This window comes from Balaenoptera acutorostrata, chromosome 19, assembly GCF_949987535.1.
Source record: "Balaenoptera acutorostrata chromosome 19, mBalAcu1.1, whole genome shotgun sequence".
Taxonomy (NCBI): Eukaryota; Metazoa; Chordata; class Mammalia; order Artiodactyla; family Balaenopteridae; genus Balaenoptera; species Balaenoptera acutorostrata.
The window spans coordinates 64,303,752-64,366,375 of NC_080082.1; the positions used below are offsets into that span (position 1 = coordinate 64,303,752).

At 43.7% G+C, this 62,624-nt stretch overlaps 2 protein-coding genes across 2 annotated transcripts in view; both read left to right on the forward strand.

Annotated features, from left to right (window-relative positions):
* The window catches only part of NLRP8 (NLR family pyrin domain containing 8), a 22,376-nt gene extending 3,133 nt beyond the window's left edge, over positions 1-19,243 (forward strand). Inside the window, exons 3-10 of the mRNA XM_057533749.1 lie at positions 1-1,323; positions 2,386-2,556; positions 5,088-5,255; positions 8,148-8,303; positions 9,788-9,958; positions 11,661-11,831; positions 15,464-15,634; positions 19,114-19,243. The exon at positions 1-1,323 is cut by the window's left edge and continues 277 nt beyond it. Of these exons, the coding sequence (XP_057389732.1) occupies positions 1-1,323; positions 2,386-2,556; positions 5,088-5,255; positions 8,148-8,303; positions 9,788-9,958; positions 11,661-11,831; positions 15,464-15,634; positions 19,114-19,243 (2,461 nt within the window). The remainder of the gene's footprint in view (positions 1,324-2,385; positions 2,557-5,087; positions 5,256-8,147; positions 8,304-9,787; positions 9,959-11,660; positions 11,832-15,463; positions 15,635-19,113) is intronic.
* A 9,529-nt stretch (positions 19,244-28,772) lies between these two features.
* On the forward strand, positions 28,773-60,538 carry NLRP5 (NLR family pyrin domain containing 5). The gene is made up of 11 exons (XM_057534912.1): positions 28,773-29,109; positions 31,706-31,783; positions 35,533-37,129; positions 38,156-38,323; positions 41,608-41,772; positions 45,837-46,007; positions 48,877-49,047; positions 51,702-51,872; positions 54,439-54,606; positions 58,183-58,353; positions 60,406-60,538. The coding sequence occupies exons 1-11, from the start codon at positions 28,821-28,823 to the stop codon at positions 60,536-60,538; spliced, it is 3,282 nt and encodes a 1,093-aa protein (XP_057390895.1). The 5' UTR covers positions 28,773-28,820.
* Positions 60,539-62,624: the final 2,086 nt, after the last annotated feature.

Consider the following 62,624-nt stretch of genomic DNA (forward strand, 5'->3'; position numbering starts at 1 on the left):
TTTCTACTTCCATTGCCAGGAGATGGGCCAGTTGAACGAGCAGAGCTTCGCTGAGCTCATTGCACGCAAGTTGTCCGGGTCTCGGGCTCTGGCGTCCAAGATCATATCCAAAGCAGACCAGCTTCTGCTCCTCTTTGATGGCTTCGAGGAACTAACCTCAACCCTCATAGATAGACCAGAGGACCTGAGTGAAGACTGGAGCCAGAAGGTGCCCTGGTCTGTCCTCCTGACCAGTTTGCTGAGCAAAAGAATGCTTCCCGGGGCCACGCTAATCATCTTCCTGAGGTTCACCTCTTGGAAGAACTTGAATCCCTTTCTGAAATGCCCGTCTCTGATAACCCTTACAGGGTTTAGTGTGCCTGAGAGATCCAGGTATTTCAGGACGTACTTCAGAAACAAGAGCGAAGCTGATGAAGCCTTGAGTTTTGTCATGGGAAACACGATTCTCTTCTCCATGTGCCAGGTGCCTGTCATCTGCTGGATGGTATGTTCTTGTCTGAAACAGCAGATGGAGAGAGGAGCAAATCTCCTGCACACATTTCCAAACGCCACAGCTGTATTTGTCCACTATCTTTCCAGCTTGTTTCCAACCAGGGTTAGAAACCTTTTCAATAAGACTCACCAAGAACAGTTGAAAGGTCTGTGCTCCTTGGCCGCAGAGGGCATGTGGGAAAGGAGATGGGTGTTTAATAAGAGAGACCTCAGCCTGGCCAGACTGGATGAAACGGACGTCGAGACTTTTCTCAGCGTGAATATTTTTCGAAGGGTGGTGGGCAACAAAGACCTTTACGCCTTTGTCCACTTGAGCTTTCAGGAATTTTTTGCCGCCTTGTTGTATGTTCTCTGCTTCCCACGAAGACTCAGAAATTTCCATGTGTTGGACCGGTTCCACATCCTACGCCTGATAGCACATCCCGGAAGAAAGAGAAACCATCTCGCCCAGATGGCGCTTTTTTTATTTGGCCTTTTAAACGACACGTGCGCTCTAGCCGTGGAGCAGGTGTTCAGATGCAAGGTGTCCTTGGGCAACAAGAAGAAATTGCTGAAAGTCGCAGCCCAGCGCCATGAATGTGACCCACCAACCCCGCACCACGGGGTCCCACAGCTATTCAACTGTCTGCATGAAATCCGGGAGGAGGTATTTGTGAGTCAGATCCTAAATAACTGTCGTAAAGCTACTTTGGTCATCAGCAGAAGCAAAGACGTGCAAGTGTCTGCCTTTTGCCTTAAGTTCTGTGGACGTTTGCAGGAGTTAGAGCTGACTGTCACCCTGATCATCACCAAAGCGAGCAGCCTCTACCCGGATCCCCTTCCTGCCTCTGGGTAAGTGCGCCCATCTCTCCCTTGGTAGAGTCACGGTCCTGTCGGGGACCTTGCCTACCATCTCCTGGGCAGCTAGGGCGACCACCTCCGTCTTGAGGGGATCCCATGCGCATGGGACTTTCAGTCTTAAAAACAGAACACAACGTAAAATAGAGAGCTACTGGGACGCAGCCGCATAGCACAGAGAGATCAGCTCGGTGCTTTGTGACCACCTGGAGGGGTGGGATAAGGAGAATGGGAGGGAGATGCAAGAGGGAGGAGATATGGGGATATAGGTATATGTATAGCTGATTCACTTTGTTATACAGCAGCAACTAACACACCATTGTAAAGCAATTATACTCCAATAAAGATGTTAAAAACAAACAAACAGAAGGTGTTCCTGGGGTGCCGATTTCCATGCTAAAACTGGGAGAATCCTGGAAACAAACAAGAGGAGTGGTTCACCTACCTGGCCTCTATGCTTCACACCCTCTTTCCCATGTATGTGGGGACTCCGTTTCATCTATCACCCCAGTTCTGTACATCATAAGCCTTTTAGTCTCTAAGGAAGTGCTGTCCAACGAGACTTTCTATGATGGGGAAGAATGAAGGGGGAAATTAGAGGTACTCCCAGAGCCAAAGACAGTACGTGCTGATCTTGCTCTGGATTTTGGATTCTGCGCTCACCATGCCCCTCCCCCATCCCCAAAAAAGAAAGAATAATTTTCCCTTATTCTGTTCCTATATAGAGTTTTTTCTTTTTAGTAACAATTTCATATGCACAGAGTAAGAATATGGATTATATTTTGCATCCTAATCTCTGCCCCCATATAAATCCTAAGTGATTAAAAGGCAACTCCCTTTCTCCCTAAGTCATAGGAAAATAGAAGTGAGGCCACGAGCCTTCCTGGGATGAAATGACAAATCCTGTAACAGTTCTGCTGGGCATCTTCTTAAATGAGGGCATCTTATGACAGTCATAAAGGGGTCTGTGGTCATAAGGAAGCCCTGGGTTTGCTGGTAGGTTTTCTCAAGCTTAATCTCTAACGATGAGCCCTTTTCTCTTTTTCTCCCACACAGACCAGAGGGCAGTGATAGGTGTTATCTCTGGTGGCAAGACTTCTGCTCTGTGTTTAGGACACATGAGAGTTTGGAAGTCCTGGCTGTGACAAACAGTACTATGGATCCTGATTCAGTGAAGGTCCTCTCTACAGCACTGAAACATCCACACTGTAAACTCCAAAAACTGATGTGAGTATAAAACACATCCTAGTTGGAAGGAATTCCATGGAAACAGTCTGTTTCCCTCTCTGCTCACGCTAGGCGTGCTGAAGGCATCTGCGTCCATAGGTTTTTTTCCTAGTCTTACTGAGATATAATTGACATATAACACTGTAGGTTTAAGTTTTACAGCATAATGACTTGACATACATCTATTGCAAAATGATGACCACAGTAAGTTTAGTTAACAACCATCACTTCATACAGTTACCAAAATGTTCTTTCCTAGTGATTGAATGGTCTACTCTCTTACCATCTTTCAAATCTACCACACAGCATTGTTAACTACAGTCACCCCAGCACTTATTTGTCTTATAATTGGAAGTTTGTACCTTCTGACCACCTTCACTCAATTCCCCCACCCCCGCCTCTGACAACCTAAATCTGATCCCTTTGTCTATGAGTTTCGTTATTTTTTAGATTCCACATGTAAGTGAGGTTGTTTCTCTAAAGAAGACATACACATGGCCAACAGGCTCATGAAAAGAGGCTCAACGTCACTAAACATTAGAGGAAAAAAAAAACATTAGAGGAATGCAGATGAAAACCACAATGACATATCCTCACACCTGTCATCAGAAACACAAGAGATAATACGTGTTGGTGAGGAGGCAGGGAAAAGAGAACCCCAGTGCACTGTTGGTGAAAACGTGAATTGGCGGCCACTGTGGAAAACAGCATGGAGGTTCCTCAAAAAACTAAAACTCCTAGTTGTTTTTACTGCTCGAATCGTCATGTGCTAAGCAGGTACTTAGTATGGTGTACCACTGCATTCCTTTGAGGTAAGTACTGTTATCCTGATTTTTTTAAAAGGGAGAACCAGAGAGGTTAAGTGACTTGTCTGAGATCACACAGCTGGTAAGCTTTGGGGAACGCTCTCCACCTCAGGTGGTCTGAGGCTCGCCTCCTCCATCACCACACCCCACTTCTGTGATGCCTCACGCTTAGCAGGCCCCTGCGTGTCACAGGTCAAGATTTCCATGAAAGAGGGAAGAAGGTGAGCCAGATCCAACTGCAGTTTGGCAAGCTCTACGAAATGAAAAATGCACGTGCACCTTGACCCCAAGGTCCACATTTTTAAATCCACCCAAGGTAAATACATATGCACATACTCGGAGGAATGGTTGAGAACATCACTGCAACATTATCTTCAATAGCAAAAAACATACAGACATTTATGTGGCACTCACCCTCTGCTGGGCTCTCTTAGGTCCAGCACTGTGTTTCAGTGCTCTTAAAACTCACAAGCATCCTAAAGAAGTAGGTATTTCATGAGGAAGCTAGGGCACGAGGTTACACAGCTGGTACCTAATTGGAATACAGATTTAAACTCCAGAATCAGTGGCTGCAGGATCAGTTCTCTTAGCTACTACCTTATACACCCTCTCCCTACGGTTTTTAAAACCCAGAAACTCAATACTTCATCAAAATTCCTTGAAATAGCCCACTTGACCAGTATCCGACCTATTTTCTCTCCTGTTATTATAATGATTATCATTAACTCCCATTTTTTTAAAAAGACTTTTTTTGATGTGGACCAATTTTTTTTAAGTCTTTATTGAATTTGTTACACTATTGCTTCTGTTTTATGTTTTGCTTTTCTGGCCGCAAGGCATGTGGGAATCTTTGCTCTCGGACCAGAGATCGAACCCACACCCCCTGCATTGGAAGGTGAAGTCTTAACCCCTGGACCACCCGGGAAGTCCCTAGCTCCCATTTTTTTAGTGCCTCCCTTTCTACATCAAGCCCTATGCAGAACCTCTTAGAGGCATCACTTGTGTTCATTCTCGCGACCGTCCTAAGTGGAAAATGTCATGAGCTCTCTCGAGGACGTGAAATGAAGCTTGGGGAGATTAAGTGGCTCACGTAAGGTCGTCCAACTAGGAGGCTGAGCTGAGAAGAGAATCCAGTTTGGAGCCCTGGGCTGCACAGAAAGGGACCTCATGCATTTATGGACTGATTGAACGAAGAAGAACTAATTAGCAAATGGGGAAATGTTGGTCAAAATGTACTACAAACTTCCAGTTAAACATTGAATACTTTCTGGGGATCTAATGCACAGCATGGTGACCATAGTTAACAATACTGTATGGTATACTTGAAAGTTGCTAAGAGAATAGATCTTCAATGTTCTCACCCCAAAATAGAAATGGTAAGTATGTGACCAGATGGAGGTGGTTAGCTGACGCTCAGGTGGTAATCATTTTGCAATATGTAAGTGCATCAAATCAACAAGTGATGTACACTTTAAACTGATACATTGTTATCTGTATCATCTCAACAAAGCTGGAGGGGAAAAAAAACTAATTAGCCACCTTGATTGTGGTGATGGTTTCATGGGTGTATGAACACGTCCAAACTCATGAAATTGGGTGCATTAGATATATGATAGATGCACTTTTTTTTGGTGTGTCGATTATACCTCAATAAAACTGTTCAAGAAAAAAGAGCTGGTGGGCTGACGCGAGCCTATGATAACCGGACACTGCTTACCTCTGCAGCTTTAGGCATGTGAGCCCCCTCGTGTTGAATGAAGACTTAATCAGAGTTTTGGTGGAAAACCAGTACCTGAGATACTTGGAAATACAAGACACGGAAGTGAGATGCCAGGTCATGGAGTTTCTGTGCAACGCCTTGAAACATCCCCAGTGTTTTCTACAGTGTCTGAGGTGAGACGGGGAGGGATGGAGACAGAACCCTGGCACCCAGGCGGTCCGTGCAGAGGTGGGGGTTACATGCTCAGCCTGCCTGACATCTTATTGTAATCAGTTGTCAGTTTCACTCAGCTTTTTTCTTTGATCAAAGTATAGTTGATTTACAATATTGTGTTAGTTTCAGGTGTACAGCAAAGTGATTCAGTTATACATATATATATTTTTTATAAGTTTATTTATTTATTTTTGGCTGAGTTGGGTCTTTGTTGCAGTGCGCGGGCTTCTCATTGCAGTGGCTGGTCTTGTTGCGGAGCACGGGCTCTAGGCGTGCGGGCTTCAGTAGTTGTGGCTCGCAGGCTCTAGAGCGCAGGCTCAGTAGTTGTGGCGCACGGGCTTAGTTGCTCCGCGGCATGTGGGATCTTCCCGGACCAGGGCTCGAACCTGTGTCCCCCGCATTGGCAGGCGGAATTCTTAACCACTGCGCCACCAGGGAAGCCCTACATATATATTTTTTTAACATCTTTATTGGAGTATAATTGCTTTACATTGTTGTGTTATACATCTATTTTTGCAGATGCTCTTCCATTATAGGTTATTGTGAGATATTGAATATAGTTCCCTGTGCTATACAGTAAACCCTTATTGTTTATATATTTTATATATAATGGTATATATCTGTTAATCCCAAACTCCTAATTTATCCCTCTCCCCACCCTTTTCCCCTTTGGTAACCATAAGTTTATTTTCTGTGTCTGTGAGTTTGTTTCTCTTTTATAAATAAATTTATTTACATTATGTTTTAGATTCCAATATAAGTGATATCAAAATATTTGTCGTTAACTCACTTCACTCAGTATAATCTCTGGGTCCATCCATGTTGCCGTGAATGGCAATATTTCATTCTTTTTTATGGCTGTTCACTCAGATTTTTTTTTAAGGTGACAATTTCATATATGTATGCACTGTGAAATGATTGCCACAGTCAGGCTATATAACCCATGTGCCACCTCACAAAACCACCATCTGAACACTTGATATCAACTCTCTTAGCAAACGTCAAGTACACACTACAGTCTTGTTAACCATCGACACCATGATGTACATTAGATCTCCAGATTTTATTCATCTTATAACTGGAAGTTTGTGCCCTTTGACCATCATTTCCCCCACCCCAGCCCCTGCAACCACCATTCTACCCTCTGGTTCTAAGTTTCACTCAGCTTGAAAACTACAATTTGATGTCCCAGGTGTGTCTGAGATAGAGAAACCATAGCCCTAGGGGTGAGCTTGGGCCAGCCCACCCTGGCTTGCAAGAGCTGATTGTTAAACATTCAGTAATTTGGTGAGGGTTGTTAAACAGCATTATTATTATTTTTTTAATTGATTAATTTATTTATTTTGGCTGCGTTGGGTCTTTGTTGCTGCGCATGGGCTTTCTCTGGTTGTGGCGAGCGGGAGCTACTCTTCCTTGCGGTGCGGGGGCTTCTCGTTGCGGTGGCTTCTTTTGTTGTGGAGCATGGGCTCTAGGCGCACGGGCTTCAGTAGTTGCAGCACGTGGGCTCAGTAGTTGTGGCGCACAGGCGTAGTTGCTCCGCGGCATGTGGGATCTTCCCGGACCAGGGCTTGAACCCGTGTACCCTGTGTTGGCAGGCGGATTCTTAACCACTGCACCACCAGGGAAGCCCTAAACAGCATTATTAAAAAACTAACTCACATAAACTTAGTATCGAATAAATTATATTAAAAAACAAAGGTAACAGTTAAAACTCATTACTTCCTAATTTTTCTTACTATAATATTATCGGTGTCAGCGTTCAGCAAACCTTTTCTATGAAGGGCCAGGTAAGGAATGTTTTCAACTTTGCAAGATGTATAGTCTCTGTCACGACTATTCAACTCTGCTATAACATCTGAATTAAATAGTGGTGACAGAGTGCTAAAATATCCATTGCCAATATGCAAATGAATAGGCATGGTTGTGTTCCAATAAAACTTTATTATGATTAATAATTATGTATTCATAGAGTTCATCAATAACTTTAATGATTTATTAAGTATCAATTGTATTATTAATAACTGTAATAATTATATAATATACTAATGATTTTATTTATGTATGAACACTGCAATTTGAATTTCATTTAATTTTCATGTATCACAAAATATTCTTTAACTATTAAAAAAAATGTTAGGGATTTCCCTGGTGGCGCAGTGGTTAAGAATCCGCCTGCCAATGCAGGGGACATGGGTTCAAGCCCTGGTCCGGGAAGATGCCACGTGTCACGGAGCAACTAAGCCCGTGCGCCACAACTACTGAGCCCACGTGCCACAACTACTGAGCCCGTGCGCCCTAGAACCTGTGCTCCGCGACAAGAGAAGCCACCGCAATGAGAAGCCCGCGCACTGCAACAAAGAGTAGCCCCCTCTCGCTGCAGCTAGAGAAAGCCCGTGTGCAGCAACAAAGACCCAACACAGCCAAAAATAAATTAAAAAAAAATTTTAGATCACTCAGTTCACAGGCTGTACAGGACCAAGTGGTAATGCAAGTTTGGTCCAAGGGCCATAGTTTGACTGAATCTCATTCTTTATCCTGAAAATGGTTTGGCAAATAAATGTAAAAAGAAGTTGTATTTCAAGGGCAGAATCAAGTCCCTGGTTTGGAATTAGAGCCCGACAGTTCGCCCATGCCAATTTGTCATGGCCCTGAATGTGTATTATTTTCTATTGATTATTTGCAATTCAGACGCTGAATTTGATGCAGGTTTACTCAGGGAAGGTGGAAATCACCCCTCCAGTCACCCTTGGGTGAAGAACAAGGATGTGAGACAGTAGGTGAGGTCTAGGTGGCTATGTGGGTACCATTTTCCCCAGGAGCTAAGGTTCAGCGTTTTTGCGTGGCTTCTGTAGGTTGGAAGATTGCCCTTTCAGCCCGAGGAATTGGGCTGATCTTGCCAGGAATCTCAAGAACAACGTTCACCTGAAGACTCTGATGCTGAAACGTAGCTCCCTGGAGAGGTTTGAGCCATGTCACCACCTGCCAGTGGCCCAACTGGAGAAGCTGTCGTAAGTCTTTTTGTGGTTGTCATGCTGTTGCCCAGTTGTTTGGTAGATTGAGTGTTTCTAGGAGAAAAACAGAAGTGGGGGAATGTGTGTATAATGGAGCAAAATTAAGTCGTGATTGTTAATGACATAGATGGGGCAGTGAAGTCTTGAGCTGAGAGAGAGACAGAGAGACAGAGAGACAGAGACAGAGACAGAGGCAGAGAGACAGATTTGTACCTAATATCCTAGAATATATAACTATAATGAGCCTGATGTATCCATCATCCAGTTTTTGAAGTAGAACCTTAACAGTACTATTTTCCTTCCCCACTGATCATATCAACCCCCAACCCCATGACCCCCACCCCCCCACAGCCATCTTGAATTGGGTCGATCAGGCTCCTTATTTGTATTTACACTGATAATACTGTACATGGATCCTTAAACAGAGCACTGTTTTGCAGTGCTTTGAATTTCACATAAGTGGCCTCATTGAGCATGTGTGCTTTTTCCAGTCAACCGACATTTTAGTCTTCCTCAGTGTTTTGTTGTTTCTATAGGCTGTTCCTCGTTGGTGCTGAAGGATAACACTTGTATGAATGTGCAACAATTTAGGTGTCCATCTTACTTGCCACCGAGGGTTGAGCTATTAACACACACACACACACACACACACTGACACACGTTAGTAGAATTGCCACGTCACGGAGAGCATTCATCTTCAGTCCTACCACGCTTGTTTCCAGACTGTTGGTACCAATTTGCAGTCCCACCAATGGTGTGTATGAAAGCTCCCCCAACTCCAAATTCTCATCCGACTCTTGTTACTGTTACTGCTTTTGCCAATCTGTTGAGCAGAAAATAACATGTTATTGTTTACTCATGACTCAAGTACCACTTTATTATTTTTTTAATTGAAGCATAATTGACTTACAATAGTATATGAGTTTCAGGTGTACGACACAGTGATCTGATATTTTTCTACGTTACAAAATGATCTCCACGATAAGTCTAGATAGTTATCGTCTGTCACCATACAAAGTTATTAGAACATTAGATTCTTTCTTGTTTACGTTTGCACTTCCCTCACCACACATGAAAACGTTTTCAGGACCTTCCTATACATCTTAGTTTCTCTAATACGAGTGCCCGCGTCTGTCTTCAGTGCATGTTTCTATTTTTCTTTACCTTGTGAGATGGTGTCTCTTCCCAGGTCACCTCCATATATGTTATTTACTGTTTGGTCATTGCTGGTCCCTTTCTCTTCCCTCTTCATCCCTCTCTGTAACTGTTTTCCTGATCCCCAATTGCTTCTCACATCAAAGTTGCTATCCCCCCCCCTTAAATCTGGGAAGCCCTAAGAGCTTTTAACAGAAGTAGGATGAGGCGTTTGCATGTAGAAGGAAAGCCCTGATTGAAATCTTCATCTCTCAGCATGAGACAAGGAAAATCCTGTCACAGGCATGAATTAAATTGCATCCCGTCTGTGTGTGTCTCTCCCACAGGTTGGAGAACTGTGACCTCACGTCACTTTCCTGCAAAAGTCTTATCTCTTCTCTCACGAGTAACAAGAATCTGACCCATCTGAGCTTGGCAAAAAATGCCTTGAAGGATGACGGGGCGAAACAGCTTTGGAATGCCTTGCAATGCTCTCAGTATCCTCTGCAGAGGCTGGTGTAAGTCCCCAAATGTCCTCTTTTTGGAACTCTCTGGAGTAGAATAGGGTGATGGAGAGCGATTGTGATATATGTGTCCATTTATGCAACATACTTATTAAGTGCCTACTGCATATTAGGCATTGTGCTGATACTGGAAGAAAGCATAATAAAGAGGAAGGTGGTTATGATTTCAGTTTCAGAGGCAAATTATCTAGCAGCAGAGTTCTCAAACTGTGTGCCGAGGTACCCAGGGGTGAACTCACAGAGGCTCTGCAGGATATTTTAAATGTAAGAGATACTGACATCTGTTCGTCGCCGCAAGAACTCTTAGCTTGAGGTAGTTCTGTTCCAACATCAGGTTGTGATAAATTCCTTTCAATGATGTCATATCTTTGCAAAGCTCTGTCTTTAGCAATTGCGATCACGAGACCAAGTGCATCGCAAAAAAGTTTTTTAACAGATTTTATTTTATTTTTTTATTTTTTGGCCATGCCGTGAAGCTTGTGGGATCTTAGTTCCCTGACCAGGGATTGAACCCGGGCCCTCGGCAGTGAAAGCGTGGAGTCCTAACCAGTGGACCACCAGGGAATTCCAGAGGGCAAAATTTAATGAAGTACAGGGGTGATGTGAAAAAAGTGAGACGCTAAGGAGGTCATAAATGGAGAAAGTTTGGGAACCTCTGATCCAATGTATTCCTCTAACTCCTAGAGTTTGGGAGTGAGTGTTACACCTCTGAGATCAGAATAATGTAATGTGACCTGGCTTTCTGCTTGAAGTGAGTCATGTAACAACCTCGGTGATATGGACCAGGATACATACTAAGTGATATCCTGTTTGGTATTTATCTCACTCTATCCTGAATTCTGTAGATGACTTCCCCTAGGTATCAGGGCACGTTGGCTGTCACTGACAGAAATTAAACTCAGACTGTCTTAAACCCTAAAGAAATTTGCTGGCTCCTAAAACCAGAAATGCTGAACTGACACACAATATCCCCTGAACCCACTGAAGCTTTCAGGATCCCAAAAAGAAGCAGGAAATGGTGCAGCTGCTTTGGAAAACAGATGGGTATCTCCTCAAAAGGTTAAACAGAGACGTAACATGAGTCAGCAATTCTACTCCTTGGTATACATGCAAGAGAAATAAAAACAAAATCTGCACAGAAAATTGTACACGGATTTCCATAGCAGCATTATTTGTAGTAACAAAAAAGTGGGAAACAATCCAAGTGTTGAAAAGCTGATGAATGGATAAAGTGTGGTCCATCCATATGATGGAATATTATTCAACCATAAAAAGCAACAAACTATATATTAATACATGTTGCAACGTGGATGAATCTTGAAAATATTACGCTAAATGAAAGAAGCCAATCACAAAAGACCACATATAGTATGATTCCATTTATATTAAATGTCCAGAATAGGCAAATTGAGAGGAAGAGAAAGCAGATTAGTGGTTGCTAGAGCTGGGGTGGGTGGGGGAAGAAATTGGGAATGACTGCTAAAACATACACCGTTTTCCTTTTTGGGGTGATGAAAATGTTCTAGAATCATGGTAAATGTTGTGCAACTCTGTAAATATACTGAAAACCAATGGTGTGTACACTTCCAATGGGTGAACTATATGGCATGTTAATTATATCTTGATAAAGCTGTTATACCAAAAAAAAAAGGCAGGAAAGAAAGCTAAGGGTGTTTTGGTTGGTGTTTCTCTGCAGGCTGAGAAATTGTGCCTTGACCTCTGAGTGCTGTCGGGATATGGCTTCTGCTCTTGATAAAAATAAAACCCTGAGAAGTCTGGACCTTGGTTTTAATAGCCTGAAGGACGACGGGGTTATCCTGCTCTGTCAGGCCCTGATGAACCCTGACTCTGGCCTACAGATTCTTGAGTAAGTTGTCCCCGTTTCCTTCTTTGAGACCAAGTGTCTGTAAAATTCTCTTGGGATAGAATGTGGGAATGTGTTTTGCACTTCTGGGGGTGTTCCCTCCATTTGGTTGGAGGACTTGGAAACTTCAGAGCAGTGGTTCTCAAAGTACAGTCCTCAGACTAGGAACATTTTCATCAGGGAAGTTGTTAGGCAAATTCTTGCATCATTTGTCTCCCTGTGTCCGGTTTATGTCACTGAGCATAATGCCCTCAAGGTCCACCCATGTTGTCACAAACAGAATTTCATTCTTTTTATTGGCTGAGTAGTATTCCATTGTATGTGTATACCACATCTTCTTTATCCATTCATCTGTCTTCCGTGTCTTGGCTATTGTGAATAGCGCTGCTATGAACGTGAGGGTGCAGGTATCCCTTCCATATCCTGGTTTCAATTCTTCTGGGTCCATACCCAGAAGTGGGGTTGCTGGATCTTGTGGTGCCCTGAGGGTGGGGACCCCGCCAGTCTGTGCTTCACAATCACCTCCCATGATTCCCGTGAATGCTATAGTTTAAGGACCATTGTTAAATTCTTCCATTCAATGAAAGATAAAGAAGAATTTGTTAATTTTAGACTAATACCTTAGATGGCGAGTCTTCCAAAATCAATGTTTATGCTTAGAGAATCTTTTTTTTGTATATATTTTTTCCTTCTCCCAAAGGTCTCTATGCTAACATGCATACTAGCCAAGTGATTTGAAAGAATTCATCCTATTTTTAATTGTTTTAGTGGTTACCCTAAATATTTAGAAAAGATTTATAGACCTCTCTGATGACAAAGGTTGAAACTTTTTTTGAGTTATTTTTTAAATTTTTTATTGGCGTATAGTTGATTAACAATGTTGTGTTAGTTTCAGATGTACAGCAAAGTGATTCAGTTATACATATACAACTTTTTTTTGCCGCTTTCCTACCTGCATTTTCTGTTCACTATTGGTATGATCTGGGTTCTAAGTCTAGATCACTTTTTTCACTCAGAAATGTTAGCTTTTATTTTTTATTGAAGTATAGTTGATTTATAATATTATATTAGTTTTAGGTGTACAGCATACTGATTCTGTATTTTTATAGATTATACCCCCATTAAACATTATTATAAGATAATGGTTACAATTCCCTATGCTGTACAATATATGCTTGTTGCTTATCTATTTTATACATAATAGTTTGTATCTCTTAATTCTATACACCGAATTTGTCCCTCCCCTCTTCCCTCTCCCCTTTGGTAACCACCAGTTTGTTTTCTATGCCTCTGAGACTACTTCTGATCTCGGAGAGGCAGCAGTGAGAGGTGGTGTGAAGCAAGATCTTAATTCCCAGCGCAAGAATTGAACCTGGGGAGCCTGGATGAAAACCAGGAATCCCAGCCACCACACCCGCTGGCTCTTGCCCCCAGTGAAAAATGCATTTCTCACGGAGGCAAAAAAGAAACCTGTAAAACAGGTACAAAGTTTATTATTAGAGACATAGCACAACAACAAGTGGGAGAGCACACAGAGAAACAGTTTGCTTAGTTAAGATAGAAGCAGGGCAGAGACGCACACCCGGAGAGAAAGGGTGTGGGCGTCCCCCCTAATGACCAGGAGCCCCATAAAGATGCGGTTAAGTCATTCATATACGGCAGTTCTTCCGGGTCTTTGTTTACCTTTGGCCAATTATCTGATTTCTTTTTCCACGCCTGCCCTGCCCTAGGACCCTCCCCAACTTGTGTGTGCAACTTTTTTCCAAGATGGATTTCAGCCCAGAGGCCTATGGGACGGCCTTAGCATCACATGTTATGGGCTGGTGCTCCTCCTTTTTGACCCCTAAGGAGCTTTTCTGCACATGTGCAATGTCTCCCTTGCCCCAAGGATGGGAAATACGTAACCTCTTGATCTTTTAACAGGGTTTGTCCCACTCTGTCCCTGCCATAAAAATGTCCGGTGTCTGGTTATTTACCTTATTTCTGTTACTGGTTTTTATATTGAGGTGCAGATCTCGAAATAGACAGGAATCCGGTCATAAATATGTAGTCCTGGAGTCTGTTTGTCTCTTGCTTCAGGAAATGTAAACAGGGGGCTGGTAATGAATGTCTGGCCTGGAGCCCATCTTCTTCTCACCCAAGGAAGTGTAAATAGGAGGCCAGTTGTAAATGTCTAGCCTGGAGCCCATCTATCTCCTGCCTCACTTTTATTTTGCATATATACTCATTTGTGTTATTTTTAATATTGCACATATAAGTGATATCACATAAGTCTAGAGCATTTAAATCACATTATGTTACATCCTTAATTTCTAGGATTAGTCCTGATAATGGATTTCATTTTTGTTGATAATTAACTACTCGAAGGGAGTTCTGGAGGTCACAATTCTTTTACTCCAGAAAGTTAGTCTTGGGTTTTTTTTTTTAATTATTTATTTATTTATTTTTGGCTGTGTTGGGTCTTCATTGCTGCGTGCGGGCTTTCTCCAGTTGCGGCGAGCAGTGACTACTCTTTGTTGCGGTGCACGGGCTTCTCATTGCGGTGGCTTCTCTTGTTGAGGAGGAGCACGGGCTCTAGGCGAGCGGGCTCAGTAGTTGTGGCTCTTGGGCTCTAGAGCATAGGCTCAGTAGTTGTGGCTCGTGGGCTTAGTTGCTCTGCGGCATGTGGGATCTTCCCGGACCAGGGCTCGAACCCGTGTCCCCTGCATTGGCAGGTGTATTCTTAACCTCTGCACCACCAGGGAAGTCCTAGTCTTGGGTTTTAAATATTGATTCATCTCTTAGAGTGAGTGAAGTATATTTTCAAGTATGAAATAAATTTCTAGATGAGCACAAATGAAAAAAATATATATACATATATATATGTACATAAACTGATTCACTTTGCTGTACACCAGAAACTAACACAACATTGTAAATCAACTACAATTTTTTTAAAAACTACTACTATAGTTATTTATGGTTGGTTGGTTTGTTGGTTGGTGGGATCTTCGTTGCTGCATGCAGTCTTTCTCTAGTTGTGGCGAGCAGGGGCTACTCTTTGTTGCAGTGCATGGGCTTCTCATTGCAGTGGCTTCTCTTGTTGCGGAGCACGGGCTGTAGTCACGCGGGCTTCAGTAGTTGTGGCACGCGGGCTCAGTAGTTGTGGTTCATGGGCTCTAGAGCACAGGCTCGGTAGTTGTGGCAGACGGGCTTAGTTGCTCCGCGGCATGTGGGATCTTCCCTGACCAGGGATCGAACCCCTGTCCCCTGCATTGGCAGGTGGATTCTTAACCACTGTGCCACCAGGGAAGTCCTACTACTATATTTAAAATAATCAACAAGGACTTACTGTATAGCACAGAGAACTCTGCTTAATATTCTGTAATAACCTAAATGGGAAAAGAATTTAAAAAACAATAGATATATGTATATGTACAACCGAATCCCTTTGCTGTATGTCTGAAACTAACACAACATTGTTAATCAACTATACTCCAAAATAAAATAACATTTTTCAAAAGAAAAAGAAGCTACTTGGAATGAAATGACTCATTCTGGTCGGAGTGTGATTTCTAGGCTGTGAGCAGCTAGGCTGGCTGAGCTCTCAGATGAAGGATGTGGTGACTTCTCTGCTCCCTGTTTCTCTCCCATAGGCTGGAAAAGTGCCTGTTCACCTCTGTCTGCTGCCGGGCCATGGCTTCCGTGCTCCTCAACAACCAAACTCTGGGATACCTGGACTTGAGCAAGAACGACATCGGGTTTGGGGGTATCCTCCTCCTGCGTGAGGCCGTCAGGAAGAGGAAGTGGGGATCTGAGGTCTCTCTGTAAGTATCCACTGGGTTCCCTGTGCAGGATGCATAGCCCTAGGAAAGCTCCTCATCAGCAGTGATATTCTGGACCCCAAATGCTGTCAGCACATGTTGCTAACGACCTTTGTTCCTTTCCTGGGGATTTTTTTTAAAATAAATTTATTTATTTTATTTATTTTTGGCTGCGTTGGGTCTTCGTTGCTGTGCACGGGCTTTCTCTAGTTGTGGCGAGCGGGAGCTACTCTTCGTTGTGGTGCGCGGGCTTCTCATTGCGGTGGCTTCTCTTGTTGCGGAGCACAGGCTCTAGGTGCGTGGGCTTCGGTAGTTGTGGCTCGTGTGCTCTAGAGCGCAGACTCGGTAGTTGCAGCGCACGGGCTTAGTTGCTCCACGGCATGTCGGATCTTCCCGGACCAGGGCTCGAACCCGTGTCCCCTGCATTGGCAGGCGGATTCTTAACCACTGCGCCACCAGGGAAGCCCTCCTGGGGATTTATAGTTTCCTTCATGTGGCTGACAGACCACAACTCCTGCGTGTGAAATGAGAAAATAAACCTGGATTCTACTGTCTGCTCTTTTTTATTTTTTCATTTTAAAAATATTTATTTATTTGTTTGTTTTTTACAGTAGGTCCTTGTTGGTTATCTATTTTAAGTATAGTGTGTACATATCAATCCCAAACTGCCAATCTACCCCTTCCCCCACTCTTCCCTCCCCCCCCCCCCCCGTTAACCATAAGTTCATTCTCTAAGTCTGTGAGTCTGTTTCTGTTTCGTAAATCAGTTCATTTGTATCATTTTTTTTAGATTCCGCATATAAGCAATATCATATGGTATTTGTCTTTCTCTGTCTGACTTACTTCACTCAGTATGATGATCTCCAGGTCCATGCATGTTACTGCAAATTGCATTATTTCGTTCTTTTTTATGGCTGAGTAATTAATATTCCATTGTATATATGTAGCACATCTTCTTTACCCATTACTCTGTTGATGGACATTTAAGTTGCTTCATGTCTTGGCTATCGTAAACAGTGCTACAATGAACACTGGGGGGCATGTATTCTTTCGGGTTATGGTTTTCTCAGGGTATATGCCCAAGAATGGGATTGCTGGATCATATGGTAGCTCTATTTTTAGTTTCTTAAGGAAACTCCACACTGTTCTCCATAGTGGCTGTACCAAGTTATATTCCCACCAACAATGTAGGAGGGTTCCCTTTTCTCCACACCCTCTCCAGCATTTATTGTTTCCAGATTTTTTGATGATGGCCGTTCTGACTGGTAATGAGGTGGTAGCTCATTGCAGTTTGTTTTTTTTAAATTTATATTTATTTATTTTTGGCTATGCCTCACAGCTTGTGGGATCTTAGCTGCCCGACCAGGGATCGAATCCGCAGCCCCTGCATTGGAAGTGCGGAGTCTTAACCACTGGACCGCCAGGGAGGTCCCCTCATTGTAGTTTTGATTTGCATTTCTCTAATAATTAGCGACGTTGAGCATCTTTTCATGTGCCTCTTGGCCAACTGTAAAAAAAAAAAAACTAGGTAAAAACATAGCCGGCTGCTCTTACACTCTTTGTTTCTTCATCTTCTCTCCTGTCTTAAACAAGTGAATGTGTTATCATCACTTACCAGATCTGCGGCTGTGAAGGGCTTAGGGGATCTGTTTCTCCTTCTGTAATATTGGATTGGCATCCTCCTCCGGGAGATACTATGAGGATTGGAAGAAAGTGCATCTATGAGGCACTAAGTTCAGTGCCTGAGACCATCATGATCTCAATTATCGATGGATTCTGGGTAAAGGTCATAGGAAACAGCTGGTGTATTCATTATCTGTTGCCCTGGAACAAATTATCTCAATGCTTAATAAGGCAACACACATTTGTTGTAAAGTTTCTGAAGGTCAGAAATACAGGAGCGGTTTAACTGGATGGTTCTACTCAGGCTCTTTTACGAGCTGAGTTAAGGTGTTGACTGGAGGGTGATGAGGCTGGAGGACCAACCTCCAAGCTCACTCACGTGGCTGTTGGCAGGAGGCCTCGGTTGCTCTCTGCAAGGCTGCTCCTAACATTGCAGCTGGCTCCGTCCTGAACAAGTGATGGGAGAGGGAAGAAGGGGGCAGAGGGGAGGCAAAAGTGCCCAAAACAGAGCCACCGTCTTTTATTACTGAATCTTGAAAGACCCATCCCTTCTGCTTTATTCTAATGGTCACACAGACCCACTATAGCCCAGTGAGAGAGGGGGCTGCATGATAGTGTGAATAACAGGAAGAAGGATCTTTGGGGCCACTTGGAGGCACCTGCCACACCTTGTAATCGGTGGATCCAAGGCACCTGGGCTTCATCCCTGAGCTCTTGAGAGCTGCACCATTGATCTTGAGCTTGTTGACTAGAAAGATATATTCACAACCTAAAAGTTGAGAGGTAGGTTTTATTCAGTGGGAATTTTTAGGACTTCAAGCCCAGGAGTCAGCGTCTCAAGTAACCCTGAGAAAACTGCTCCGAGGAGGCGAGGGGGGAGCTAGGATATACAGGAGTTTTGCAACAAAGGGCAGGTGGTAGGAACAAAAGATTACTGTTAATAAAAGAAAAGCAGATATCTCAAGTTAAGGCATTTAGCACTTTTCTATGTATGGGAAGATGCAAGAGTCTGGGCTCACTGAAACCATTCCTTTGATATGTATCTCAGCTACTTGGGGCCAGGATCCTGTGTTTTCTCATCCTGAGTTCCGTCGGGGCTCACCGTGGGGAGTGGCTGCAGTCTGATGGCTGCTAGATGGCAGGTATTCTTTGTTTCCTTCCTGAGTTCCCTCGGGGCTCACCAGCTCACCACTGGGTTGCAATCACTAATGACTGTGACATCCTTTGTTTCCTGATACATCAGGCAATATTCCATTTACAGTAAGTCCCCTACATACGAACCTTCAAGTTGCGAGCTTTCAGAGATGTGAACATGCATTCGCATATCCAATCACGTAAGTTAGTTCACCTGTCTGGCGTACGTTGTCTCGTGTGTGTGTCCTCTACGGGTTGTGCAGCTTGCCCTCCGTCTCCTATTGCTGATGAGCCTTCAGCTCTGCCATCTCCCACCTCCTCTCCCTCCTCCAGTCAGTAACTCTTCTTGCCTGTTCACTCAATGCCAGCCCCTGTATGCCAGCTGTTATACTGTACTACTGTACTTTTCAAGGTACTGTTCTGTAAGATTAAAAATGTTTTCTTTGCTTTTATGTATTATTTGCATGAAAAGTATTATAAACCTATTACAGTACAGTACTATATAGCTGATTGTGTTAGTTGGGTACCTAGGCTAACTTTGTTGGACTTAGGAACAAATTGGACTTAAAAACACGCTCTCAGAACGGAACGTGTTCGTATGTAGGGGACTTACTATATCAATCTCATGGGTGGTAAATTTCTGTCCTAGAGGTTTTACATATTTTCCAGCACTGCAAAAGAAAACCGAGCATAGGAGAACCAAACCTGATTCTTATCCTTCTCAGGGAGAAGAAACAGAGCGATGGAGTGGATATGATGCGAAGACTGGAGGGCCCAGTGGTGAACAACAAAATCCTGAAGATAGTTCAGGACTGGAAAGATGAGTGCTGTGATAAGGCAGAGTGGACGAATTGATCTTGTGACCCCCTGGATAATTTTTTCCTGATGAAAAATTGGGTAATGGTTTCCTATTCTGTGGGCCATTCTGAGTCTACCATGGCTCAGTTAGTTCTGGGAAATGGTGTAACGCGTGACCTCCAAATAGCTCCCTCGGAGATACTGAAGGTCATGTGTCAGACGTAGATTAGTCACGGAATTGGGGGCACCACATAAGGGGCATTCCAGCTCACTTCTATTCCTGGCTTCTGGATGTCATTGAATATGTCATGTTAACATTGTCTCTGGGAAATATCGGACTCACCTACTGGAGTATCGTGAGAATTGAATTAAAAACGTGCATGAACGCAATTCAAAAACTTGTCAAGTGTTGTTTATTTACAAATAAACTTGTACATCAACTGTTACGAGGGAAAACATCTTGCCTCGAAAGAGGGTCCACAGGGAACTCTGCTCAATGTTATGTGGCAGCCTGGATGGGAGGAGACTTTGGGGGAGAATGGATACATGTATATGTATGGCTGAGTCCTTTTGCTGTGCACCTGAAACTATCACAACATTGTTAATTGGCTATACTCCAATCCAATACAAAATAAAAAGTTTTAAAAAATAATAATAAAAAAATAGGAAAAAAAACAGGGTCCAGAGAAAATTTCTGAGGGAGATAATATAGCAAGTGATGGAACAGGAAAATCACCTCATGTTTAAGGAACTCTTTTTTAAAAGGTGAAGTGTGGGACTTCCCTGGTGGCGCAGTGGTTGGGAATCTGCCTGCCAATGCAGGGGACACGGGTTCGAGCCCTGGTCCGGGAAGATCCCACATGCTGCGGAGCAACTGAGCCCGTGTGCCACAACTACTGAGCCTTTGATCTAGAGCCCGCGAACCACAACTACTGAGTCCGTGTGCCACAACTACTGAAGCCGGCGCACCTAGAGCCCATGCTCCGCAACAAGAGAAGCCACCACAATTAGAAGCCCGCGCACCACAACGAAGTGTAGCCCCAGGTCTCTGCAGCTAGAGAAAGCCCGCGTGCAGCAATGAAGACCCCATGCAGCCAAAAATAAATTAATTAATTTAAAATAAATAAAAATAAAAAGTGAAGTATGACAACTTTTTTTTGAAGGAGTTTAGTCCATTAATAAATTAAAGCGAATTTCTCTTGGATGTGTACTAGGCTGAACCTGGACCCAGTTTGTAAGGTCTAGAGGGTGGTTTCCTGAATTCTGTCTCCCCAGTGACCATCACAGGACCTTGAGAAGCCTTAGAATGTGCAGGTGGCCTCCTGTGCAACGTCGTGGAATAGACTGTACATCACAGGGCAGACTGCACTTTTTTTTTTCTTCTGGCCGCACCGCGTGGCTTGTGGGATTTATTTCCCCAACCAGGGATTGAACCCGGGCCCTCTGGACCAGCAGGGAATTCCCCAGACTCTGCAGTTTTTCGGGTCCTAGCTATCTAGCACAGGACTAAAGTAGTTAGGGCAGCATTTAGAACGCAAAGATCTAGAAAGCAGTCATACAAGTATTTTCTTTTGAAACAGTCCTCGTTTTCTACACAAAGTGATGCCCGAGTATTACCTACGTTGGTTTCTCAACTCTCTAAAGGGGTTTTGTTGCAAAAGTCAGAGCAGTTGAGACCCTCAACCCCAGCCCCAGTCCATTCTTCAGGGGTGGACAGAAATAAATGTCCATCCAAAGTCGGACTCTAAAGTGAAAATTTGCTTTAATTTGTTCTCCAGAGCCCAGAATTTCACACGTGATGCATTGCTAAGAGGATTCACAGTGACTGAGGTGAGGCTGCCCAAAATGCTTTGCCTGGGGTCGTCGGCAGGCTCGGAGGTGGGCAATGTAAAGCCAGAGACCCCCCCCACAACTGACACGTTCCCCAGAAGGACCTAGGAGACCCCCACTTTGCTAAAGCAAGGAGGGAATGTGCCTTGAGATGAGCAAGGCTGAAAGTATGATCGAGGTTTCGCATCATTGTGGCACACTTTATCAACACGGAATCTTAAAAGGCGCTGTAGCCTAGCTCCCAGCTCCAGACATCCTGACTTAATTGGAATGGGTGTGGCCTGAGTGTCAGGGATTTGAAAAGTTCCCCCAGGTGATTCCAACCTGCAGTGAAGTTTGGGAACCACTGAAGTAGGAGATATCGTTACTGTGGTAACCATTTTGCAGTATATGTCTATGAAATCAACATGTTATACACCTTCAGCCTACACAGTGTTGATGATTCCCTCAATAAAGCCGGAAAAAAAGAAAGAAATGCTTTGGGAGGTGACCATTAATGTGGAGGCTCGAGGCAAAAGGTAGCTGGTGTTGCTATCAACCGAGATGGGCACTTTTTTAAAATTTTTATTTTTTACACAATTTTCAAAGGTTACTTTCCATTTGCATGTATTACAAAACATTGGCTAAATTCCCCCATGCTGTGCACTACATCCTTGTAGCCTGTCTTACACACAATAGTTGGTACCTCCCCCTCCCCCACCACTCTATTGCCCCTCCCCACCCCCACTGGTAACCAGTGGCTTGTTCTCTATGTCTGTGAGTCTGCTTTTTTTTTTGTTATATTCACTAGTTCGTTGCACTTTTTTTAGATTCTGCATATAAGTGATAAAATACAGTATTTGTCTTTCTCTGTCTGACTTATTTCACTTAGCATAATGCCCTCCAAGTCCATTCATGTTGCTGCAAATGGCAAAATGTTGTTCTATTTATGGCTGAGTAATATTCCATTGTATGTATGTACCACATCTTCTTTATCCATTCCTCTGTTGGTGGACACTTAGGTTGCTTCCATATCTTGGTTATCGTGAATAGTACTGCTATGACCGTTGAGGTGCAGGTATCTTTTCGAATTAGAGGTTTTTTTTTTCCAGATATATACCCAGGAGTGGACTTGTTGGGTCGTATGGTAGTTTTATTTTTAGTTTTTTGAGAAACTTCCATACTGTTCTCCATAGTGGCTGCACCAATTTACATTCCCACAACAGTGAACAAGGGTTCCCTTTCCTCCATACCCTCTCCAGCATTTGTTATTTGTGGTCTTTCTGATGATGGCCATTTTGGCAGATGTGAGGGGATATCTCATTGCCTTTTTAATTTGCATTTCCCTGGTGATTAGCAATGGTGAGAAGAGGGGCACTTTAGAATGTTGGAAGAGATTCATTTGATAACAAACAGGTATATATATTATGAGTTCACAGGACTCCAGGTAAGAGAGTTTTATGGAGAAAGTCAATTGAACAAACAACAGCAGCAGCATTAGAGAGTGGTCAGTAAATGCCAGGTCCGGTGAAATGAGGACACACACACACACACACACACACACACACACACACACACACATCACTGCTCTGGGACAGCCAGGTGAGGGCTGTAGAGGTCCCGGGCACAGGTGTGCTAAGGGTGATGCAGCATCCTCACGTGATAGGTGAGAAGGGGGCGGGGCATGCAGGTGCAGAAAGCAGCTGCTCCACATCTACGCTGGGTCCGGCCATTTAGAGCCGTGGCAGCCAATGGACGGCAGCCACGTCACCGGCCCAGGATTCCCCAAAGAGCCGTCACCACGTGGTTGCCAGTTGGGATCTGGTCTTGGAGGTGAGGAGTCAACTTGGTGAGTAGTTTCTCCTGTCTTGTTCCTGGTACCTTCCTCTCCCCGTTTTTCTCCGTTCCTGGTTGGAACTGTTCGTTGAGCCCTACTCTGTGCTGCCTCTCTCTCCGTTTCGACTCGTCAGAGCCCAGAGACCAAAGATACCCTTAGACAGAAGGAAGTGTCCCATTTCCCCGCTTCGCTGAAAAGGTCTACCCACAAAACATTTCTGTTTGGGGTGTTTCGGTACAGCTCTCAATTCTTCCCAATCTCTAGGTCTAAAGTACAGGACAGAATTGGGGTGCTCTGACTCAAGGGTTGAGACCAGCTGATGTCTGGTCCACATCTTACAAGACTCCTTTGTTAATTCTGCTAATAATATGTTCACTATGGCTTGCAGTCATCAAAGTGCTATACTGTCCTGAGGGTGTTCTTTGTCAAGGGAGGAAACTGAGTTACAGGTGAGTTGAATGCGTTTGCCTGGGGCGCCAAGAGGTGACTCAATATTTGAAACGGGGTCTGATTTCAAGCCCTGTAATCTTAACTGCTTCTGTGGAATCATTCAAGACACCTGTGCAGCAAATGAACCTATCTACAAAACAGAAGCAAACTCACAGACGTAGAGAACAGACTTGTGGTTGCCGAGGGGGAAGGGGAAGGGGAAGGGTTGGATTGGGAGTTTGGGGTTAGCAGGTGCAAAGTATTACATATAGAGTGGATAAACAACAAGGTCCTACTGTATAGCACAGGGAACTATATTCTACACCCTGGGACAAACCATAATGGGAAACAATATAAAAAAAGTATATATGTGTATAGCTGAGTCACTTTACTGTACAGCAGAAATTAACACATTGTGAATCAACTATACTTCAATAAAAAAATTTTTTTAAGACACCTGTGCAGAAGGGTGTTTCAGGAAAGAGTATAGATAAAGGATAGAGACAAACACAGCCTTGGTGATTCATTTGTTCCCAGAAAATAGCTTTGACCACCAGTATTTTTGTGTTTTTTTTTGGCTGCGTTGGGTCTCTGTTGCTGCGCACGGGCTTTCTCTAGTTGTGGTGAGCAGGGGCTACTCTTTGTTGAGGTGCGCGGGTTTCTCACTGCGGTGGCTTCTCTTGTTGCAGGGCACGGGGCACACAGGCTTCAGTAGTTGTGGCACACAGACTTAGTTGCTCTGCAGCATGTGAGATCTCCCCAGACCAGGGCTCGAACCCGTGTCCCCTGCATTGGCAGGCAGATTCTTAGCCACTGCGCCACCAGGGAAGTCCCTGACCACCAGTCTTAACTTATATCCCTACAACCTACAGTCCTGCTTCTATTGGAATAATGTCTTTGCCTTCTCACCAGTCCTGCCTCGATTTTACAGGAGAAGGTGTCCGTCAGCCTATCCCACGTTCATCCTTCCACCTGGGCTCTCCTCCCATCAACTCGCCTGTCTTTTGTGTTTGATGTATCAGTTCCCAGTCTGAGATGTATTGGAAGAGGTGGAGTTAGAATCAGATGCACAGGACAATGCTCTTTCCTAAAAGAGAGCAAGCTCTTCCACTTCACAGAACTTTACAGAACCTCTGATTTCAACTCTGTAAAGTCAGGACAATAATAATATTATTATTATAGTAATAATTGTAGTAATAATACAGTAATCGTTATATATTGACACTGTTTACAGAAAGTTTACATGAGATGCTGCAAATCTCCTAAGAAGGGATTTAGAAAAGTACTCATTTAATTTTTTTCTTTGTTTCTTCCACTTTATTTCCTCTTAGCTCTGAGCATATAAACTTTCTCAGTCATCTCATGGGAATTCCCTGGAGGTCCAGTGGTTAGGACTCAGCGCTTTCACAACGGGGGCCTGGGTTCAATCCCTGGTCAGGGAAGTAAGATCCCCAAAGCTGTCATCTCGTCCTAAAAATAACCTTCCCTAAACCATACTGATTTCTTTTTAACTACCCCTGAAAGTTTTGTGATTCTCTTCTTGCCCCTTTAATCCCTCTGGTGGATTGCTTCATGCAGTGAGGCAAATGTTTAATTTGAATTGTGGATAGATACACGTTTGTGTGGCAAGCTGAAATGCATTCTCTTAAATAAGCCTCCCTTGTTAATTTAGTCACTTAACCAGATAGTTGGGAGATTTTTGTTTTGTTTGTTTTATGTTTTCAATCTCCATGTATCAAGGTAGTTTTACATTAGAGTTTACATTTTATATACATTTTATACATTTTATATAATTAGGAAATTTTCATTTAATTTTTTTAAATTTATTTTATTGAAGTAGAGTTGACTTACAATGTTGTGTTAATTTCTGCTGTGTGGCAAAGTGACTCAGTTATACACATATATTCTTTTTCATTTTCTTTTCCATTATGGTTTATCACAGGATATTGACTGTAGTTCCCTGTGCTATATAGTAGGACCTTGTTTTTTATCCATCCTATATATACTAGTTTATATCTGCTAATCCCAAACTCCCAATTCATCCCTCCCCCTTGGCAACCACAAGTCTGTTCTGTATATAATTTTCATTTAATTGTAACCTAGGAAATCTTGGTTGCTCTGTGGTTAGGAGGCAACCTTTTTAATGCGTCCTTAGAAATAAGTATTCTCACTTTTTCTGCCAATAGGGTCAATATTTTTCCTAAATATTATGTAGGAATGTTCCCGGAAGCTTATGTTCTTTCGAGGGTTCTGTGTTGAGTAATCCAGCACATAAACTTTGTCTCTCCATCATCAGCAATGTTCATCTTTTTTTTCTCTTTCATAGATGAGTAATGGTAAGAATGTCTCAATTGCGGTTTTGTTTGTTTGTTTGTTTGTTTGGCGGTGCCGTGCGCGATCTTAGTTCCCCTGAGCAGGGATCGAGCCCGTCGGGATCTTAGTTCCCCTGAGCAGGGATCGAGCCCGTCGGGATCTTAGTTCCCCTGAGCAGGGATCGAGCCCGTCGGGATCTTAGTTCCCCTGAGCAGGGATCCAGCCCGTGTTGCCTGCACTGGGAACGCAGTCTTAACCATTGGACGGCCAGGGAAGTCCCTCAATTGTTTTAGTAAAATGCATTTATTTCTATTAGCTTCTACAAACATGAGTTTTAAATTTATTTATTTGTTTGTTTATTTTTGGCTGCGTTGGGTCCTCGTTGCTGCGCGCGGGTTTCCTCCAGCTGCGTCCAGCGGGGGCTACTCTTTGTTGCGGTGCACGGGCTTCTCATTGTGGTGGCTTCTCTCGTTGCGGAACACGGGCTCTAGGCGCGCCGGCTTCAGTAGTTGTAGCACGCGGCCTCAGTAGTGGCTCGCAGGCTCTAAAGCACAGGCTCAGTCGTTGTGGCGCACGGGCTTAGTTGCTCCAGCGGCATGTGGGATCTTCCCAGACCAGGGCTCGAACCCGTGTCTCCTGCATTGGCAGGCGGATTCCTAACCACTTCACCACCAGGGAAGTCCCCTACAAACATGATTTTTAACGGGTGATACCTTTTAGTATTTTGAAAAAGCAAACAGTATGGGAAAATATGAAGTAAAATGTGTCCTTTCCTCGGCCTGTTAGTTCACCACCACCCACCTTGATCCATTCTATGCTCATCCCCCAAAGATAGTGTGTACACAGGGGGTGAGGGTTGTATTAAATGTCTTAGAGACTGAGGCACCAACCTATGCTGATTACTGAGCATTTTTAAGGATGCAGAGTGCAACGTTGCCTGAATTAACCCACATGTTATTGATCAACCCCTAAATGACCTTCAGTCTTGCTATTGTGAACAAAACTATCTAATAATAATGACATTTAAATGCATTATTTATAGAGATCATTCAGTAGTGAAAGAGGAGATTTGCCAGATTTAAGAATTATTCCTGGAGGGACTTCCCTAGTGGTCCAGTCTTTAGGGCTCCGTGATTCCACTGCAGGGGGTATGGGTTTGATCCCTGGTCGGGGAACTAAGATCCCTCTTGCCTCTTAGTGTTGCCAAAAAATTTTAAAAAAAGAATTATGCCTGGAGCATTCTTAACAAGTACAAAATATTTATGTTGTCACAGACCAGCCTTCTAACTAAGAGAAGAAATGTCTGGCGCAGGTCATGAGTGTACACTATAGATACCCGTAGAACAAGCTGATTTAGTGGATGGAGGTTATCAAATCTGCTTTGATGGCTAATCATGTTGAGCATCTTGTCATGTGATTAGTCATCAGTGTATCTTCTTTGGGGGAATTGTCTATTCAGATCCTTTGCTTGTTGTTAGTTATTTATCCTTTTATTAGGAGGTTTTGTTACAGGGAAGAGCCAAATCTGACTACATGTTTGATCTGTTTCTTTTACTTTAACCTTTGCTTCCTGTTGCCTTTGTTCACTAAAAGGATACTATCTATACATAATGGCCTGCCTCGGGGCACACTGTCCCTCTGCCTGAAGATTAAACCTAAGTGCCTTTGTTCAGGGAAGTATCCTGACCCTGTCCACCTGTGGATGGCTGCAAGAAACAAGAAATTAACACATCCCCTCCCCGAGGCTGGCCATTCCAGGAGATATTTGCAAATCTTATGGCCTTTTTTACTTTACTTCCTCATCTCCTCCCCCTCTCTGTTCTATAAAAGAAGCTGGCATCCAGACCCTGATAAGATGGTTATTTGGAGACTTTAGTCTGCCGTCTTCTCAGTCTGCCGACTTTCCGAATAAAGTCGTATTCCCGCCTCAACACTTCATCTCCAATTTATTGGCCTGTCGTGCAGCGAGCAGAGCGAGCTTGGACTTGAGAGCAGTTTTATATTTTCTAGATACAAGTTCCAGATCAGATATTTTCAGATATTTATCAGTATACTTTTTTTTAAAGTAGTACCTTCCTTCATCTACCTTTAAATTTATTTATTTTATTTATTTTGGGCTGTGTTGGGTCTTTGTTGCTGCACGTGGGCTTTCTTTAGTTGCGACGAACAGGGGCTACGCTTCGTTGCGGTACACGGGCTTCTCATTGCGGTGGCTTCTCTTGTTGCGGAGCAGGGGCTCTAGGCACGCAGGCTTCAGTAGTTGTGGCACGTGGGCTCTAGAGCACAGGCTCAGTAGTTGTGGTGCAGGGGCTTAGTTGCTCCGCAGCATGTGGGATCTTCCCGGACCAGGGCTTGAACCCGTGTCCCCTGCATTGGCAGGTGGATTCTTAACCACTGCGCCACCAGGGAAGCCCTATCAGTATACTTTTATACCAAAAATCTTTACTGTGTTTGTATAACTGAATGTTATGTTAACAGGCACAACCAGAATCAACTGATCTAAAAACTGTGTGACTGATTTTCAGTAAGTGGTGGGAACCTATTTGCCAATTCCCTTGAGTCTAGCCTGTTAGCCAAGAGCATTCACTGGCAAGTGTTTTCAATCTTACTCTGTGCCAGGTGCTGTTTCAGGAACTAGGGATACAGGCAGTAAAATATCCCAGAGCTTATATTCTGGTAACAAGATAGATACGGTGTCAAGTAATTATAAGTCTATGAAGAATTGTTACCTGTTAATTGGGCTTCTCTCAGTATCTTTCACAAAACGATTAGAGAGGGCTTCCCTGGTGGCGCAGTGGTTGAGAATCTGCCTGCTAATGCAGGGAAGACGGGTTCAAGCCCTGGTCTGGGAAGATCCCACATGCCGCGGAGCAGCTAGGCCCGTGAGCCACAGCTACTGAGCCTGCGCGTCTGGAGCCTGTGCTCCGCAACAAGAGAGGCCGCGATAGGGAGAGGCCCGTGCACCGCGATGAAGAGTGGCCCCCGCTCGCCGCAACTAGAGAAAGCCCTCGCACAGAAACGAAGACCCAACACAGCCATTAATTAATTAATTAATTAATTTTTTAAAAAAAGGAATAGAGAATGTTGTTCCATCTGGTGAGTCAATTGAGGCTGGTTGTACAAACTTGAGAATTTGATGCAAGGTTCTCTTTTGAATCGTGTCACTTTTCCAGCAGGTCCCATTTGCTTCGTTTACCAAAGAATCTACTTTTCCATCAAAACCTGAGCTCTCAGCCTTGCGTTAAGATGGGAGAAGCCCAATTATCCTCCTTTTCCAACTATGGACTGCAATGGTGTTTCAAGCAGCTACACAAAGAAGAGTTGCAGATATTTAAGGCATTACTAAAGGAAAGCGCTTCGGAACCGGCAACCTGCTCTTTTCCACTGGTTGAAGTGGATAATGCCGATTCGGGACGGCTCACCTCCCTCCTGCATGAGCATTATAAAGAATCTTTTGCCTGGAAGATATCCATTGACATCTTTGAAAAGATGAGCCTCTCAGCCCTCTCGGAGATGGCCAGGGATGAGATGAAAAGTGAGTAACAGATTTGGGGCAGATCTAGGGGTAGGAGAAAAGGGAGGTGACCTCAAGTTCCCATGGGAATGGGAAAGGTATCATTGTTCTCTCAGGGGGTCCACCTCTACAGCGTGAGTCCGAACTAGGAGAGCTAACTCACTCATTGGCTGGAAGCTAGAGTCATCTCCAGCCTTTGAAACAATGAAGGAGAAGACATGGGTAGGTAAACCCTCTATCTGGACAGAATTTGGTCAAAGTTAGTAGATGGGATTTGTAGCCAGAAGTGCGTAGCTCTGGTGCCACCACAAGTATGACTTCGGGCAAATTTTCTCCTCCTCTGACCCTTGGATTCCACATCTGGGAACAGTAACTGATGCTTATCTGTGCTGTTGCAAAGGTTCCATAAGATAACGTATAGAAAGTGGTTAACGAAGCTTCACTCGTTTTTTGAGAACACTAATGGCTGTACAATGGGCATCTCCCTTATTTCTTGCCCCAGACTGAGGGACTCAGGTTCAAGGAACTTCTCTAAGGACTGACCTTCCTCAGAATATTGGTGCCCATATTATAGCAACGTACTTAGATCAAATTGTGTAGTTATCTTAAGGTATTTAGGAGAAAGGTAGTAGAAAAAAATAATAGCTCTCCTTCATCAGGAGGAATTGTCTTCTCAACTGTGGACAAAAGCTTAACGGAGAGCCCCAAGTGTAAGCAGTCAGATTGGCCCTAAAGACTTACAGGTGTTACATGCCTATATGTAGCTCATCAGCTGTAGCTGCAAAGGACTTGAACAGAAACTATTCCTTCAGCGCCTCAAAAAAGCCCTGGGTGGAAAACATATTAGTATTATTCACAGGAAATAAGGGTTATAAAATTAAAATAATAGTTGGTGTTTACCAATCAGTACCCCAGTCTAAATACTATGTTGAAGCTGTCATGTGCCCTGCTGTTGATTTTCAAACCCACCCAAAAAATAGGTTCCCCATGACAGAAGCTAAAATAGAGATTCTACTAAGTTACACAAGTTGACCAAGTTCATGATCTAATATGTGACAAAAATTACTTAACATTCATTTTGCGTATCTTTAAATTCTCATGTATCATGTGCCAGAGATTTATAGCTTGCAATGCAATAGGGAAGAGGGATACATGGACAGTTTTTTAAATGGATGGTGTAGAAAAATATGTGAAGACTAGAATCACTTCCTAAAAGAAGTAAGGTTTAGGCTGAGACAAAAATGAAGAAAAGGAATTAGCCGAGCTAATTGGGTAGAGAAGAACATTCTGAGCAAACGAGAGCAACATTATGAAGTCTTTAACAAAGAAAGAGGTTGGATAGACCATGAAGCATTGGAGAGAATATGGCAGGAGATGAAGATAAGAAGATGGTCTAGAAGTCAGACAGCATCTTGAAAATAATTTTAATAGCAAAGCATAAGCAATTGAATAGTTTTAAAGGGGTAGGGGTAGAAATAATCAAACTGGCGTTTCAACATTGTTGCTGAAGTGAGTGGTCTGGAAAGAGTCATGAGTAGACGTGGGGAGACCAGTTAGGAGTCCATTCTGGCATCCCATGGGAGAAATAAAGGCAGCTTGGACTAGGGTGATGATGGCAGTTAAAGAAAAAGTAGAAATGGAACTGGAAGATATTTTGGAAGCAGACACAACAGTTTTTGAGGACTAAATGCAGAGAGAGAATATGGTATCAAGCATGGTACCCAAGTTTCTGGCATGAGCGACGGGGTGGATGGGATTCCATTGCCTCATCCCAGGAAATACTGGAAGAGCTGTTTTGCAGCAAGTAGATGGGGGAGGGGGAGGGGGAGGGAGGAGTGGTCAATGTTAGAGCTCATGAGTTGAGGGTACCTCTATTTGGAGAACTCACAGGCATCTGAGTAGTTAACTAACTATTCTGATGTTTGAGAGAGGTGTTTAAGATGACTCTTGATGATTAACTCTTTTTTAAAATTTATTAATTAATTTATTTATTTTGGCTGCTTTGGGTTTTCATTGCTGCACGCGGGCTTTCTCTAGTTTCAGCGAGTGGGGGCTGCTCCTCGTTGTGGTGCGCGGGCTTCTCATCACGGTGGCTTCTCTTGTTGCAGAGCACGGGCTCTAGGCACGTGGGCTCAGTAGTTGTGGCTCGTGGGCTCTAGAGCGCAGGCTCAGTAGTTGTGGCACGTGGGCTTAGTTGCTCCACAGCATGTGGGATTTTCCTGGACCAGGGCTCGAACCCGTGTCCCTGCATTAGCAGGCGGATTCTTAACCACTGAGCCACCAGGGAAGCCCTTGACGATTAACTCTTAATAACCATAATATACTGTCTTATTATATGACCTACCCAGGATCATGCAGCAAAAATGGGACTGAAATGTACATTTATGTGCTCAAAATCGACACTCTTTACTATAAATCTCTGCTGCTTCACCGTGCTGGTGGTATTTGAGGGTCTGTCTCCATCTTCCTCATTTCAGACTAGTCATGGAATAAACTGTGAGATCCTGAGACTAGCCTTCGTTGCCCTCAGTAATTTGGGCAGAGGATGTGCTCACCCCTGATTTGGGGAATTACCAGGACTTTATTGAGACATTATCTCATCTACTCTCTATTGCAGAATATTTACTGGCTGAAATACCAGAACATTCTACACCAACAAAGACGGACCAAGGTCCAAGCATGGAAGAAGTACCAAGTTAGTGGGAGAGAGGGGGGTGGAAAATGGATGTGTATGAATGATGCTGCTATTAACATTTATGTATAAGGAAATTATCATGGAAAAATATTTATTGAGATCTAAGATAGTAATATCTCAGTAAGATATGGGGTAGATATATCTAGTAGAATTTGGTGTTGAGGGTTTCAGAATAACAGAGGTTCAGGAATTGCTCCCACCTTTCTGTTTAGACAACCTGGTGGATGGTGATGTTGAAAGTCAATGATTTTTTTCAAAAATATTGATTGATTGATTGACTGATTTGGCTGCACAGGGTCTTAGTTGCGGCACATGGGATCTTCGTTGCCGCGTTCAGGATCTTAGTTGCAGCATGTGAACTCTTAGTTGCGGCACGGCATGTGGGATCTTAGTTCCCCGACCAGGGGTTGAACCTGGGCCCCCTGCATTTGGGAGCACGGAGTCTCAGCCACTGGACCACCAGGGAAGTCCCGAAAGTCAATGAAGTAAATTTCAAACTCTGAAATCACTTCAAGCTGGGCTTTTATTCCATCTGTACAACATAACTTATGTTGGCAGGTGTGGGTTACTTTAATCATTCCTTGGACAAATATTTGAAAACCTAATAGCTGCCAGTATTGTCCATTTTCAGTTGGAATGGGTAGTAACAAATACCAACAATGACGACATTTCTAGAATACTTGCTGTGGGCCGGGCGCTGTTCTCACATTTTGTGATTATGTCGTGGGATCCTAAACCCATCTCATAAGGGAGGTATTAATATCCCCATTTTATTGATGAAAAACTGCCATAGAGTGATGATGTGGGGCTGAAATTAGATTTCTGTATAAGGGAATGAGCCAAATATCTGTTCCAAAGTAAGTTCAGAAATAGAAGCTTCTTTCTAATTATCATTTACAGGAAATTTAGCAGAAGGAGTAAGTTTTTGGTTAGAGGTAAAAGCTGAAATGAGTTTTTTTTTTTTTTTTAAAGTTTCCATTTCTTTTTTATTTTTTAATTAATTAATTTATTTATTTATTTTTGGCTGTGTTGGGTCTTCGTTTCTGTGCGAGGGCTTTCTCCAGTTGTGGCGAGCGGGGGCCACTCTTCATCGCGGTGCGCGGGCCTCTCATTATCGCGTCCTCTCTTGTTGCAGAGCACAGGCTCCAGACGCGCAGGCTCAGTAGTTGTGGCTCACGGGCCTAGCCACTCTGCGGCATGTGGGATCTTCCCAGACCAGGGCTCGAACCCGTGTCCCCTGCATTGGCAGGCAGACTTTCAACCACTGCGCCGCCAGGGAAGCCCCTGAAATGAGTTTTTGGTGCATTGAATTTGAGGTCCCTTTAAGGTAGGGAGTTAGACATATGATCCTGGATTTTTAGGGAAGAAATCAGCACTAGAGAGCAATATTTGGAACTCTTAAGTACAGACATGATCATTAAATCCATGGGAGAAGAAAAGGTGTCTCCCGCCGACCCCTAGTATTCCCTTTGGTAACCATAAGTTTGTTGTCTATGTCTGTGAGTCTATTCGTTTTGCAAATAAGTTCATTTGTATCATTTTTTAGATTCCACATATAAGTGATATCATATGATATTTGTCTTTGACTTACTTCACTTAATACGATAAACTCCAGGTCCATTCATGTTGCTGCAAATGGCATTATTTCATTTTTTTAATGGCTGAGTAATATTCCATTGTATATATACACAACACTGTATATAAAATAGATAAACAACAAGTACCTACTGTATAGCACAGGGAACTATATTCAATATCTTATAATAAACCATAATGGAAAATAATCTGAAAAAGAATGTGTTTATATATACTCATAAATAAATATAGATATATACAAATATTTATATAAATATATATAAACTGAATCACATTGCTATATAGTTCAAAATAACACAACATTGTAAATTAACTGTACTTCAATTTAAAAAAAAAGAAGAAAAAGAAAAAGCTGAGGAAGAGGCAAAGAAGGGTTGAATTCAACTGCAGCCTATCTTTCTGGGGTTCCTCTACCTCCACAAAAACCTACAACCCAGGAGCACAGTCTGTCCTTTTGACGGAAGATAATACATCAGTGTGACCTCAGCAAATGGACCTTGTTCAGATCTCAGAGGGTCTGCTGCTTGTGGGTTTAATACAGATCTGTTCATGACCTTCCTGATGCAGAACAATGAAGTTTAAGATTTAGAACTTTTGTGTAGAGATTTTATATAGGGCTAGTCACTGTCTCATGTGCTTGTATAGAGAGAGCCTTGCTGTCTTTTTTTTTTTTTAAGATAATGGTAGTACCAGCAAACGTAAGGGACCGGATAGGAATTTTTAATTTTTTAAAAGTTTTTATTTTATATTGGCATATGGTTGATTTACAGTGTTGTGTTTCGTTTCAGGTGTAGAGCAAAGTGATTCAGTAACACATATATATCTCTTCTTTTTCAGATTCTTTTCCCATATAGGTTATTAGAGTATTGAGTAGAGTTCCCTGTGCTATACAGTAGGTCCTTATCAGTTACCTATTTTATATATAGTAGTGTGTATATTTTTCTCCCTCCCCCCCCCCATTTCCCCTTTTGGTAACCATAATTTTCTTTTCTAGGTCTGTGAGTCTCCTTCTGTTTTGTAAGGAAGTTCATTTGTATCCATTCTTCGATTCCACCTATAAGTGATATCGTATGATACTTGTCTTTCTCTGTCCCACTTATTTCACTTAGTATGATCATCTAATTTTTTATGTTAGTGCATACCTATTGGATGTCAGAGACTGTTAAAGAGGCTACAGGTATGGAGGTAAAATGACAAGGTATTTTTCTCATGGAGCTCACCTTGGAAGCTGGGAGCTAGATGATTAAACACATAAAAGAATTGCCATTTATGACAAATGTTGGGAATAAAATAAAGAGGGTAAGGTTGAAAGAATTAGGTTTTGTAATGATAATAGTGGCCATTGCTCATCTTTGCCAAGCCCTGTGCCGATAAATATCGAATGCACTTTTTGTTCCTTAAATATTTGTCACAGCCCTTGAAGAGGATGTCCATCTCATCTTATAGGTGAGGAAATGGAGGCCCAGAAAATGAAGCAACTTGTTCCAAATCACAGACACTATAGAGCTTCGAGTTCCAGGCAGGACCGGTGTAACTTCAAAGGCTGCGCTTACCTCCTCCTAAAGAGCAGGGACCCCTGTCACATGGAGCTGTTTCTCCAGAGCAGCCCGGGGCTCCTGGGCTGGAACTGAATGTGCCCGCCCACCCCGAGGTCTGGAACGCAGGGCCACACACACACCCTCAGCTCCCCCAAGCTCCTCTGTCTTCCAGAGACCACATAGGCATGTTCAGTGTAGATTATTCAGTGAATACGTAGTTGCGTGTCCACAGGGTACCAGGCACTGTTACAAATACTGAAGATACAGTAGCAAGTAGCAAAGTCCCTGCGCAGAATCCATTGCAGAGACAGACAATAAGCAAACAAAAATGTAACCTATCGGGTATGAAGTCCTGGAAAGAGAAATCAGGTTAAAGGGACACAGAGCTATTTTGCAGAACATCCGTAAGCTTTGAGGAAGTGATCTTCGTACGAGGGACAGAGCTGGTTATATGTACGTTGCTAGGAAGAAACAAAAGACCCACAGCTGTAGGCTGTCTGACTTAAGGTCCACTAGGTCTGCGGTTTTTGTTTTGCTTTTTTGCTAGTTTTTTACTAAAATCCAGACTTTCTTCAAACTCTCTATCTCGTTCTTCTTCTCTCCTGTCCGACTCAGGCCACAGAGATGACCAACAGGGCTATAAGAGTCACGTGATGAGGAAGTTCCCCACGAAGCGGGATGCACACCACAGCTTTGAAAAATTTGCCTCTGACTGTCCAGATGTGCACGTGTTGTTGGGGGCTTTTAATCCAGACCAGGGGGGCTTCCGGCCTCTCACTGTGGTTCTGCACGGAAAGGCGGGAATCGGGAAATCGGCTCTGGCCAGAAGGATCCTGCTGTTCTGGGCACAAGGTGAGCTCTACCAGGGCATGTTCTCCTATGTCTTTTTCCTCCACGCCAGAGAGGTACAGTGGACGAGGGAGTGCAGCTTTGCAGAGTTAATCTCCAGGCAGTGGCCAGACACCCAGGTCCAGGTGGAGGAGATCCTGTCCCAACCGGAAAGGCTCTTGTTTGTGGTTGACGGATTTGAGGACCTGGACCTCGCCTTCAAAGACGATGACTCAAATCTCTCTGGAGACTGGGCGGAGAAGCAACCCGTGTCTGTCTTGATGCACAGTCTTCTGAAGAAAGTCTTGCTCCCCGAGTCTTCCCTGATCATCACCGTCCGAGACTCAGGCTTAGAAAAGCTCCAATCTGTGCTCCTGTCTCCTCATTACCTGTTGGTTCGGGGACTCTCGGTGGAAAAAAGGATGCAGTTGCTTCTTGAGCATGTGAAGCACGAACATCAAAAGACGCAAGCCTTGCGTTCAGTGGTGGGCAACCATGAGGTGTGTGACAAGTGCCAGGTGTCCGTCGTGTGCTCTCTGGTCTGTGAGGCTCTCAATCTGCAAGAGACACCAGGAAAGAGCCTTTCCATTGCTTGCCAGACTCTCACGGGCTTGTATGCCTCATTCGTGTTCCATCAGCTCGCTCCAAAAGATGCAGTCAGGCGCTGTCTGCGTCAGGAAGAGAGAGTCACCTTGAAGGGCTTGTGCCGGATGGCTGCGGAAGGTGTGTGGAATACGAAGTTCGTGTTTTACGGCGATGACCTGGGCGTGCACGGACTGAAGGAGCCTGAGCTCTCTGCCCTGTTTCACACAAGCGTCCTTCTCCAAGGCAGCCGCTGGGGAGAGTGTTACATGTTCTTACACCTCAGCCTCCAGGAGTTCTTTGCTGCCTTGTACTATGTCCTGGAAGGATTGGAAGGAGAGGGGGACCCCTACCCTGTGTTCACTGAGAATGTAAAGAGTTTGATGGAACTCAAGCAAATCGACTTCAACGTCCACTTGGTCCAAATGAAGAGGTTCTTGTTTGGCCTCATGAGCAAAGAGGTGACGGGGGCGCTGGGAACCCTCCTGGGGTGTCCCGTCCCGCTGGTGGCGAAGCAGAGGCTTCTGCACTGGATCTCTCTGTTGGGTCAGCACGCCAACACCACTGCCCCGCTAGACTTCCTTGACGCCTTCTACTGTCTTTTTGAGACGCAGGATGACGAGTTTGTTCGCTCGGCATTGAACGGCTTCCAAGAAGTGTGGCTTCCGCTGAACCGGCCAATGGACTTAATAGTGTCTTCTTTCTGTTTCCGGCATTGCCAGTATTTACGGAAAATTCGGTTGGATGTCAGAGAGGTCCCAAAGGATGAATTTGCTGAGGCATGGCCCAGCATTCCCCAAGGGTGAGTACCTTACCTCTGCAATTTTTTTGTTTTTTTTTTCTTTCCATCTTTGGAAAGGGGGCTATAATTGAGAAATGAAAATTGCATATATTTAGATGTATGACTTGGTGCTTTGATATACCTGAAATAATCATCACCATCAAGCGAATTAGCATACCCATTACCTCATATAGTTATTTTCTTTGTGTGTGTGTGTGAGTGTGTGTGTGGTAAAAAACACGTAAGACTACCGACTATCCCTAGTCACATCGTTGTACATTAGCTCTCCAGAATGTATTTATCCTGCATAAGTGAAACTTTGTACCCTTTGGCCAACATCTCCCCATTTCCCCCACCCCCAGCCCCAGGCAACCACCACTCTACATTCTGCTTCTATGAATTCGACTATTTTAGAATCTCCATATAAGGGAGATCATGCATGTCTCTCTGTTACTGCTTTTTTCCCTTAGCATAATATCCTCTAGCTTCATCCCAGTTATCGCAAATGGGGGGACTTCCTTCTCTTTTAAGGCTGAATGATATTCCATTTTGTGTGTGTACCACATTTTCTTTATCCACTTATCCACTGACGGACACTTAGGTTGTTTCCATGTCTTGGCTATTGTGACTAATGGAGTACAAATATCTCTTTGGGATCCTGGTTTCAATTCTTTGATATACCCCCCAGAAGTGGGATTGCTGGACCATGTGGTAGTTCTATTTTTAATCTGGGGGAGGAAACTCCATACTGTTTTCAGTAGTGGCTGCACCCTCTGACGTTCAAGGGGGAGCTAGAATTTAAGCACAAATCTTACTCGAGAGCTGGAGGTGTGCCCCGTGGGTGTCGAAATATTCAGGAGGCAGGTGGTTACGAGAGCACTTCTTCAGAGCATGAGGCTAGATCTGCTACACTGGCCTCAGAGCCTCTGAAACCATCCCTGTCCCGCCCTAAATACACTGGTTTCTCTCCCCGGGCATTTTTGGGCCAGTTGTTCATGTCAAAATCCATCCTGTGGAAGCAAATGCTTATTTCCTTCTCCAACACAGCCTGCAGATCAAGACGCGTAACGAACACTGGGAACGCCTCTGCTCCGTGCTCAGCACCCACCCCAGCCTACGACAGCTCGACCTGAGCGGCAGCGTCTTGAGTGAAGAGGCCATGAAGACCCTCTGCATCAAGCTGAGGCAGCCAACCTGTAAAATACAGAATCTGATGTAAGGCTTCCCAGCCCCTGTACATGCCCCTTTGCCTGGCTGTGTCATGGCTCTCCTCTCCCACCTACTGAGGAAGACCAGTCTATAAAATGTATTCGGAGGGAATAAGGGCCATGGAAGGTATAGGAACCAAGTTCCCAAAAGCACAGGATGGGGAATGACTAAAGACCTTGTGAAGGGATTACTAAGGTGGGTTCATTTACTCGGGGTCTTGAAGGATGAATAGGAGTTGGTTAGTGGGGGAAAAGGGAGGGAGGCTCATTTCAGTAAATGGTAGAGCATGAGGCAATAGCAAGATCAAGGTGCATGATCTGTGAGAGCCTTTAAATCAGTCCTTAATGCTTTTAGGCTAATAAGGTAACAAATATTTAAATACCTAGTATATTGGGTTGGCCCAAAAGTTCGTTCGGGTTTTTCTATAACACCTTACGGAAAAACCCAAATGAACTTTTTGGGCCAACCCAATAAGTTCCTGGGTCTGTTGGAGGATATTTACCAGACACCTAGAGCAGGAAATGAAGGGCTTGTTCTACTTCAACAAAGGTTATATTTCTACTTTTCCCCCCAGGACCAAGTGAAGCACACGTGACACTCAAGACTAGACCAAGTCAAGTTCTTGGCTGCAAACATTTTCCTCTCATGGCCACTTCTATCTCTTCCCGAATTAGTTTCCTTAAACTGGGCTGAGCCAAGGAGCGTGGTGATCCCAGAATAAGGAATAATGCTTTGTTCACCTTAAGTCCTACACCAAACTTGATTTCTCTGTCAGCTGTTATCTTAACTGTTTTTCCCTTGGGAATCCCTCCCCACTAGCTGCCCCTGTGTTAAGCTCTTGTTACACCCTGTCACTTGCTTTAATCCATGTCATCCATATATACACTACCAAATGTAAAATAGATAGCTAGTGGGAAGCAGCCACATAGCACAGGGAGGTCAGCTCGGGTGCTTTGTGACCACCTAGAGGGGTGGGATAGGGAGGGTGGGAGGGAGATGCAAGAGGGAGGAGATATGAGGATATATGTATATGTATGGCTGATTCACTTTGTTATACAGCAGAAACTACACACCATTGTAGAGCAATTATACTCCAATAAAGATGTTAAAAAAAAACAGTAACTCTAAAAAAAACAAAAAAATCCATGTCATCACTGTATTTGTCATTCAACCCTGATACATGATAATGGTAAAGAGATTCAGGAAGTACAAAGGATTTTCAGTAAGTCCCTTGATGCCTCTTCAGCTTCCTGTTTGCCTAATTACTTTCACATATTCTCAAAAATTTTCCATGCAATTATAAATATATAGTGGCATATGAAGTTTTTAATCCAAATGATATCACATTGCACAGTCTGACATTTGACTTTTTTCTTCAACTTGAACTTGGCTAGATATCTGTAGCTCTATTCTTAATGAACTATAACATATTTCATTCTTTTTTTATAAATTTTTTGGAGTATAGTTGATTTAAAATGTTGTGTTAGTTTCTGCTGCATAGCAAAGTGAATTAGCTATACATATACATACATCCATTCTTTTTTAGATTCTATTCCCATATAGGTCATTACAGAGTACTGAGTAGAGTTCTCTGTGCTATACAGTAGGTCCTTATTAGTTATCTATTTTATATATAGTAGTGTGTATATGTCAATCCCAATCTCCCAGTTTAGCCCTTCCCCACCCTTTCCCCCTTGGTAATCATAAGTTTGTTTTCTACATCTGTGATTCTATTTGTTTTGTAGATAGGTTCATTTGTACCATTTTTTTTAGATTCCACATAGTGATATCATATGATACTTGTCTTTCTCTGTCTGACTTACTTCTCTTAGTATGATAATCCCTAGGTCCATCCATATTGCTGAAAACAGCATTAGTTTGTTCTTTTTATGGCTGAGTAGTATTCCATTGTATATATGTACCACATCTTCTTTATCCATTCATCTGTTGATGGACACTTAGGTTGCTTCCATGTCTTGGCTATTGTAAATAGAGCTGCAGTGAACATCGGGGTACATGTATCTTTTTGAATTATGGTTTTCTCTGGATATATGCCCAGGAGTGGGATTGCTGGATCATATGGTAGCTCTATTTTTAGCTTTCTTATGCATAACTCTTTTGCCTCTTCTGAACGTCTTCCCTGATAGGTTAAGCTCCATAGGGCACAGAATATTAGCATTGTTTAATACGCTCTTCCCAGTGCCTGATGCGTCATAGGTACTCAAGTATTTGCTCCTTTAAAATAAAATACTTTTGACCTTTGAACAATGCAGGAATTGTTTTGACCCTTGAACAATGCCAAGCCCTGGCCCCATGCAGTCAGAAATCTAAACATAACTTTTGACTCCCCAAAAACTTAACCACTAATAGTCTACTGTTGACCAGAAGCCTTACCAATAACATAGTCAATTAATACATATTTATATATGTATTATATACTGTAGTCTTACAATAAAGTAAGCTAGAGAAAAGAAAATGTTATTAGGAAAATCATAAGGAAGAGAAAGTACATTTTTACAGTACTGTATTTATTGATACCATAAATTGACATTGTCTATAAGGGGAATCATTTGTCAGTATCTCCATCAATATTATATGATACAAAATACTTTAGATGTTATATGTATAACGTACATATGTGTATATACATACATGTAACAGTGGACATCAAAAATGAAAATATAATGTGAAAGAAATTCATATTTATTTACAGGTGTAATGATTCATGCATAGATAATGAAGAAGCAGCAATAAGATTGCTTTATGGTAGCCTGGCCTGTACACTAATGAATGAATCATTATAAAATTTTTATGGCATCCATATTACAATCATACTCATAATACAATATTGGAAACATTGTTACATTTTTTAAAAACCACTTACCTGTGACGATCAGCTGATACAGTTTCTACAATTATGAGAGAGAAAGGCAGACTGTACAGTAATGCAATTCTTTGAAAGCAAAGTTATGAAACAGTGAGAAAACAAACACATTATTAATTTTATACTGAATATCACTCACCTTATTCCTGTGTAATGATAGGCTATCCACTTCAATACAAGTTTTGCACACAATGTTCTACATATATATTTTTATATATTTATTGAAAAAAAAATCCATGTATAAGTGGACTCATGCAGTTTAAATCCATGTTATTTGAGGGGCAATTGTAAATGCAAATAAAGAGAGATCAGAGTTGAAATGGAAGAAAGAGCAAGAAGGAAAAATTAGGATACAACCAAATGTCACCCAAATGGTCTAACTAGTGTTTTCTTTCCTCTTCTGTAGATTTACAGGTGCCCAGATTACCCTTGGTCTCCGTCACCTCTGGCTAACTCTTATCAACCGAAATATTAAATACCTGGACTTGGAAAGCACTCACCTGAAGGATAGAGATGTTATGATGGCATGTGAAGCAGTAAAGCACCCAAACTGTTTGCTGGAGTCTCTGAGGTAAGTCCTGGGTATGGTTTTTGCTTTGTGGATTTCAGGGCTTTATTGTTTTTACTTTTTATTTTGAAATAATCATTCACAGAAAGCTGCTAAAATATTATAGAGAATCAGGAATCTGGATAAGGTTGGTGGCGATAGCTGCACAACAGTGTGTATATAATTAATGCCACTGAATTGTACACTGAAAAGCTAAGATGGTAAATTTTGTGTTACTTTTTTCTTGTGGTGAAATATACATAACTTTCAATTTTTTTTCTGGCAAAAACCAATTTTATTTAGGCTGTTAAAACATTTATTTTTTATTGTGGTAACATTGACTTGTATATATGAAACTTATATAACATTATAACATTATATTTCTTTTTTAATTAATTAATTTATTTATTTATTTTTGGCTGTGTTGGGTCCTCGTTGCTGCGCATAGGCTTTCTCTAGTTGCGGCGAGCGGGGGCCACTCTTTGTTGCAGTGCACAGGTTTCTTGCGGTGGCTTCTCTTGTTGTGGAGCATGGGCTCTAGGCGCGTGGGCTTCAGTAGTTGTGGCACACGGGCTCAGTAGTTGTGGCTCTCGGGCTCTAGAGCGCAGGCTCAGTAGTTGTGGCGCATGGACTTAGCTGCTCCACGACATGTGGGATCTTCCCGGACCAGGGCTCGAACCCTTGTCTCCTGCGTTGGCAGGCAGATTACTAACCACTGCGCCACCAGGGAAGTCCCCAACATTGTATTTCTACTTCCATCTACACTTCAGTATGCTCACCACCAAAAATTTGTTTTCTATCCGTCACTACGCAGTAGACCTCCCTCACCACCCTGTAACCACTACTCTGTTCTCTGTATCGACATGTTTGTTTTGATTTGGTTTGTTCATTTATTTGGGGGTTTTCTTTATCAGTTTTTTAGATTCCACATTATGAGTGCAATCATATGGTATTTGTCTTTCTCCGTCTTATTTCACTTAACACAAATTGATCCTGAGGGTATTATGTTGTCACAAATGGCAAGATTTCATCCTTTCTGTGGCTGAGAAGTATCCCCGTGTGTGTGTGTGTGTGTGTGTGTGTGTGTGTGTGTGTGTGTGTGTATGGTACACACACAGTCAGGTTTGCCATCTCTATAATTTTTCATTAAACAGCACTATATGAATGGAATACAGTATGTCATTGCCTGAGATGGGCTTTTTTCATTCTGTAAATGCCTTTGAGATCCGTCCAAGCTGTTCCATGTATCAACAGTGTGTTCCTTTTTATTACTGAGAACCGTTCAGTGATACAGATGTGCACAGTTAGTGTAGCCATTCACCAATTCAGGGACATTTTGGTCATTTCCAGTTTGGAGTTCTTACCAGTTTTATAATTCCTGGGCATGTGTCTTGCCAATTAGATTAGCTGGAACTAAAGACCACTACTCCTTGGTGCTTTTGGCGTATTTTGAGACAGATGAGCATGAGGTCTGCTCAGCTTTGTTGACTGACACACCGCAAGTGTGGAAGAGTAGCTTGCTTTGCACCTTATGTTAACTTGCAAACTGCACATTTAAAAACGTAACCCAAGGAAGTCAGTCAGAGAGTAGAAGTCCTTACAGGATGGAAATGCGGATGTGTCTGCTAAATGCCATGTGTTTACAACCATCTCTGGGAATGAGGAGATGAATCTCTCTCTGTCATCTCTGTCTCTGTCTCTGTGTCTCTCTGTGCCTCTGTCTCTCTCTGTGTCTCTGTGTCTCTGTCTCTGTCTCTCTGTGTCTCTGTCTCTCTGTCTCTGTCCCTCTTGATGCTTCACTAATAGGGTAACTAGAGCTTGGATTCAAAGAATAAATAAGACACACGTTGTCAGAAAAGAGGAGAGAGAGAAAGGCTATTTGGGACCAAGGAAAGAGAAAGTGTAAAATCATATGGTGGGAAATGACAGCCCATTTCTGGGAATCCTAGTGAGTTTACCTTCTGGTAACTCATGAGGACAGGAGTGTTCTGTTTCCTTCACTGCTTATTCCCAGAACCTAGAACTGCTTTATTCCCAGCACCTGGTCCAAACTATTCCCCCGAAGATGTATTGAATGGAGAGAAGGGGTGGGGTGATTGGCTAATCTCTAAATGGGAGAGACAGATCTGTCTTTGAAAGACAGATCGGCCACATTGTGAAGGATTTTGATTGCAAGCTCAGTGGGAGATTCATTTTCTTGCGTTGAACAAATACAGAGCTCCTGTTATGTTTATAACACTGTCTCATGGGTTCTGGGAATGTCCTGATGAATGGGACAAGGTTCCTGTTCTCATAGGCTAGCACGGGGAGATAAAAATAAGTGAACCGAGAAGCTATACATGCACACACACACCAAAAGCATGTATGTTTGGAGAACTCTAAAAGGTCCATCTAAAACCCAACAGAGCAAATAATTGAGATTGTTTTCTACGTGCTAGTGTATTCGTTAGGTTCTGTGACAAATAGACGCAAAAATGTATAATGGCTCAGGAATAATAGAAGGGCATTTATTGCCTATATAAACAGTCCAAAGGGGGTTGAGATGTCTATACAAACAGTCCAGGCTAACAGGTCCTACTGGTTTTTGTTTTTGTTTTAGTAGGGTTCCCTTTTCTTCACACCCTCTCCAGCATTTGTTTGTCTTCTTTTTTCATAAATTTATTTATTTTATTTATTTTTTTACTTTTGGCGGCGTTGGATCTTCATTGCTGCATGAGGGCTTTTCTCTCGTTTTGGTGCATGGGCTTCTCGTTGCGGTGGCTTCTCCTGTTGTGGAGCACAGGCTCTAGGCGCATGGGCTTCAGTAGTTGTGGCTCGCAGGCTCTAGAGCGTGGGCTCAGTAGTTGTGGTGCACGGGCTTCAGTAGTTGTGGCACGTGGGCTCAGTAGTTGTGGCTTGCAGGCTCTAGAGCGCAGGCTCAGTAGTTGTGGCGCAAGGGCTTAGTTGCTCCGCAGCATATGGGATCTTCCTGGACCAGGGCTCGAACCCATGTCCCCTGCATTGGCAGGCGGATTCCCAACCACTGCACCACCAGGGAAGCCCAGGTCCTACTGTTAACGCACAGCTTCCAAGACCCTGCTGGGCAGGCAGTCTGCTTATGGAAGCAGAGGGAGCTTGGGGGAACCTGGAGGTGTTATGGACCTGACCCGGAAGTGGTTCAAATCACTCCCCCTCATATTCTCTTAGCAGGAGCTCAGTTGTGTGATCATACTCACTGCAAGGCAGGCTGTGAAATGTAGTCCAGCTCTGCATCCAGGTGAAAGCAAGAACAGGTCTGCACAATTAGAGCAACGCCTCGCTGCGGTATTTACTCGTCTAATCCTCACAAGCACCGCTGTGGTTGGTAGCGGTCATCTACATGTTTCAGATGGTAAAGCTACTCGCAAAACGGCAGATTACGTGACACATCAGGCCTAGAGGATATCCTATTTAAGGGTACCAACTTGCAACTAATAGATAAATAGGTCCTGGAGATCTAATGCACAGTGTAAGGATTATAGACGTCCCAGTATTGTATTATAAACATAAAAATTGCTAGGAGACTAGATCTGAATTATTCCCACCAAAAACAAACAAACAAAAAATGATAATGCGTGATGTGATACAGGTTGTAGCTACTGCTACACTGGCAATCATATTGCAGTATATAAATGTATCAAGTCAATGTATACATATTGCAATGTATAAATATATCAAGTTACACCTGATACTTACACAGTGTTATATGTCAGATAAATATATGAGATGTCAGCTTTTGATAATTGCTATGAATAAAATAATACTGAAGCAAGAGGATGGGGTTGGGTAGGGCAGGGCAGGCATAGTTAAGGAAGGTAGTGAGACCCACTTAACTCAGAAGAAGTGACACTCTGGAGAGTGAATGGAAAATTGAACCACAAAAAGACCTGGGGCTGGGATGAGGAGGGGTGTTGCAAACAGAAACAGCAAATGCTCAGACCCTCAGGCCAGAGCAAACAGCATCCAGGAACCAGCCAAAGGGACAGAGTGGCTGCCGGGCGGGGAAGGAGGGGAAATGGCTTGCTTCTGGGAAGAGGTGGGGATGTGTCTCCCGTTGCCTGTCTCTGCAGGTTGGATCACTGTGAATTAACCCACACCTGTTGTCAGGTGATCTCCCAAATGCTTGTTTCGTCCATCAGCCTGAAATCCCTGAGCCTGGCAGGAAATAAGGTGACGGACCAGAGCATAAAGTCTCTCTGTGATGCCTTGAAGGTCACACAATGCACCCTGCAGAAGCTTATGTGAGTTGAACTCTGTTCACCAGAGTTATCTTCTCTTGAGATCATCCAAGTCATGGGGGAAAAGGGAGGGGAATTGGCTGATGCGTAAGCCGAGGGTTAGAATGGGAGATGGGACCTCATGGGAGAGCCCAACGTGGAGGTCTGAGAAAGACCCAAAAACTAACATCTATGTCTTTGCTACTGACTCCAAACTGATATAAAAGACCAGAGCAGAAGCTGAACTTGAAGAAACAGAGTAGAATGGAGGTTGCCAGAGGCTGGGAGTTGAGGAAATGGGGACATATGTGTCAAAGGGTATAAACTTCCAGTTATAAGAGGAATAAGTTCTGGGGATCTAACATACAGCATTCAGATTATAGTTTAACAGTACTGTACTATATACTTGAAACTTTCTCCAATGCCAAAATCCCAGAGACGTAGGATTGTGGTTAAGCGGCCATCTATGGCATCCTTAAGCACCAGGCTCTGTGCTAAGTGTTCTCTCCCATTAACATCATTTTCACAAGCAACCTACCAGCTGGGAATTTTTTCCTCCCACTTGCTGATAAGGAAAGCAGAATCCAGAAGAAGGGAAGTCTCTTGTCTCAGGTCATACAGGGAATAAAAGGCACAACTAAAATCTGAGCTCCCATTTGATACCTAGGGAACTGATCTGTTACCTGGGAATTTCCTCCTTGACATCCCACAATTTGGACAAGGTTGTTTCTCCCCACCACTCCCAAAGCATGCCATGGCAGGAGCATTCTCCTTCAGTGGGAGTTTGGTTCTGAATCAGAGCAAAAGTTGAAAACCAAGTGGCACAAATTACCCTTTCAAGCCCAGAAGGGGGAAAAAAAAATCACAGTGGAAGCCAACATAGCTTCTAGCCATCAACCTGTTGGGGGGTGGGGGAGAAAAACTTTATTCTACACTCTTTTTTTTTTTTTTTTTTTTTAATTTTATAGCTACTTTTTATTTATTTATATATTTATTTTTGGCTGTGTTGGGTCTTCGGTTCGTGCGAGGGCTTTCTCTGGTTACGGCAAGCGGGGGCCACTCTTCATCGCGGTGCGGGGACCGCTCTTCATCGCGATGCGCGGGCCTTTCACTGTCGCGGCCCCTCCCGTTGCGGGGCACAGGCTCCAGACGCGCAGGCTCAGTAGTTGTGGCTCACGGGCCCAGCCGCTCCGCGGCACGCGGGATCCTCCCAGACCAGGGCTCGAACCCGTGTCCCCTGCATTAGCAGGCAGACTCCCAACCACTGCGCCACCAGGGAAGCCCTATTCTACACTCTTATAATCAGTATCTGGGGCCTGCAAATTAAAAAGACAATGGACAGATTTGCGGGAGAAAAGGCATACAAATTTTATTGATGTTAATTTTTTTTAATGCGCATGGGGCCTTCACAGAAAGGAAGTGAAAAACCCGAAGAAGCAGTTAGACTCAGGAGCTTATATACCATTTTAACAAAATTGTGGAGAAGTGACTAGACAAAGGAAAGGGGTTTAGGGCTTCTATGGGCTGATAAATTATGGGAAGGTGACTAGGAAGTAAATGGGGGAAACTAATAGAAAATAAGGGTTATAGGAAGACTCACCTCAGTGCCACCTCCATCTCTGTGATAAAGGTTGTTCTTTCCCTGGTACAGGAAGTGGGGGAAATGTGTGTCCTGCTTTCAGGCAGATAGGTGGAGGGCAGAGAGCTCCTCCTGTGTCTGATTTTTCTTAATTGCCTCCAGCTCAAAATACTGTTTAAGTCAAAGTAGCATATTTTTGAGGTGGCCTGTCCTGATCCCTTTCAAGTCCAACCCAGCAAGCATTTCTTCCTTCATCGAAAGGAACCACCGCCAATAATACAGCGGAAGGGCTTGCTTGCTATGTGCATTGCACTGCTCTAAGCACATCAGATGTGTCAATTCATCTAATTTTGTCACAATCCCATGAGAGAAGTACTATTAAACTCTCATTTTCAAGTACTGTTGCTTCTTAAGCTTTGCTAAAGAGGTGGACTATCTAGTTTATATCTATGGGTCATGATGTATTAAATGTAAGTCCTTTTAAATAGGGAAGTCACCCATCTCTGCAAAACCTCACACCACAGTAAAACAGCCAGATAGAGAGCAGATTTGCATTTCCCAGGTGCTGCCCATGGTGGTTGATGGAAGATTTAATCATCCACGATATTTAGAGTAGTATTTTTGTTTTGTTTTGTTCTGTTTTGTTTTGATTTGAAGTATAGTTGCTTTACAATGTTGTGTTAGTTTTGGGTGTACAGCAAAGTGATTCAGATAAAAAATGTATATATATATATGTAGGTACATATATGTATGTATATACATATATATATTCTTTTTCAGATTCTTTTCCCTTGTAGATTATTACAAGACATTGAGTAGAGTTCCCTGTGCTATACAGTAGGTCCTTATTGGTTATCTGTTTTATATATAGTTGTCCGTATCTGTTAATCCCAAACTCCTAATTCATCCCTCCCTGCCACCTTTCCCCTTTGGTAACCATAAGTTTGTTTTCTATGTCTGTGAGTCATATTTATGTTTTGTAAGTTCATTTATCTCTTTTCTTTTAGGATTCCACGTATAAGCAATATCATATGATATTTGTCTCTCTCTGTCTTACTTCACTCAGTATGACCATCTCTAGGTCTATCCTTGTTGCTGCAAATGGCATTATTTCATTCTTTCAGAGTGGAATTTGGGGACTGAAGCACTGGAGTTGAGTTTGCAAGTTAAACACAGACATGATGTGACATCACCAGATATCTGCCAGGGCGTGTCAGCTATGGGGGTGACCTTTCTCTCCCTTCCTTGCAAGGGAGGGAGAGATGGAAATTTAAGAATAGATATCATTTCCTTTCTGGGACTCTCTCCTTGCAGACTGGGGAACTGCGGCCTCACAGCCACTGACTGCCAGGATCTGGCCTCGGCTCTCACCAAGAACCAGAGCTTGACACACCTGTACCTGTCAGGAAACAGCCTGGGGAGTGAAGGCATGAATCTGCTGTGTCGAGCCGTGAAACTTCCCAGCTGTGGTCTACAGAGGCTGATGTGAGTCCAACTCGCTGCCCTGCGAGGATTCGTAGCTTTATTACGAAGAGCAGAAAGCAGTGGGGAACGTGGAAATTGTCAGGACGAAGGGGCCTGATAAGTGCCACATCCTGCCCCTCCTGATAGCTCCTATATTTTATCCTTCCGTGGAAAATTCCACCTCCGCCTCTGTGTTTTCTTACAGTGGGAAGTCCTCATTTATCCAAATACAGCCAATTCTCATTACTCGTGGCAGTTGTGTTCTGTAGAGTTGCCTTGAATACTGAATTAGCAAATGCTGAATTAGCGAATACTGAACCATTGCTCCTGGGGGAAATACAGGGTTAGGTTCCTGAGAGCCTCTGGTCACTTTTTTTAAAATTTATTTTATTCAAGTATAGTTGATTTATATTGTTGTGTTAATTTCTGCTGTATAGCAAAGTGATTCAGTTATACATGTATTCTTTTTCATTATGGTTTATCACAGGATATTGAATATAGTTCCCTGTGCTATACAGTAGGACCTTGTTGTTTATCCATCCTATATATAATAGCTTACATCTGCGAATCCCAAACTCCCAATCCATCCCTCCCCCAGCCTCCCTCCCCCTTGGCAAACACAAGTCTGTTCTCTATGTCTGTATGTCTGTCTCTGTTTCGTAGATACGTTCACTTGTGTCACATTTTCTTCAACCAATCAGTACATAACCTTGTTTTGTGTATTTCTTTTTAAAGACACTTTATTTAATGCATATTATTGATTCATTAACATTGAACTCACAGCCAACAGCACTAGATCTCATCCCTGAAGGAAGCTTATGTAACACATATGTTTTCTCCATAAAGTACATCCCAGCCTTCTTACCCTTAGGACACTAGACAGCACCTTAGCACTATCCTTGGGGGCCATTTTAAACAATGAAGTCACCACCACCAACAACAACAAAACAAAAAAATGCAAAAAATCGTGGCATTAACTGGACCATGAAAAGGAATGCCTGTTTATGGTGTGACAGCTGAAAAATTCCAACCTCAGCTAGGAGCATGTGCAACCGACAACTCAAATTTTTCTCTGCTCTGCACATTATTGATTTGCAAATATCGGTTTTTGGGGACACCAATGTTAGCAAGGAGGCGGATTCAGGAATGCAGAGTCCATGAATAATGAGGCTTGACCATTTATTAAGCACCTACGTTGGGCAAACATTCTTGGTTGCTAGGGACAGAGATGAGAGGCAGATGTGGTCCCTATGTTTACATAGGTTAGATTCTGGCAGGGGAGTGTTGGATAAGAGCTGAGATTTTTCAGTACTTCCCCTGGCGGTCCAGTGGTTAAGACTCTGTACTTCCAATGCAGGGTGCATTGGTTTGATCCCCGGTCAAGGAACTAAGATCCCACGTGACGCGTGGCCAAAAAAAAAAAGAGAGATGAGATTTTCAGACGAGGGTACTGGTGATGCAGAATCAATAGCCACAAAGTGTGTGTGACACACGCACACATGTGGGGGTGCTGTGTACTCTAGCTATTTTACAGTAGGTGTAGGTGTCCCTGTCACTATTTTGAATACTGCCCCCTCGTGTTGCCAGACTCTTCTATCCGAAATCTTTGGTTTGACAGTAAGAATGTGAGACTGTTCTGCTCAGTGCTGACAACCAGCTCTGCCATTTCATCTCTTTGACCGATTAGTCCACCAACAACGTCACATGAGGGGAAAATATTCGTGCATTAATGGTATACCTGTAGCCAGAAATTCTGTTGAAGAATATAACTTTGATTCATATGTCTACCTTATGACGAGTTCTGAGGTTCCCCAGTGAGTAAGTATGGGGAGATAGTAGTGTAGATAGACTAGCGAGGACCACCCCCGCCCCCGCCAAGATGTCCATGTCCTAATCCCTGGAACCTATGAATCCCTGGAACCTACCTTACATGGTAAAAAGGACTTCGCAGTGTGATTAAGTTAAGAATCCTGAGGGACTCCCCTGGCGGTCCAGTGGTTAGGACTCCACACTTCCACTGCAGGGGGCACAGGTTCGATCCCCGGTCAGGGAGCTAAGATCCCGCAAGACGTGCGGTGCAGCCAAAGTAAAAATAAAATAGAATAGAATAAAATAGCAAAAGAAAAAAATTTTAAAAAGAATCTTGAGATGGGGAGATTCTCCTAGAGTATCTGGGTGGCCCCCATGTAATCACACATGTCCTTCAGAGGGAAAGAAGGAGGTAGGAGAATCACAGGTGGAGGGGTGATAACAGAGTGATACAGTTGCTGGCTGGAGACCAAGATCTAAGGCACGTGGGCAGCTTCTAAAAGCTGCAAAAGGCAAGGGAACAGATTCTCCCCAGAAGGAACACAGCCCTGCTGACACCGTGATTTCCAGCCCAGTGAGCCTCTGACCTCCAAAACCGTAAGATAACATAGGTGTGTTTTTAAAACACTAAGTTTGTGGCCATTTGCTACAGCAGCCATAGGAAGCGAATGCACTGAGTATGGAGGAAAATTAGAAAGAGATGGATCTTGACGAGCACCCAGCACGTGCACTGTGCCAGGTGTTCCACGGTCACCCCGTCCCTGACACCCACAGGAGGAGAAAACTGAGGCCGAGGGAAGTTGCTCACGTGAGGTCGCACTGAGGAACATGCATGACCGCCCTCTTTCCCTGTGTGTGCCCTGCAGACTAAACGCATGCAACCTGGACGTGGCTGGCTGTGGCTTTCTTGCCTTTGCGCTCATGAGCAACAGACGTCTGACGCATCTGAGCCTTAGCATGAACCCCTTGGAAGATGACGGGATGAACCTTCTGTGTGAGGTCATCATGGAGCCGTCTTGTCCCCTCCAGGACCTCGAGTAAGTTTCCCCGGTTGTTGGGGATCCACTCTACCATCTGGGGGCCTGAGGTTCTAGAACGTCAAGAGCGATGGTACCACAAATTAGTTCTAGGGTCAACTGAGGCTCCTTCTTTCCGGTGGACACTCGGGGTAAGTTGATGTGTTGACACTGCAGTGAGTATGGGAAGGAAAGAGAAAGTATTCTTAACGGGAGCCCCGTGGAAGGATCTATGGGGGTTCTAGGACACGCTTGATCTCTTAAAACCTCTTTACTTTTCAGAACATCTTGCACCAAGTTAATCTTCAGCTATTCATTCTGTATGTGGGGTGGAGGGGGAGGGGATGGCTGTCTATCTCTCAATCCCTTTTCTCTCTGGGGCTCAAATTTCTTCACCCCTATCGGAACATTTTTATATACTAGGAGTATTCCATCACTAAACCAACTAGAAAAAATTAAAAGACCTCAATGAGCAGAAATAGATCTCTAAGCTTGAAACCAAGCAATAATCACTCTTAATATCTCAGTTAATGTCTCCCGGATGCATAAGCAACATTGAATGTTTCACAAAGAAAGGATCTTAGCAGTTACCACTTCAGGTATTCTTACCATGTGGCAGGCATGTGGCTCTCAATATTTCTGCAGTTCCCCCACCAATCATACACCAGGGGGAACTAAAACTCCCAAGGAACCTAAACCTTGCTTGGGTCTCACATTCTGTCCTTGAGGATAAGCAAATCATAATAGTAAATGAAGCACGATATGGTATTCCATCTAATGGTGCATAATAACTTTTAAAACCCCCAAAAGCTGGGACTTCCCTGGCGATCCAGTGGTTAGGACTTTGTGCTTCCACTGCAGGGGGTATGGGTTCAATCCCTGGTCGGGGAACTAGGATCCCACATGCCAAGTGGTGTGGCCAAAAAATTAAAAAATTAAAAAATTAAAAAATTAAAAAATAAAATTTTAATAAATAAAATCCCCAAAAGCTGGACACTGGGCTTATGTCCAGTGTTTTAGTCATGTGTACCTTATCAAACTTTGTGTGCTTGGTAGCCTTTTCTTATGATCAATTACAAAGGTAGAGTTAATGGACCAAAAAGTGGGACCACTTTGAGAGCTCTCCCTCCCCAAAAATAAACAAACGAAAGGAATTGGATAGAGATCATAGCCCACAAACCTCTGAGTAGCCCCCAAGTATTAATTCTTCTATTTATTTTCATGGAATTGGCGTTTTGAGCCCTAATGCTGCATGGTATAGAAAATTCAGCTTAGGCCATTGGAGATGCCATTTCTTTGGGGTTGCACTTAAGTGCTGGAGATTTTCTGGTCCTCCCCATCACCATTGGTCCATACTGGCCTCTAAGACTTGATCATTCCCACCTGGTCTTCACAAGTGAGTCCTTCCTCATTCTTTTTTCTTTTTTTTTTTTTTAGTTTATTTTTGGCTGCGTTGGGTCTTCGTTGCTGCGTGCGGGCTTTCTCTAGTTGTGGCGAGTGGGGGCTACTCTTCTTGGTGTTGTGCAGGCTTCTTATTGCGGTGGCTTCTCTTGTTGTGGAGCACGGGCTCTAGGTACATGGGTTTCAGTAGTTGTGGTGCGTGGGCTTCAGTAGTTGTGGCTCATGGGCTCTAGAATGCAGGCTCAGTAGTTGTGGCACACAGGCTTAGTTGCTCCACGGCATGTGGGATCCTCCCAGACCAGGGATCAAACCCGTGTCCCCTGCATTGGCAGGCGGATTCTTAACCACTGCGCCACCAGGGAAGCCCTCCTTCCTCGTTCTTGCTGTGAATGCCTCATGGAGATGGGCCCAGTGGGATCGTTCTATGCTTAGCACACTAAGTTAATGATGTGGGACTCCGGAGCTGTTTCTGTCGTGTCTACTCAGATGACTCATCTAGTCACTACTGAAGGGGCCATTTCCACCCTCTCCCACTCCTCCTGGGAACAGACACCCAAGACCCCTTCTCCTTTTGGATCCCAAACCCTACCTAGTGTTTCAGTGACTTCTATCATCTTTTCTGTCCCTCTCAGGGCTCTGTCCCTTTGTCAGAGGCTCTACCAATTTCTACTCATGTTTTTTTCCATCTCTCTCCCGGCCCTCCACCAGGGAGAATGTTTATCCCATCTTCAGGTGAAAAGAATGCTCTGATACACTCATTTCTTTGTCTGAAGACGCCTCCAGTCTCTTCAAACACTTTCCCCACCCTCTGCTATTATCTGTCTCTTGAGATGATAAACTGTCCTAAGCTGTTCACAGGGGTGGACAGAAAGATCGCCAGTTAGGAAGGAACAAGGGGAATCTCTACTAATGTTTCTGAACCTTATCCCACGGTGGCGCTCTCCTCAAAAGGTACAGATATTGTCTCTCTCTAAATCTCGCTCAACAATCTCCATCTCTCTCCCTCTTCATCTCAACCTCTCTCTATCTCTCTCCCTCTCTCTCTCCATCTCTCTATATCTCTTCATCTCTCTGTCTTCATCTCTCTCTCTCCATCTCTCTCTCTGTCTTCATCTCTCTCTCTCTCCATCTCTCTCTCTCTCATGCTCTCTCTCCCCCACCCACCCCCACTTCCCTCCTCTTGCAGATTGGTAAAGTGCCATCTCACTGCCGCTTGCTGCAAGAATCTGTCCTATGTCATCACAAGAAGTCAACACCTGAAGAGCCTGGATCTAGCTGCCAATGCCCTGGGTGACCACGGGATTGCAGCGCTGTGTGAGGGACTGAAGCAGAAGAATTCTCTGAGGAGACTTGGGTACGTTTCCTGGGATCACCTCTTTGAGGGCTGGGCACAGAGTGAAAGGGACCCACTCCCAGGGGGAGTTTTAGTTCCCCCTGGTGTATGATTGGTGGGGGAACTGCAGAAATATTAAGTCGCTTGAACAAAGACCATGTTCTGATTTTCACAATTCCATCAAATTAGACAAAATACAACCATGGCAGAGTAACAGACAGGCACAAATTCCAACTGGGCTCCTTTATATGGATGAATTAAATAGCCAACGCTTGAGAACAGGGTCTGGAGGCAGTGAGAACTAAATAGATACTTGTTTACTGGAAACCCCATGTGTGCTGAGCACAGCGCCAAATGATGGAGGTATGGACATGTATAGACCTTGGAGTGGCTGCATTTATGGTCTAGCGAGAAAGGTGGACCAAAGAGCAAATGATGACATGGCTGGTTCTCAAACCCTAGTAAGCATCAGAATCACCCCAGAGGCTTGTTTAAAACAGTGTGCCGGTACATACAATGGAATATTACTCAGCCGTAAAGAAAAGAATGAAATAGTGCCATTTGCTGCAACATGGATGGACCTAGAGATGGTCATACTAAGTGAAGGAAGTCAGACAGAGACAGACAAATACCATGGCTTATATGTGGAATCTAAAAAAAAAGGTTACAAATGAACTTATGAAAAAGAAACAGACTCACATAGAAAATAAACATCGTTACCAAAGGGGAAACATGGTGGGCAGGGATAAATTACGAGTTTGGGATTAACATATACACACTAATATATATATATATATATATATATATATATATAAAATAACCAACAAGGACCTACTGTACAGCACAGGGAATGCTACTCAATATTCTGTAATAACCTATATGGGAAAAGAATCTGAAAAAGAAAGGATATATATATATCCTTATATATATATATATGTATTATATATATATATATATATACAATTGAATCACTGCTGTATACCTGAAACTAACACAACATTGTATCAATAAATCAACAATACAATGTAAAATAAAAAATTTTTTAAAAGAAGGACTGAAGCACTGACACATGCTACAATGTGGATGAACCTTGAAGACATTAGGCTAAAGTGAAATAAGCCAAATACAAAAGGTCACATGTTGTATGATTCCATTTCTATGAAATATCCAGAATGGGCAAATCCATAAAGACAGAAAGTAGATTACAGGCAGACCTCATTTTATTGTTCTTCCTAGATACTGTGTTTTTCACAAATAGAAGGTTTGTGGCAACCCTGCATCAAGCAAGTCTATCAGTGCCATTTTTTCCAACATTTTCTCACTTTGTGTCTCTGTCACATTTTGGTGATTCTCCCAATGTTTCAAACTTTTTCATTTTTATTATATTTGTGATGGTGATCTGTGAGCAATGAGCTTTTTTTTTTACTTTTTACTTTTTAATTTTTTTAACTGAAATATAGTTCATTTACAATGTTGTGTTACTTTCAGGTGTACAGCAAAGTGATTCAGTTATACATTATATATATATATATATAATTATTTTTCAGATTCTTTTCCCTTATAGGTTATTACAGGATATTGAACATATTCCCTGTGCTATACAGTAGGTCCTTTTTTTTTTTAATTTTTATTTATTTATTTATTTATGGCTGTGTTGGGTCCTCGTTTCTGTGCGAGGGCTTTCTCTAGTTGCGGCAAGCAGGGGCCACTCTTCATCGCGGTGCGCAGGCCTCTCATTATCGCGGCCTCTCTTGTTGCGGAGCACAGGCTCCAGACGCGCAGGCTCAGCAATTGTGGCCCACGGGCCCAGCCGCTCCGCGGCACGCGGGACCCTCCCAGACCAGGGCCCGAACCCGTGTCCCCTGCATTGGCAGGCAGACTCTCAACCACTGCGCCACCAGGGAAGCCCCTACAGTAGGTCTTTGTTGGTTACCTATTTTATATACAGTAGCTTGTATCTGTTAATTCCAGATTGGTGAACTTTGATGTTACTATGACTCGATGAAGGCCCAGAAGATTAGCGTTTTTTAGCAATAAAGTATTTTTTAATTAAAGTACACTGTTTCGGGACTTCCCTGGTGGCACAGTGGTTAAGAATCTGCCTGCCAACGCAGGAGACATTGGTTCGATCCCTGGTCCGGGAAGATCCCACATGCTGTGGAGCACCTAAGCCCACATGCCACAACTACTGAAGCCTGCGCACCTAGAGCCCATGCTCCGCAACAAGAGAAGCCACCACAATGAGAAGCATGCACACGGCAACAAAGAGCAGCCCCCCGCTCACCGCAGCTAGAGGAAGCCCGCGTGCAGCAACGAAGACACAATGCAGCCAAAAATAAATAAATACATACATAAATATTTTTTTTAAGTACGTTGTTTCTACAAACAATAAATGCTGGAGAGGGTGTGGAGAAAAATGAACCCTCTTGCACTGCTGGTGGGAATGTAAATTGATACAGCCAGTATGGAGAACAGTATGGAGGTTCCTTAAAAAACTAAAAATAGAGCTACCATATGACCCAGCAATCCCACTCCTGGGCATATATCCAGAGAAAACCGTAATTCAAAGACACATGCACCCCAATGTTCATTGCAGCACTACTTTCAATAGCCAGGACGTGGAAGCAACCTAAGTGTCCATCGACAGATGAATAGATGAAGAAGACGTGGCACATATATACAATGGAATATTACTCAGCCATAAAAAGAAATGAAATTGGGTCATTTGTAGAGATGTGGATGGACCTAGAGACTGTCCTACAGACTGAAGTAAGTCAAAAAGAGAAAACCAAATATCATATATTAACGCATATATGTGGAATCTGAAAAAATTGGGAAGGCAGATTCTTAACCACGGGACCATCAGGGAAGTCCTGCTGCTGATTTATTTTATACCTAGTTGTTTGTTCCTCTTAATCCCCTACTTCTCTATTGCCCCTCCCCCCACCACTGGTTTTTTTCTCTGTGTCTATGACACTATTTCTGTTTTTTCATTCATTCATTTTATTTTTTAGATTCCACATTTAAGTGAAAACATACAGTGTTTGTCTTTCTCTGTCTGACTTACTTCACTATGCGTAATACACTCCAGGTCCACCCATGTTGCTGCAAGTGGCAAGATTTTGTTCTTTCTCATGGCTGAGTAGTATTCCGTTGTGGTATTTATTTATTTATTTTTGGCTGCGTTGGGTCTTTGTTGCTGCGTGCGGGCTTTCTCTAGTTGTGGCGAGTGGGGGCTACTCTTTGTTGTGGTGCGCAGGCTTCTCATTGCAGTGGCTTCTTTTGTTGCGGAGCATGGGCTCTAGGCACACGGGCTCAGTAGTTGTAGCACACGGGTTTCAGTAGTTGTGGCTCATGGGCTCTAGAGCACAGGCTCAGTAGTTGTCATGCACGGGCTTAGTTGCTCCACGGCATGTGGGATCTTCCCGGACTAGGGCTTGAACCCGTGTCCCCTGTATTGGCAGGCGGATTCTCAACCACTGTGCTACCAGGGAAGCCCCCCGCTGTGATTTTAAAGTTGTGGTGGAAGTCAAACATGGGTTGAAGGAAGGATCCGGATCTTGGGGTCATTCCTTGGCTGTGCTGTGCTCTCTAAAGGTTAGAGACATGTGGACTGACCTCCAATGGCTGTGAGGCCCTCTCCTCCGCCCTCTCCTGCAATCAACACCTGACCAGCCTAAACCTGATGCAGAACAATTTCGGTCCCAGAGGGATGACAAAGCTGTGTTTGGCCTTTGCACACCCCAAATCTAATCTACAAACCATCGGGTAAGTCCCCGGCGATGTCTTCTGAAATACGAACCTCCTTCTGCTACAGGCACACTAGTTGGTGGAGAAGCAGTTGATCTGAGAAGTTGAGACCTTGTGTCATCAACCAGATCTTTATCCAACCACTAAGTGCCCACCGTGTTCCAGGCACCGTGTTGGGTGCTGCGGATACAGGGCGGGTACGGTGCCTGGTACCACGGGGCTTCCTCTGGGGATGGGTTTGGGGAGCATGGAGAGATGACATACAAATAAAATGTTTATCTTCAAAGAAAACCTAAAACTAGAATTACCATAGGATCCAGCCATCCCACTTGTGGGTATACACCCAACAAAATTGAAAGCAGGTTTTCAAAGAGATATTTGCACACCTGTGTTCATAGCAGCATCATTCACAATAGCCAAGAGGTGGAAGCAACCCAGGTATCTACTGATGGGTGAATGGATAAATGACGTGTGGTCTGTCCATACCATAAAATATCATTCGGCCTTAAAAGGAAGGAAATTGACACATGCTACAACGTGGAAGAACCTTAAGGACACTATGCTTGGTGAAATAAGCCAGTCACAGAAAGACAAATACTACATGATACTACTTAGGACATCAGATCCACAGAGACAGAAAGTGGAATGTTGGGGGCCTGGGGGGCGGGAGACGGGGAGTTAGTGTTTAACGGGGACAGAGTTTCAGCTGGGGGAGATGAAAAGAGTTATAAGGACGGACAGTGCTGATGGTTGCACAACAGTGTGGATGGACTGAGTGCCGCTGACCTGTACAATTAAAAATGGTTCAAATGGTAAAGGTTATGTGTATTTTCCCACCATTAAATGTTTTTAATGTTCAGGATTACTGCAGGTGGTAAACGCTAAGAAGGAAACGAAAGAGTAAGAGAGAGTGACCGGGTGTGGAATTAATTTTGACGATAGAAAAATTATTTGCTGCTTAGCACCTCATATTCGTAGACAGAATAGAAGTTCAGGGCACCCCTGGAGGTGAAGAAGTACAGCTGTGATTGAGGGAAGTAAAGACCTGACTGGAGAAACATAAAACTTGTGGCAGCACAGAAGGCCCCTTGTGGTTGGTTGTGATGTATTTATATCAGTCGCAAACTTCCCGGTTGACTAACTGGTTTCTCCTGTATGGTCCAGCGTACCGCACGTGGATTTATCCAGGGGTCAAGTTTTGACTGATGGACGTCACCAGAAAGAACACGATGGTTGTGGTGTGAAATCTGAGGGGGAGGGTGGATTGGAAAGCATGGCTCAGTGGATTTGGAGATCTTGATGCAGCCAAAGAGAACGGTTTCAGTGATCACTTCAGCGAGTGAGCTGAAAAGGCAGAAGGCTGTGTTGAAAAGGGGCATATTTGTGTCAGTGACTCAGGAGGCAATGTAGCCTTTGATGAGATAAGCTTGTGACTTAGGGGACTTAGTAGGTGAAAATGAGAAGAGGCAGACCTAGATTTTACTAATGGACCTTTCAGGAGGCTGTTTCCTTATCTGTCAAATGGGGACAATACCATGTGTCTATTTGAATACCTGTTTCTCTCTCCTAGAATATAAGCTTCATGATGGTGGGGATTTTGCCTTGTTCATCACTGTGCCTCTAAACCCTGTAACGACCTGGCACAAAGTCAGTTCTCAGGAAGGAGTTCTTGAATGGATGAATAACCATGTCTGCCTCTTCAGATTGCTATGAGGGACAGGTGCCTGTAAAATCTCAGTGTAGTGTCTGCCTTGTAAAGAGTTCCTTTACAAGGAGGGACTAACTTTCATTCTATGGGGAACACACTGTTTCTCCTCACCCCAGAGTACAAGAGGAGGGACCTCCCTGGCGGTCCAGTGGTTAAGACTCCGCGCTTCCAGTGCAGGGGATGGGGGTTTGATATCTGGCCAGGGAACTAATATCCCGCATGCCGTGTGGTGTGGCCAAAAATTTTTTAAAAAAGTACAGGAGGAGGTTTCAGACCCTTGGTGGGGTGTCCAGGAATTCTGAGGAAGGGAGAAGCGTCAGAAGCAAATTCTCAGAGTAGTAAGTCCCCTTTTTGCTCCCCAGGCTGTGGAAATGGCAATACCCTGCTCGAATAAGGCGGCTTCTGGAGGAGCTGCAGCGACTCAAGCCGCACATTGTAATTGGTGACAGTTGGTATTCTTTGGCGGAAGATGACCGGTACTGGTGGAAAAACTGAAGATGTAAAAACCCTCCCCACCCACACTCGGCTCTGATGGAGGAACCTTCTGGGGTCCAGCTGTGCCCAGGGGTTCCTTCTCAAAGATGGATAATGATTTCTGATTCTCATAAAGCCCTCATAGGTAGTGATTCTTGTGTGTCCACTTTAACTTGGTCATTGCATTTGCCTGAGGTAGGCTTGTGACCTTCATGTCATAGGACCTCAGTATCTGTGAAATGTCTGTCCTACCAGAGGGCATGGAGAGAGAATCAAATAAACACTGAGCATTTGGAAAAAGCATCCAGTGGCCTTCTTTTTTTTTTTTTTTTGGCTGCCTTGGGTCTTCATTGCTGCACGTGGGTTTCTCGGGGCAAGCGGGGGCTACTCTTTGTTGTGGTGCGCGGGCTTCTCATTGTGGTGGCTTCTCTTGCGGTGGAGCACGGGCTTTAGGCGTGCAGGCTTCAGTAGTTGCGGCACGTGGGCTCAGTAGTTGTGGCACACGGGCTTAGTTGCTCCACGGCATGTGGGATCTTCCTGGACCACAGATAGAACCCATGTCCCCTGCGTTGACAGGCGGATTCTTAAATACTGCACCGCCAGGGAAGTCCCTCCAGTGGCCTTCTTGATCAATGTGGGTGTGATTCCAGAGCAGAGGAGGGAGGACTTAGGTCCTTAAAAGTGCCCCCAAATTGTGATAACACAGATCTGCTGGTTTTTTAAAGCACATATCTGAATTTCAAAGTAGGATGTGACTATCATTCAACATCTGAGATATAAACACAAAGCTGAATTTATTGCTTAGTGTAGTAAAGAACAACTGGTCTACCACAGTCTCTCCCTCAAACCAACCCCAAGAGGTAGGTAATATTTTTCCTATTTTACAGATAAGGAAACAGAGGCCGATGGATGTTGACATTTGTCTGGTGTCACAAAAAGTCAATTAGTAATCCAGCGAAAAACTCTAATTGGAAAAGACATGTGCACCCCAATGTTCACAGCAGCACTATTTACAATAGCCAAGACAGGGAGCAACCTAAATGTCCATCAACAGAGGAATGGATAAAGAAGATGTGGTACACGTATACACTGGAATATTACTCAGCCATAAAAAAGAATGAAATAATGTCATTTGCAGCTACATGGATTATCATACTAAATGAAGTAAATCAGAAAGAGAAAGACAAATACCATGTGGTATCACTTATATGTGGGATCTAAAATATGATGCATAGTTGCATGCATTTTTATTTTTATATTTGCGCCCCCGGAAGGCAGAGCAAGAGGACAGGGAACGTCTCCTGGAAGGCGACCGCTGGCAAATCCAGGGACATCGCCCTGACCTAGTACGTCTGGCCACGGGGTGGGGACCCAGGGTGGGGACATGCTGCCTCCTGGATGACTCTGGGCTCTTCCATTGTCATTTTCTCCAGTTGGATCCTCTCCCCATGTCATGTGATGTAGCACTCCCTTCTACTCACTCTTCACACTTTGCAGGTGGGTAATGTTGGGTCTGTGTGTGGTGTGAAGCCATGTCAGTTCTGATTCTCTAAGCTGCGAGTCACAGAATTCCTGACCTGAGGTCAGTGAGTAGAAGTTCCCCAACTGCTGGTGGGTTTAGTGAATTCAGCAGCACCGGGAGGGCAGGAGCCCAACCCACCTCCCTGCCATTCCCTTGAACCTCCCCTGGAGCTCACTAGGTGGCGGTAGAGCGTCATCCAGAAAGGATGTCTCACACGTCCCCAGGGCAGGTGTTTCATCCTCAGCACTGTCGAACTTTGGGGCAGGATAATCCTTTGTGGTGGGCAAGGGGGCTGTCCTGTGCACGGTAGGACATCGAGCAGCATCCCTGGCTTTTACCGACTAGATGCCAGGTGCACCCACCCACCCCCGGTCCTGAGAACTAAAAATGGCTCCAGACATTGCCAGACGCTACCTTTGGGGCACAGTCGCCGCCACCCGAGAACTGCCACTCTCCGTTAAACAGAGAAACCTCCCTCGGAAGCACCGCCACACCCCGCGGGACAGAACTGCTTCCCTGGCAAGCCCACATCGGCGTGTAATGCGGAGGGTGTGGCCACTTCTTGTTTCCCTCGTAGGAGGACAG

Coding starts and splice junctions, on each gene's coding strand:
- NLRP5 (XM_057534912.1), top strand. CDS start 28,821: ATGGGAGAAGCCCAATTATCCTCCTTTTCCAACTATGGACTGCAATGG. Junction 46,008..48,876: donor TGCACCCTGCAGAAGCTTAT/GTGAGTTGAACT, acceptor CTCTCCTTGCAG/ACTGGGGAACTGCGGCCTCA. Junction 49,048..51,701: donor TGTGGTCTACAGAGGCTGAT/GTGAGTCCAACT, acceptor TGTGCCCTGCAG/ACTAAACGCATGCAACCTGG.